Source organism: Drosophila navojoa, chromosome 3 (genome assembly GCF_054131105.1).
Source record: "Drosophila navojoa isolate 15081-1374.11 chromosome 3, UAZ_NAV_1.0, whole genome shotgun sequence".
Taxonomy (NCBI): Eukaryota; Metazoa; Arthropoda; class Insecta; order Diptera; family Drosophilidae; genus Drosophila; species Drosophila navojoa.
The window spans coordinates 20,231,418-20,302,845 of record NC_142891.1 but is presented as its reverse complement, the minus strand read 5'-3'; the positions used below and the strand labels follow the sequence as shown (position 1 = coordinate 20,302,845).

The following is a 71,428-nucleotide window of genomic DNA, read 5'->3' as shown; positions in this document are numbered from 1 at the left end:
TTATAAATTGGGAAGTCAACAGCCGGCAGTCGTCGACGGAACGCGTGCGAAAGCGAATCAAAGCGGGTAGCTAACCAAACTCGTGCATGGCTGCCTGAATGGGACAATTAGCAGTTAATTGGCATTCGATATTGAGCGATTGGACGGAGAGCAGCTGATATGGCCGAGATAATGGAGCCAGATTCGATCATTAATAGATTGAATAACGAGCTGCACATGCTCAAGGAACAGCTGCGAGAACGGGACTGCGAATTGGTCAAATTGCATCGTGAAATACACAAGCTGAAGGTGAGAGAGGGTAGACGAGGAATCCTAAAGAAAAGCGAGAAACACAGATAGAGAGAGAGAGAGAGAGAGAGAGAGAGAGAGAGAGAGAGAGAGAGAGAGAGAGAGAGAGAGGGACAGAGTTGTAGTTAAATAATGTAAATAGGTCATAAAGGGAATATTTGTGATTCTGATATAATATGGGCAGAGTGTGTGAGTGAAAGAGATATACGTAGATAGAGAGAGGGCGAGCGAGAGAGAATACAAGTGATATATAGAGAGCGAGTGCAGTAAAGGAAATTCTTAAAATTATTATTAGTTGTTTTTTTAAATATTGACTTGGGATATGACTATAATCCTGGGTAAAATTTCTTAATGGACGTTCATGAAATTACGAAAAGCCCTAGAGGGCAGCATGGGCGGACAGCTTGATTCTAGATTAGGAAAATGTATCAAATCTGAGAATAATATAAGCTAACCAATGTCTAGACATATTTTATGTTAATAATAAAAATAAACAGTCTGAGTTTTAGATTATAACTTCCATTAAACCATCGGAAAATTGCAAGCCGTAAACAAATTGAAAATATACATAATATGAAAGAGAATTTTTTCACTTTAGAGCCCATGCTGAATATATCATTTAAATTTGAGGCTGTGACAATAATCTTTGCTTTGTTCAGTTCTTTGTCAACTTGAGAGAAAACAAATCAATTCCATTTAATTATCGGAAAATTGCATCATCATAATAGTTGAAAATATGCCATACAATAAGGAAGAGTACTAGAAACCTACTTGAGCCTAGGTCACCAGGGCAAGGGCCAGCGAGCCAAAGGGGCAGATGTCCCTAGTCATTGTGCATCGTTTGTTTGTTTTGTTTGCTGTTTGTTTTGTTTGGTTTATTGTTGTCGAGCCGCAGATAACGGCACAATAACACCAGCAGCAACAATTGGCCAAGCAACGTATTGTGTTGACATTTTTTTTTCCCATCTTTCGCTTCTATTTCTATTCTGTATTTTCAACTAATTCGCACAGATACAGAAAAAAAGTATCTGAAAAACACTCACACACACACACACACGCAGCTTGTATCAATTGCGTCGCATGTCGTTATCTCAAGCACAGCAGCAGCCACAGCCACAGCCACAGCCACAGCCGCAGCTAAGCTCCAGATATCAGACACTATCTGATAGAGAACAGACAATATTAGATATTGTGCATGTATGTACATAGATACCGGTAGCCCTACGCCCTTGTAGCAGTCCGGTGATAACTGGTCTAGCGGTTTTGCGGCTGACATTCAATTGTGCTCGATGTCAGAGAGTCGAATTTTGTGGGCGGAATATCTAGAGTCTTGGAGTAGAGATTGCTGAACAGATAATTATGCTTAATTGGTGTTAACAGCTCAGTAGATATGACCATGAAGTCTGCCGCATAGTGCGAAAGCTGTGAAAATGAATAATCTTCAATTCACAGCTAAATATTCATTCAGACTACAATATCATAAAAAGCTAGCTATACAATGCTATTAATAGAGTCTACATTTAATGGCTCTTCAAATATTTGAGCAATTTGTTGTCGTTGCTTCGAAAAGAGTATTTCCACTTCGGTATTGGGCATACGCCGTTTCTTTCTTGTTAATTTCGTACTTGAACTGCCTATGCGTGTGTGTGTGTGTGAGTGTGTGCGTGCGTGTGTATCTGAATTGTAAAGCTTTTTTATTGAGCTAAGCGTTTAGCACTTCTTCGTGAGATTTTCATAGAGCGGCAACGTAAAGAGCAAAACGTTGCCAGAGAGTTCCCGCTCAAATACAGATACAGATTCAGATACAAAGCTGGCAATGAAGATACAGATACTCTGGGATTTGCTACTGTGCATTGCTAATTGCCGGATCAGCAACGGCATTAGCTTTGTCTGCGCTCGCGAGCGCTGCTCTAGCTGGACGTCGCGTCGTGCGCTTGCCGCCCCTCAGTCTCGCTCATCCCGCCAACATCTACAAGCTGTAAGCGATTTGTGTGCGTGGTGTCTGTGTGTGTGTGTTTGGTGTAAATAAACACCATGGCATATTCCATAAATTCAACGGGCGGCAGCACGCGCCGCGCTCCCGAAGAGAATAAAGCAAATGCCACAAAATAAAAAAAAAAAAATATAAATAAAAATAAGAAATAGTTCAAAATGCATGGAGCTGGAGATGTAGAGTAAAAGATACTCTAGAATTGTAAATAGGGAAGGGAGTTACAGATGCCTAAAACAGTACGAAGGTTTCTAAGAAAATGTTTTTTAAAATTAATTATATTTTATCAAGATAAGAATCTTAAGAATTGTGAAAGGTTTTTTTTTAATATTAATTCTTTTCTTTAACTTTTCTGTAATAAAAGATTTTTATTGTTATATAGCATGTATATTTGAAACAGAAAATTTTAAGGAAGCATTCTTTGTATGATGAAAATTTGTTTCAGTCCTACATGCAAATCGGTTTTCAATGTTCGAGATTTTTACATAGCGGCAATAGGTAATCGGTCAAATGTAAAATAAAACCAATATACCTTTTTGAACCTCATGTATAGGGTATTAAATTTTCGTTATGTTTGACCAATATACCCCCATTCATATGTACATATATGTTGGCTTATAGTGCATACAAGTAGAGTGCGCAGACAATTTTTGAATTGCTAATTTTTATGTAAATAGTCTGTAGAATGTGTGGAGGGCAGGAACTGATTGCCGCTGGAAGTTGCGACTTTTGGCTTATCTAGTATTTTGAGTCATACATATAAATGTATATATATATATATGTATATATTCGAGTTGTGTTCAGATTTTGGCAGTGTTATCTTAACGCCTTGCCATTGTTTTGGGGTCAGTTTTTGCATGCTATTTACGCTAAGTGGGAGATAAGATGTCTGTGAAGGGTGAAGCAACAACGAGTGGCCCACATTGTGCGAAGGTTCCCTCCGATATTTATTGAGAGGCTACAAGAGGGGGGGTCATTGGCTGTTCATTTAAATTGAGTTTCAGCTGCATCACATGTGCCGCTAATTGGAAACTCAATTGGCTGGCGAATTGATTAATCGACGCCTTTCAATTGTCATTCCATGCTGGCCGATGCAGAGCGTGCTGCAGCAAACCACCAGCAGCCATGTGGGCTTGTCCGGCAGCCAACAGCCGCCGGAGCAGTGCGGCGAGGTGAGCAGCAGTCGAGAGCACGAGCATGTGTGCAGTGCCTGCGGTCTGGTTATGCCAGCCAGCAATGGCAATGAAATCCAGAGCCACACAACATCAGCAACAGAAACAGCAGCAGGAGCAGCAGGAGGAGCTGCTGCGGAAACAGTTACAGCCACGGCAACAGCACTGGACAGCACATTAAAAACAGATGCGACCACTTCGGATGAAGTGCGTCCCAAGCCGCTACTGGCGGCCATTAAAAAGCAGGGCGTCTCCGCGGAGAGCTCGGTTCAGTCCAAGCAGCAGTCCTACACTGAAACCATTCCCAAATACGAGAAAGACTACAGGTGAGTGACTCCTGACGAGCTACGAGCCCGATCTGTCATCGATTACTCTTCTATAACCTCAGCGCCAAGCAGCAGATCAAGGATGCGATTATGGACAATGATTTCCTGAAGAACATCGATGCCTCGCAGGTGCGCGAACTGGTGGACTCCATGTACTCCAAGAGCATTGAGTCGGGCGAGTTTGTCATCCGCGAGGGCGAAGCCGGCGCCCATTTGTATGTCTCTGCTGCGGGCGAATTCGCCGTCATGCAGCAGGGCAAGGTGCTGGACAAGATGGGGCCAGGCAAGGCGTTCGGTGAACTGGCCATACTCTACAACTGCACGCGCACCGCCTCCATACGGGTGATCAGTGAGGAGGCGCGGGTCTGGGTGCTGGATCGCCGCATTTTCCAGCAGATTATGATGCGCACCGGGCTGCAGCGCATCGAGAACAGCGTGAATTTCTTGAAGTCGGTGCCGCTGTTGCGCAATCTCAGCGAGCAGCTGCTGGCCAAGATCGCGGATGTGCTGGAATTGGAATTCTATGCGGCAGGCACGTATATCATACGCCAGGGCACGGCGGGCGACAGCTTCTTCCTCATCTCCCAGGGCAATGTGAGAGTTACGCAGAAGTTGACGCCCACTGCGCTGGAGGAGACGGAGCTGCGGATCTTGGGTCGCGGCGATTACTTTGGCGAACAGGCGCTCATCAATGAGGATAAGCGTACGGCCAATATCATTGCGCTGGCGCCGGGCGTGGAGTGCCTCAGCCTGGATCGGGAATCGTTCAAGCGGCTCATCGGCGATCTGTGCGAGCTGAAGGAGAAAGATTATGGGGATGAGGATCGCATGCTGGCCATGAAACAGGCGCAGGCCAACAACGAGGAGTCGTTCGGTGCGCAGGCGCAACAGGAGTTCCCGGATCTGAAGCTAACCGATCTTGAGGTGATCAGCACACTGGGCATCGGAGGCTTTGGTCGCGTCGAGCTGGTCAAGGCGCATCATCAGGGCCGCGAGGACATCTTTGCACTGAAGTGCCTGAAGAAGCGACACATTGTGGATACCAAGCAGGAGGAGCACATCTACAGCGAGCGCAGCATCATGCTCAGCTCGAACTGTCCCTTCATCTGCCGTCTCTATCGCACATTCCGGGACGACAAGTACGTCTACATGCTGCTGGAGGCGTGCATGGGCGGCGAGATCTGGACCATGCTGCGTGACCATGGCTCCTTCGATGACAATGCCGCCCAGTTCATCATCGGCTGCGTCCTGCAGGCCTTTGAGTACTTGCATGCCCGTGGCATACTCTATCGGGATCTCAAGCCGGAGAATCTCATGCTGGACGAGCGCGGCTATGTGAAGCTGGTGGACTTTGGCTTTGCCAAGTATATTGGGAACAGCGCCAAGACGTGGACGTTTTGTGGCACGCCTGAGTATGTGGCGCCAGAGATTATTCTCAACAAGGGACACGATCGAGCAGTGGACTACTGGGCTCTGGGCATACTCATACACGAGCTGCTCAACGGCGCGTAAGTCTGCAGTCGAAAATCAGTGAATCTGAATGAATCTAAGCGTTTCCCGTTGTCCCTAACAGTCCACCATTTACGGCGCCCGATCCCATGCAGACTTATAACCTGATCTTAAGAGGCATCGACATGATCACATTTCCCAAGCACATCTCACGCTGGGCCGTGCACCTGATCAAGCGCCTCTGCCGGGATGTGCCCTCCGAACGTTTGGGCTACCAAACAGGCGGCATACAGGATATCAAAAAGCACAAGTGAGTGGATATGCTAGTGGGGCTAGTTCAGAGGGAACCACTTGAACTAAACAATTGTTGCACTACTCCCTAGATGGTTTCTCGGCTTCGACTGGGATGGCCTGTCCAGTCAGCTGCTGATACCGCCCTTTGTGCGGCCCATTGCTCATCCCACGGACGTGCGTTACTTTGACCGTTTTCCCTGTGATCCCACTGAGCCGCCGGATGAGCTTTCTGGCTGGGATGCGGACTTTTAGCCTTACATAAGCCTCTACCCTGTACCCAATGCACCCACTCTCAAGTATTGTAGAAACTGAATGTATTCTCAGTAAATATCATAGCAGAGTAAGCTAGTCCGTCTGACTGACTGAATGGGAACGTAATTTGGTTCATTGGGTACAGGGTATCTGCTGGTCGGGCGGACTCGGCTAGAATACTCTTGTTTTTCTTTGTTGCACTAGTTTACTTAACTTTGAACTTATTTTGAATAACTAGCAAAGACATCGAATTTTTGTAAGACTCCTTCAAAGTTGTCGTAATAGATATGGATCGTCTTCGAAGCGGGTTTCGTGGATAGCTTTGCTGGCTGCCAGCTGCCGTTGCATTTGTGCGTAACGGTGCTTCAGTGGGGCGTAGATCTTGTCACAGTTAGGAGTTGGCTCGGTCGCCAACGTCAAGTAATCGGGAGAGCTCTGAATGAACTCAGAGTAGCTGAGTTGGGGCTGATTGCCATGGCGTATTTTGCACTTACAGCAATTGCAATTGACCTCACGATACTCATAGAAGGCGTAGCGGGCCCGATAGGCGGCACCCATGAGGCGCGGATCAACGGGCATTTCATGCCGGTAGACGGGCGCATTGAAGACGTCGGCCACAATCTGGAGTATGCTGCTGTTTCTGGAGTGCTCGCCAATGGCAATAATTCGGGTATTGCTGTCTATGCTGAACCCGGTGCCGACGACAATTCCACAATGATGCATCATTTGAGACTCGATGACGGCTCGGGCCTCGAACCGCGGCTCGAATCGCTCTCGTCCAGTTAGTGCCTCGGTAGCTAGCTCAGAGATGTCAATGTCCCAGCGCAGAGTGCCTTGTGCTTTTGGCGTCAGCTCCATTTCATCAAAATGAATGGCGATGTTGCCCTCATTGCCGATGGGCGTGTCGGCCAACATTTCATCGAATTGTGTCCAGCTGCCGTCGGCCACTTCCTGGCAGATTCGCTCCCGCACTAGGCCCCCATTGTGGAACCGAAAAAAGTTCATAAATGTATCGGGAATGGTTGGATGGCACATGGTTTGTCCCTCTTCTTCGGCGTTGCATTCCCTAGTTGGCAGTATGATCATGTCGTGCTGGCTGAGCGATAGAATAATAACATTCTCCTGATCCTTGATGCTGGCCAACATGCTGGAATGGCTGTTGGTGGCCGCAGCGATCATGCAGTCGGGTCTAAACTTCCAGCGATTCACATAGTATTTGTTAATGCGTCCCTGCAGTCGATTCGTGGCAATCGCTGGCATGAGCCGTGATGCTAATTCTGGTGCACAAGCCGCCAAGAGGACGTCGGACCACTCCTTCTCATGTATGTTCAAGAGATTCATTAGCGAGCCGTCAGAGTGGTCAATGGATGCCATGGTTCCAGTCAGCAGCGATGCCAGGAAGCTGCTTATTAGCGATATGCGAACTGTTCTTTGGTATTCGTCCGGATAGGTCACATGGACCTTGCGTATCTCAGGGCCCGTCAAGCCGGCAAATGCGTGAGATCCAGTGATTTTTTTGAGTTTTCTAGCGCCACCAACTGCTTTTTCCATCGCCTTGCACTGAGTGTCCATGCAATCATCATTCACCCAGTAAAGTGAGCGCAAGGTGAAACACTTTTCCGTCAGCTGCTCGTGCAGGCTCTTCAATGCTGTTAGGCCACAGAGCGCACGGAAACCGGTCAGGGACCAATATATGGCGCCATGATGATGCGCTGCACCAGCGATGGCTGCCACCTTATATAAATCGGCGCCCTGTGACACCAGGCAATTGAACAGTATATGCAATGCCTTGATATACATCACGGGATTAATCTCAAATTGATCGAGATCCACGCCGGCGTTGACACCCTTCTCGGTTTTGTATTCGGGCAAATCGACATCATAGCGCACCACCGCACTGTACACCAGCTCTAATTTGGCATTCAGAATCACCGCCTCCAATTTCTCAATGCCCAGGTTGATGCCCATGTAGGTGTTAAGGCTGTAGTCTGGCTGGGCTCTGTGACACATTGCGGTCGGTCCACGGAGAAGTACGCAACGAAAACAAGTTGTACTGAAAATTTAGAAAATAAATAAACTATACACATCTGACATACAAAATCCAAAATTAGTTTAGAGAAAACATGTTGAAAGCATTTAGCGTAGATAGAGGTCGAGAATTATAATAAATAATGAGCATTTTAATATATAACAATAATTAATAATATGAAATGTTATCTGTTTGGCATTTAACTCTAGGTAGTCCGTACGCTATAAAATTTAATGTAAAACAAGCTTAGCTTTAATTAAAGTTTAAAACTGGAGTGTTATATGGGGTTGATGATAATATACGATACAGTCGTACAGTGGAATCCGGTTATTACGATGGTTCTTACACGGTTAAGGCGTTTTCCGAGTATACCGACAATCCCTACAGCGGATTCTACTGTATATTGATTTGTCATCAATAAAACATTAAGGAATTTATGATGATATTTGCCAAAGAAATATCCCTTAAGGCAACTTGAATGCTGACAAGGAAAAATCTAGAACGAAAAACGAATTATTTCATTGAAATTTATTACGTTTTTATTATGTTGGATAAATAAATATAGACATAAATCTTTTGTATAATAAAATCCAAGCCCTTTTCAGGCATATGCACAAATTGAATGCAAGTCGATAATAAATTGAATATAATCGATAACTTTTCAGTTAGTTCTGCTTGATCAAGCCTTAAACTGTTTGTGATCTGCGCTGTTCGGTGATCTTGAACTGCAGCAACACCACCAAATAGGTGGCCATGAAGGAGATGTTGGTGGTGATCAATTCGCGATTGATGTTCGCATAGCCATCGAGATTCATGATGGGCGGATTCTTGTTGATAGCAACCAGCAGCATGTCCACTTCCTTCTGTGTGGCAGTGTCCACGGCAGTCAGATTAATGTTGAGCAATTTGGTCTGGAACTCCATGCCCACTTTGTGTGAGGCATAGTGCGCCTCGTTGCAGATGATGTACAGCAGGCACATGCAGTAAAAGACGATGACGAAGAGCCCCACCTCCTTGTAGGTGGCGCCATGATCGATGATCTCGCTAATGCTGCCGTAGGTGGCAATGATGCTGGTGAAGAAGATCACCAGGCAGTACATGCCATACATGTTCGAGTAGGCGCGTCCCAGCTGCTGCATCATGTGGCTCAGATCCACCCAGAGATGACGATACTCCGTTAGCTTCTGGGCTGGCTTCTCGCCCTTAATGGTGGCCTGCAGTGCATCCGATAGGGCGTGGCTGGCCGTGCCAAAGGCATTGCAGTTGATATACCACAGGCTGCAGAAGCAATTCAGCATCGCGATGATCGGATAGTAGGCAAAGGTGTACCACAAGCGAAAATCGGGCTGGAGAAAATACTGCGACAGATTTATCGCGATGCTGAGCAGCCAGGAGAAGACGCACAGTGCATAGGTAAGCGGATACAGATTCGGGAACACTATGGGCGAGCCCGTCGTCTTGTAGAACTTGTACTGATAGTTCGTCCACATGTTCTTGAAGATGGCCACCTGCGGGCCATGGCGCCAGCTAGCGACGGGCAGCAGAAAGTTCGTGAAGAGCAGACTGATGAAGATGACGTTGTAGATGGCCTCGTCGAAGCGCTTGTCCGGGCTGGTTATGAACTTCTTGACCCGCTCGCGCAGCACCAGCACCACAACTGTCGTCTGGCAGCTGTAGATGAATACGGCCCACATTACCTGCTTGGATCGCCAGGAGTAGCCAGTGCGCGGCATATTTCTCACGGGTGGATTACGATGTATGGGCATGACGCCCATGATTTGGAACAGCACTAGCAGACTTTTGGTGGTCTTGTAGAATGAATCGTGCTTGTCCAGCTCCAGTGGATCATCCACGGTGTCCGGCTTGCGCACGTAAACATCATCGATGGCATTGCCGCCGGCCAGCATCTTGAGCTTCTCACGATAGCGCAGCTCGTCCTCCAGGAACTGTCGCTGATTGGGATTCAGCATGGGCGCCACTTTGCCTTGCGGCGTTAGGCCGCGACTAACCGCCCAGAAGGACATGGTGTGGACAATAGCTTGGAGCCAACACCGATGCCACAATCCTTGCCAGGCTTTTATATGGCTCGCTTCTGCTATTGACTTTTGATTGAAAAGCAAACAAAAGTGCGAATGCCGCCTACGGGGCGTACCGCTATTTGTTTGCTCTCCATTAAATATAGTCCGGCATATCGTATATACATATATATACCATATATAGGCGTCGGGCTGTGTTTGTTGTGGTCATTTGAGGTAGCCTTCTCATGCACTGCCGCGTGGCTATTTTGCTGACAAAGAGCTGAGCGGGCGCCCCCCCGTAATCGGGGGCAGGACATGGCGTGAATAATGCTACGCCTCTGTGTCCCTGTGTCTATGTCACTGTAAGTGTGTGTGTGTGTGTGTGTTTTTTGGGCCAGGGTAGAAGGTATATAGAATGCGCTTAATTTGCCGGAAATGAAAGTTTAACGATGTGTAAATGCTTACGAATGCCCGATAGAGGCTCGCACTAATGACCAATAAAAATGTAGCACCGCTGACCCAATGAATGTAGTTTCGCCCCTTGTCCTTCGTTGTCTGGGTGTGTGTGTGTGTGCTGGTGTGTTTCCGACTTTTGATCCATTTCTGCCTGAGTTATTCAAGGCCAAAGTCAATTCAGAGGCCCGCTCAAGATTGAAGTCAAAATCCATTGAACAGCAGTTGCCACTGAGTCCAGACGCTGACTGGCTGAGGCAGCTGTTTGACAAGGCACACAAACACACACATACAAATACACACCCATACAATCAGCACACACAGCTCGCACACACTTGCTGCACAGTCAGCGAAATTTAAAAATGTGTTTAAAATAGACTTTGCTCAAGTCCAAGCACTTCAAAGGCAGCATTTAATTTTCTCAGGCACTCGCCCAACTGTTGCCCGTTTTTTTTTTCTTTGGCTCTTTTCGTCTCGGGTAGAGTGTATTATAAATTTACCGTTCACTTTGTAACACATTAAAGTGTAATAGTACAATGAATTGAGTAATTAAATTTAATTTTCATTATGCTGAAAATTAGTGTGAAACTAAGATAAGTATAAAATATTTTGGTATTTTGTATCAAATAGACAAATTGCAGTTTTTGTCATGTCATATTTCGTTCTAGCTGCTGCAGATGACACCACTGGAATTTTTGCTTTTATCATTAACAAAATATTCCCTTTTTTTTGTCAATGAAATTTTTTTTCAATTTTTTCTTTTTATACAACTAATATCAGGCAATAACATCAGGCAGTGATGTATAATACATTTTATATTCTCATTGAAATACAATATGGAAAATGGAAAAGTGGAAATGAATTGATTGCTGATAAGCAGATCACCAATTGTTAGCTACTTTTTTTATGAACGTTTTTTAACATATTTTTTGTTTTGTACTGATACTGTAGTCTATTAAGGTTTATTAAAAATAAAAATAAAACCATGTGAAATAGAATATAAAATACAAATACATACAAATAAGGATATATTTCCTGCTTTCAATGGGTTCAGCGTATGGGAAAAATTGTCTGAGAATAGCTCGAGTGACATAGAAAATTATTAATTTTAACGGAGAGAGAGAGAGTGGAGGAAATGCTATGTTGGTGGTACATGCTCTCAAATTCTGTTTGATATAATTAATTAAATTTTATATAATTATTTTGTAACCCTATAAAAAGCAAAGAGAAGAAAAAAAATGTTTTCTTTAAATTGTTATCTATAAAAATATTTTTTTTTTTAGATCTCATAGAAAGCCAGAAGAGCATCATAATAATCAATATATAATTTCATCAAGTTGGGAATGCCCAAATATAGAGTATCTTTCACTTCGTCATTCTGTCAACTGCAATTTCATTCTCTCAACCTCTCAACCTTCCCCTCCCCGTTGTTTGCATTGCATCTCTAAATTTTCGTTTGCTGCTCCTTCGTTGTGCTGCTTCATGCTGCTTGATGCTGTTGTTGTCGTCTCTGCTATTTTCATTGCAATAGTTTGGCAAACTCTGCTTTCGTTTTAATGCGAAAACTTTGAAAACTAACGACGAGCAGCACCAAATAAATAAAGTGTTTAGCTTGTTTTTTATAGCCGGATGTACAGGATAAACATTTTGTGTGACATAATTGCAGCCAAGTTGGCCGGAAGATGTGCGCAAATTTAAAAAACACCCAAAAACAAAAAATGTGAGACAGCAAATAAAAAACACTTGAAGAAACTTGCTAGCTAAAGCGTTGCTAAGTTGAGTGCAGCTGGCATTGGACATGACTGAGATTATATTTTAATTAACTTAAATATTCTAGAGATAGTTCTTGCTGCGCATGGGAAGTTGGGGCAAGCTCTTCATTCTCTCATGCCGAAATGTCAAAATTCAACAAATGAAAATATTTGTACTTTAATTTGATGACATTTTCTGGTATTCCATTCCAGGTAAATCTATCAAAGCAACGACTTAAGTCGTGTCACGCACACAGCTCTAAGCTGCATGTCCTGCCAGCAGTGCGTCTCTGGACTTACCGCTGCAGCTGTCTTCTTCAACGTCTTGTTGCTGGGCGTGAGCTAGGTGCAGCTTCAAGGTCTTCTCGCTGCCTCTGTACGTGTACGTGCCACATTCGTTGTCTGCCTGCCACATAAACGACAGACAGTCACAACGAGCAGCTGTCATGGCCGCCAGCTGTCAACTGGAGCTGATCATCGCGTTGTGCAGCGAACAAATTACATTTCGATTTCCGTTTTCCTTTCCTTTCCTTTCTGCCTCGCAGTCCTTTTTCTCTCAAGCACACATACGCACACACACTCACATTCACATATACGTGTTGCCCTTTCGCCCACCTAGCAGTGCATTATGCAACTGTCTCTGCCGCAATCGGTTGAGGTCCGCTCGGAAAATGTGCTCCACAGCAAAAAGTTTTATTAATATAGTATGTAAGAGGCGCGCGTGGGATTCAAGATTATCCTTTGCTATAGAATACTGGCTTTTCTATGAATCATAGCCTAATACAATCACTACCATAAAATACAATTGCATTGAATTATTTCTAAAGGTTGCAAATACAATAAAGTTTAAAGAGCAAGTTAAGTTTAAAGAGTCAACTTGAATTGATATAAAAATGATTACAGCAGCAACTGGCATTAGCTTTAAAGTGTCTTGCAGCATCGAAAGGTTGTTGGCTGAATTCCCGCAGGCAACATTTATCTGGAGACTGTTTTGGGCAGCAAACTTGCTAGCAAAGGTCAATTGGCCAGCTTAGAAAATAAAGCCGAAAATAAAATTTGATAAGAAAAACTGCAAATTGTTTTTGAAATGAAAACATTTAAAGGGATTTTAGTTTTATTTAATAAATATACCTTTCGGTGCTCCAATTTTTGTTCACAATTCGAGCTCAAACTTGCTTTTCTATCTGCTCTTTAAAAATGGAATGAAATGAAGAAAAAAAAAAATTGTTGAAATGTAAAATGAATTATATATTAAACAACTTCCATATAAACATTGATTGCACTCTTTCACCTATTTATCTCTATACGTTTTTTGCAATTTATATTACGAAAAAATCGAAAATGAAATGATATTTATAATTTCATTTCTTTATGCTTCAATTAATGCTGCATTCCAATTTTTTATTCAGTGACCAAAAGCAATTTTTTCCTTAAACAGTTTTTTAGATTTCATTCATTTACGATTTTTTTCTCTTTGCATATACAATGAAATGTTTGTAAATAATTACATTTTTGTATTTTCACTTTTTTTTAGTCAACGAAATTGGCATAATGTCATTTGGTTCAGAATAGACCCAGTTGAAGGCCGAATGCAAACAGTTAGCAAAGTGATTTATCAATTGTCACGAACTGCAATTGTCGTCAGGTTTTGTGTAAACTGCACAATTCGCAACTAGTTGCTCGACTGTGATTAGTTTTTGGCCATTTATCAGGCATTTAGGCAAACACATCGCAGAGCTAAAACCAAACTTGAATACAAATTCAAATTTAATCATTTTGTTGAAGAGTGTTGTTGCTGTTGTTGTTGTTGTTATCATCATTGATTCCAGCCATGTGGCTTTCGGCTGTGGCCAATTACAAAACTATAGCAGGCTGGAGTCAGGCGCAGGCCCGACCGGATGCACTTTATATGCTGCCAATGTAAAATATAAATTATAATTTAATTTTGTTGGACCATTTAATTTGCAGCAGAGCTACACACAGACACACACACACACACACGCATACATAGGAGAGCACTCTAGTTGCTATATATAACATGCAAAAGCATAATGCAATTAAATATTAATCATACGCACTGTGGGTTACAGCAATAGAGCCCGAAGGCCAGCATATTGGCTAACTGCCTGGTAGCTTCAATTGGTGTATCGACAAATTAGCAAATTGCACATACATCAATTGACTAATTAGTGTTAAAAGCAAGAGCTTCTCTGTGTGTGTGTGTGTGTGTGTCTGTTTGTGTTGCTGTCTGTGTAATACAAAACACACACACACACACTTCAAGACCGGAAATAACAGAATTGAGTCGCATATTCATACGGCTGGCATTGGCCTGGCCTAGCGAGTCGATGCCAGAATTTACCAAACTAATTTCCTTATTTGACAAATGCGGGTCATGCCGCCCATCCATGCGGGCGGGCGTGTCGATTCGAACAGACGCTCTGCCGACTCCATTCCGATTCCGACTGGAAGTGAAAATTTAATTTGCACTTCGCATTTGCAGCGCTTTAATGAGAGCCGCACAATTGCAATTAAAATGGTGAAACCAAATCGCTTTTAATTTGTATACCCTTTGCCAGTGGGGCTCATACCATGCATTATAACTGGGTCACGAATATAAAATGCTAAATGCAGAATGTAAAATGCATTACGCTTGACTCTTGCATAAGCTTTAAAACTGAATTATTTGCAACTGCCACAAATGTCTGAGCTTAGTTTGCTTTTAAGTCCGGATGCTTGGTGAATTTATGGGAACTTAGCTGGCAGAGAATCCAATGCTGGCATAAATGCTTGATTTAGCGGGGGATTAAAGTTGAGTTGAAATTGGAGCATTAACTATCTTATTTAAGGCTCAGTAATATTTTATATATGGAATGGACTTTGTTTACAGGCGAGTCGAAGAAATTTTATTAAAGGACGGAAGTCAAGTTGTAAGGTCATAAAAACAATAAACAGTGGGCTACTAAAGTAATCAATAATAAGGCAAAGTAATCAATAGTTAAATAAATATATATATATACATAAAAAATTATTTATATATTTATATATACTGTCATATTGTTTATGTTGCTTTGACATTTGTGTTAGATTCTTAAACAAAATGCTTCAAGCTGTTTTGGCTGAGATTTATTATATTTATGTGAGGCTGTGGATGCACTTAAAAAAAAAACCATAATTTTTATGTGAAGTTCTATTAATATTATCCTCACAAAAGTTTGCTAAATTTTTTAAAACCTTTTTTCACTGTGCAGACCTTTAATTTTCTGCATAATTATAATTGTGAATATAATATTATCATCCATTAAATATAATCATTAATTTGTGTTTAACAGTTTAACAACAGAAAGACTTATTAAATCGCTCGAATGTATATATTATTTATTTCGATTTATGTGCATGCCCCACCCAAGAATTTCTTAGAACAGATGCCGCCTGGGAGTTGATTATTATTATCGGTGCTAGAGTATTAAATTTTTCGCAGATAATATTTACTGCTTCCTTGCTTTGTTTTGTTGCCTTCGTCGTTTCGCGTTTTTACTATTTGCCCGGCAATAATTCACGCTTCAATGCGCTGATGCGCTCATTCGGCCAACACATAATAATTTTCGCTTCGGCTTAGCCGTTGCCAGCCGCTTGGCAAAGAACTTCAAATTTAATTAAAAAACGTTTTGCATATTTTCCCATTGATTTTCATTTTCATTCTCATTTTCGTTGTTATTTTCATCATTCGCTGCTGCTGCGCTTTCTGTTGATATTCGCTCGTTACGTGGCTCGACGGGTAAACAGCTCGATTCGCATTGAGCTAGATGAGCTAAGCTGCTGCTGGGTAGATGGCATCAATTATTTTCTTGGCGGCTTTTGTTGTGCCTCAATTGGCATTTGAATCGGCCGCTCGCATTGATAAGTACGAAACGTCCCTGACGACAGCCATTTGCCATTGGTTACCATCTTTCCGTTTATTGACTCTGCGCAATTTCCTTCAGCTGCCAGCATTCAGCCCCTGAGCAGCCTCTCAGCTGCCTTGCCGTATGACTGGCTGCTTTTTATAATTCGAAGGAACAAGTGGTAGTGCATCAATTAGTAAAGCAAACTCAGCCCAGTCAGTTGGCAAAGATAAAACGCAAACTGCATTTTATTAGTTAGCTGCTCGCTCTACCTATTCCACAGCTTCTATTACTCCTGCTACTCCTGCTCCTACTGCTACTGCTGCTGCTGCAGCTGTTACTGTTGCTCTTGCATTTTCCATTTCAAGAGTCGGGCTTTAGTTTTTTATCTCTGGGCAAACAGTTGGCGTCGCATTGGGCGCCCAAAAGACATAAATGAAGTGTCGCCATTGTCCTGGCTGGCGTTTCTACAGCTGCAGTCGGCTGCCATGCAAATGCGAGCTGCATTAAAAGATTTTTCGGGCATAAAAGCGCCGAGCAGTGTTGCCAACTCTCGGCCAGGCTAAAAGGAAAAGTCAAGCGATTTTTGCGGTAAAAATGGAACGGAAAAATGGATTGAAATGGCTTAAAGTACTTTTGTTCGAGATTACGTTAATGTTATTTAAGGCTGATGATTTTTGTTCAGGTACAGCGAATCTTTTTGGGAAAATGTTTATGATATATTATATATATCGCTAAATATCGGTAGCAGGCAGCGCATAGTAAGAGCTCTACTAGAGGTATTTTCATTATATTCGTATCGATATTGGTATTCGACTAAAGCCTTTTCTTGTATGGATTTTTGAATCAACGGATATAATTAATATAATTTTATTTTATTTTTTTTTTTAATTGATCGACTTAACTTTTTTGATCGTGACTTATCGAAAGACATTTATTACTTTAAATACCATAAACAAAACAGCGTTGATGACAACTCTAACGGCAGACGCCCCAACCCCGCCCATAAGCCATAAAGAGCCCTGCTTTTGCATTTGCATTGCCATTGGCAGCTATCTTTATCTTTATTTTTAGTATCATGCTTTTATTGACTTGGCGTATTTAACTTTTAATTTCGCAAGGATGTTCATAAAAGGCGAAAAAGGTGACACACAACCAAATGCTTGAGAATCCGACTGGGGTGCCAATGGGGCTTAGGCAGCGGTGGCAGTAGGGCGCATTCGGCTGCTGCACTAAACTTTCGCTGTTGAAAGTTGAAACAACCCGAAGCGCTTTAAACGCCTCTGCATTTGCTGGCTTGTAACACCTTTTTAACCTCGTTTCGTTGGCGTGAAATCATTTTTGAAGAACGAAGCGACGCTGTTTTGACTACAGATTTATATATATATATGAATATATGTATTTTTATATTCCCCAGCCATAGAATGTAGTGCCTTGTAAATATATCGTGGCTGGTGTGAGCTCCTCCTTTTGTATATATTCATTTTCTTTTTTTTGGGAGGAGGTTAGTGTACAGGGGCTTAGCTTTTGTCAGCCAACGTGGCGTATACTTAATGGCAGCTGCCTGCATTCACTCCTGTCAGCATAACGGGCACAACAAGCTGAGCAGCGTGCAATATTTATGATTATTATACCCTGTACTCATAAAATTGGCCCAAAATGGCATGGCATAAAGTTGGTTGAATAAGTGCGAAAGATTAAAGTAGTTATTATCTATACGTATAGTTATGTGAATGCTTAAAACAAATATTAAAAATATTTGAGTGTATGAATAAATAAATGATTCTAAAATAGACTTAAGCTTTATAACTTAGAATTTTAATGAGTCATCAAGACAATAAATATCTGTCTCAATAAAAATATTTATAGGATCTTTTTATTTAAATATTAATTTCTTAATATTAGTAAGCTGCTTGTCTATGAATGTTAGAAATCACAATGAGTGTTTAGTAATAAGAAGAAGTAATACGAAATAAGACCATTTAAATATATTTTGATAAATATACAACAGATAGACTCACTGGGTATCTTTTATTCAGGCTGCGTCACCCGCCATTGTTATGATTATTTTTCTGTAAAAAAGGGTAAAGGGAGTGAAAACAAAATCTCAACTGCTTCGATCGCAAGCGCTGCATTTCACTTGACAGTTATTTGACGTTGTTTTTTGCTGAAGCTTCTTTTATTGCAGCTGTTGTTATTGTTGTTGCTTTTGCTGTTGTTGTTGTCGCTGGCAGGATGTGCTGCTAAGGCCAAACTATGTGGCAGCCGTTTCAATGTGAAATGCTTGCCAGTTTTTTATTTCCAATTTGTGGAGCTTGCGAAGCACTGCAACTGCTAAAGATGAGCAGCCGCAGCAGCAGCAGGAGCCGGAGCAGCAGGAGCCGCAGCAGCAGCAGCGGCAGCAGCTGAAAGGAGGGCAAAGTATGTGCGAGCAGTTTGCTGCATCCTGCTTCCTGCATTGGGGCCCGTGCCATGCTCCTCCTGTTCGAGATGGCCAACTAATTCGTATACTATATATGGGGTAATATGATTTTACTGCCACTTGCCACACACAGACGTGCCCCTGCACCCTTTTGCTTTGCTTTAACAGATTACTTTTGCTGCTTTAGTATTTTCTGTTGGGGCAGCTTTCATGTTTCCAAAGCGCGAATTTAGCCGGCACAAACGACACACACGACCCCCCTACACATGTGCAAAAGCATGACTCTGTGTGCGTGTGTGTGTGTGTGTGTTTGTGTTGTGTGTAGCGTTGCTTTATGTATGTTCCACTAACCAATTTGCGCTTTGCGCTCGACGTGATTTACAATTCCCCAGCGAGCTGTTGCCTCGCTCGCCGAACCGGCTTAATAGCCACAGTCAAGCCAGCTGGAACAGCTGAAGCCATGGCTATATGGTGAAAGTAAAACGCAGCTTGAAGTTGTCTTGCAGCGCATGCAAATCAATTGAACATTTGGCTGACTGCGCTTTGCCCATGGGAGTAGACAAGCCAAAAGGGGGCTAGCTAAACGGCATGTATTAAGCGATGTGGGTATAAACTATAAAGCTAAATCTTCTTAAGCAGCAATAGCAAGCATGGATTATGGCTATAGTAGTCAAGGAGTCAAAGTCAATACATAATGTAACTGGAATGTTTGTGGAATTTATTTACCCATTGAAGTAAATCAACATTTTCATTTCTTAAATTTCGTAAGGACTATGGATAAAGTTAAATTATTCTAAAAACTTAAGTATTAACAATTTCATAGCTGAAAGCTATCGGTGAGCATGAGCTATCCGTTACTTTAACTATCAATAGCTGATAAAAGTAAGCATGTTAGGATGACTGGGTAAAGTACATTCTTATCAAACCATTTACTTCACTATCGAATTACAGCTGCAATATAGAATTGTTGCTCTTGCTATTTATCGGTCTGACAATAGTATCGATACTATCGATTGTGGCGTAACGTAGTACTGTTACGCCCCTGTTCACGTTATGGCCTGTCCTGTCAACGCCGCGGCCAGTGTACCGCTTCCGGCTTCGGGGCAACCGCTGACTATGATGAGGATTGCTTTGTGTATGGCATTGGCTGCATTTCATGTGCAATCCCATTCGTCTTTGGCCCGCTGCGCTGGCTGCTCGCGCAGCCCTCTGTGTCCCTGAGCTGTTGTGGCCATTTGAGAATGCAACTTAACTCAACGGCTGCCCGTTTGTCACAAATTTAGTGGAAGATGCAAGCAGCAGCTGCTGATGCGCAGCCAACTCCTGCTGCTGCTGTTGCTGTTTCAAATGGCGTGCAGTTTGTAAAACACGAGCTGGAGATGGGGTTAGAAGAGCGACACTCACTTACAGCAGCATCGCTGCAGCGGCTGCATTAAAGGAGTGGGTTTAGGGGATTTGCGCTCGAGTGGCTTAACATAAAGAAGCTGCCACAACAAGTGTTGCATACTTTGCGGAGCATAGACCTGAACAGCAATTGCAGCAATTGCAAATCTGCTCTTGTGCATCTCGTGTGGCAGCTGTCGTGACACGATTAAGCACTAGACTTATATTAAATGAGCCGCTGCCTGTGATGATGTTGCTATGCTTATGACACATGCATAATTTGAGAGAGGGGAAGAGGCATAGATTTAAGAACGAAAGAAAAGAGAAAGCAGAAATGGGGAAAGAAATAAGTGAAAGAGGGAGACAGAAAGATAGATACAGATAGATAGAGAGAGAGATAGGGAATGAGGGAGAGAAAAATATAAAAGGCGAAAGAGAAAAAGACACAGCATGAGTGAGAGAGAGAGAGAGTAAGAATCTTACGAAGTAGACGCTTCGTAATGAAGCAGTCAGAGAGACAGAGGCAAAAAGAGACAGAGGGAATATCGTAGCAGTAGCTGTCACCTCACGTCCCCAGCTCTAAATGCCCTGCAGGATGCCACTGCTCGAAGAGAGCCCGCAGGCTGACGTAGAGGAACTTCGTATAATTAAAGGCTTTAGCAGATTCAGTGCGAAGTCCGAAGCATTTGTCATAGCCGGACTTCGACCAGTGAGCCGCCTTTTGTGTGTAGCAAATTGACAGGCTCTGAACTCTTGCAGTGCACACATCATAAATCATCTTTGGTCCGGAAGAGCAGAGCTTGCAAGTTGGTAAACGCCTAATTATCGCTTGAGGACTGACCGAATATGACGCGAACGCAATGAACTAATCAGCACGATTGGGCTTGGGGCTTGGGGCTTAGGGTTCGCGTTTGAGTGCTTATAAACCAACTTTCCGAGCAACTCTCCCGCCTGGGACCGGCGACGGCGAAATATGAAGCGAAGAAGAAATGTGCTGGATGCGGCAATGGGATTATCTCATGTCCTTGATAAAAGTTGCGTCAATTTCGGCTGTGGATGGAGATGGGCGGGGCGTTTGTGGAGCTCAGTTCATCTTCTCATCTCGCTGTTGGCTCAATTATTTTTCCCTTATTTATTTTTTGGACTGATTTGTGTGTTTGTCTGTGTTTTGCGGCAATTGGCATAAAAGCTGCCTTGACGAAAATCTGTTTAAAGCTGGACCAAAAAAAAGAAAAATAAAGAAGAGGCAGAGAGTAAGAGAGAGACAGAGAGAGGAAAGTAAAGTGAAAAAACTGAAATATGTAATGCGCCAGTCAAAATTTGATTTTAATTGAATTTCTCATTTTCGAGCGAGGCCATCGTGGCGTTCTGATGTGCTGCGGCAAATTCAATTTATGTCTAAATGAGCTAAATGCGATTAAATTTTGCAGGCAGACAGAGAGCCAGACGCAGCCGGCAGGCCGGAGGATGTGCCTATTACAATAGGGTAAGGAAGAGCACGAGCTCACAACATGTCAACTAACAGACAATAAGGACTTACGCTCCATGAGAACTCATATCAGTGGGCGGGTGGGCAAGCAGGCCAGTGTGTATGTGTATGTATGTGTGTATGTGTGTGTCCAAGCATGCGGCACATGTGTAACATATGCCTGGCCTTAGGGTAGTCCGCCCGTGCCCAGATTTTCTAGAATCAATAGTAGCCGCAATTTCAGTTGATTGTCCGAGCATTTGAGCGGCCAACAAATGAGAAGAAATACCCAGATCAAAAAAGATGGAGGGAAAAAAACAAAAGCCAACCGCCCCCCAAACCAATAACTGATGATGATTTGCATGCAGCCTGAGCCATGGGAAATGAGAAATGACCGGACGAACTTTAGCGAGACGAGACAACAACAAGTTGTATGTCTCCAAGTTTCTCTGGCCATTCCGGACGGCTAAGACAAAGAACAGAGCCAAGACCCGAAGACCCGAAGCTGCTCGGGGCTAGCGGGCTGGAAAGCAGCCACAGCTGCGGTCAGACAGCCAAAGAGTTAATAAAAAGTTGTCATGTCGTCACTTGGGCTGTGTGTGTACTTGTTGGATATCCTGTGGATGCGGCAAGAGAGGAATGATAGGCTATTGAAAATTTAATGAGCAGCTCAAATTATTTAAGAGGTCTCAGTAGAATATTTCTTATAATAAATTACGAATACTTTTTGGTATACTTCAACAATATTTCTTTAACTAATACATATATAATTAGACAAATATATTTACGTGGTATCTCGGGGTCAAGCAGCTGCGTTTGGGTCTTGTAAACTTGTTTTATGTGGCGCTTGAGTCAGTGCAGCGTCAGCATTTCAATTGCTTCAGCTGTTGTAGAGTGCCCCGCCCATTTCAAAAGGGGCTGATGGGCGTATGCAGTGTAGAAGGGGGCAGGGGGCGTGTGGTCGTTGGCACGCGACGGTTTTTATCTTGCGGCATTCGCTTGTGTTTTATTTGCATACAATTTGCCCGTTTATAGCCGCCAAGTGCTGCCCTGGATGTTTGCCTTTGAATGTTGTATGTAAACACCCACACACACATACACACACACATACACATGCATCTCTATATACATGTATATTTATATATACTACATTTGTTATTTGTATTTATTGATTTCCAAGGGAAAACATTATTGAGCTCGGCAAATTGCCGAATGTGGCCGAATGTGGATGTTTGAGTAGAAAATGAACGTTGCGTACAGACGCAATGGAAATTACGTGTTGTCGACATAACAAAAGGACTTCATTATTATTGGCTGCAGTGTGTGTGTGCGTGTTTGTGTGTGATACGGTGATAGGATGCGAGCCTATGACCTGGCAGGCTGATTAAATTGAATTTCATATGCAAAAGGTGAAACTCAATCAAGAAAACATAAAGGCCAACGCCTGCATATGCTCAGTGCTGCCCGAAGGCTGTACTTGTGTTAGTAACCAGGTCTACGGGCTTACCTATGTATGTGTATGTGTGCGTGTCTCTCTCTCTCTCTCTCTCTCGTTCTCTGCATGTATGTGTGTGGCTGTCGTTTTAACTGCCCGGATTAAGCAAAGCCCATGTTCAGCTTTGCGGCTTTGTGTGTTACAATACAGCTACATGTCTGCCGCGTCACCCCGCATCCATTTCGGCATCCGTTACGTAGCCCTTCCTTCCGGCCGTGCAACCTTTGAGGTTGAAATTAATAGCAAAATGTAAATTAAAAGGCCTCATCCAAAGGGCATTGTGAGTGGCACCAGCCCCTGCCTGCCTGGCAATGCCCACAGACATGCAATCAACTTTTGGCTATGAAACTTGTTTGATTTATAGATAATTTTGAGTTGATTTTAAATCACATTTTACAGCCAACTGAAGCGGCAATAACGACATTTGACACGCCGACAGCTATATACACTTGTTGAGGTGCTTCGCTGTAATCACGAGAGGAGCAGACAGATCGATAAGGCAGAGTGTTAATGGCTGAGCTGATATGTAATCTATTGGCAGTAATATATTTCATTTCCATAATGGATCAATATATATTTTAAGATTTTAATTTGAATTCTTTATTTTTGCCTAATCAAACTAGCTCACAAATTCTCAGCTATTTGAAATTAAATATCCTTACATATTTCCATATGCACTCAAGATACATGCATATATACATATGTATGTATATATGTATTTTATTTCCCATTTAAATTCTTGTTACATATTTTGCAACAAATTGGAAAGGCTTTTCCAAGCGTGTATTACAATTTTCTTGTCTAAAATATTGTTTTGACATGCAACTAAATTATTTACCTTAAAGCCAAAACTTTGCTGTCAGAATCAACTTTGGGCTATAGATTTGCTACTTGAGCAGCATCAAATTAAACTAATACAATTTTGCCACATGTAAATTTTCATTGTTGCATGAAAATAACAACAGATGATTTCAATTGTTGCAATCTCATGCAGAATGCATTCCCACTTAGGTAAGCTGCTGTGCGTCTGACTCCATCTAGATTTGCTCAGACTTGTAATTGAGCACAGAGCACATCTCAATATGAAATTATTGCTTAAGCAACTGGAGGCAAATATCAAATATCAATAGGAAACTGCAGCTGAAGCAAATATCAATATGAAATTGTAGCTATGGGAGCTCAATATGAAATTGTTGCTGAAGCAACTATAGTTTGGTATTTAAGCGATTTGATTGAAATTTGATTGAAATTAATTGAGTTTAAAGTTGAATGCAACCTTTTACATGTTGTCAACCACATCTATCAACTGAAATGCCAAGTCAATTAATGTGCGCAAATATAATATATTATATTATATAATTCATAAAATTCAGCAATTATTTTTAAATTGTCATTATTTTTAATAGCTGTGGCTTGGGCACGCTTTAAATTGAGGCTCTTTCAAAATATGATTAGAAGTGGTTTGGAGAGTTGGTTTTATGTACATAATGCACATAGGTGATAATTTCATTTGCGCAGCTGCTCAAATAATATCTAAACATGAGCATCACACACACACACACACACATACAAACATACACTCACGCACATAACGACCCGCACACTCATATCGAGCTAATAAAATTTTAATGAAATTACGAGCATTCTCCTCTGGCATGTCTCCAGCTCTTATTCTTAGCTTTAGCTGCAGCTACCCATTCGCTCCCACGTTGGCGCCGCTCCAAAACGACCTTCGACCCTTCATAATAATCACGGCAGTGCGCGCGCGGCAGCTGCCAAAAAATAAAGAGAAGGAAAAAACAGAAGGAAAATTTTATGTTGCCTACGTGGCAGAGAAACCAACTAAACAGCGGCATTAAAGGAGCTATTAGCTTCAGGTTTGTGTGTCCTTGTCATTGGTCGCTTCATGGCCCATTCGCGTGGTAACCGACGATACGCGCATATATTTTCAGCTCTCTCTATCTCTATGTGTGTGTGCTTGTGTGTGTGTGGTCTGTGGTGTGCGGCTTGTGCGTGTGCATTAATGTTGCATTGCCTCATTTTCATCATTTTAAATTTTGCGCATCGCTTAATTAGAGGTGAACTTAATGTAGTGCTGGGTGAGGTTGACGTTGATTAGGAATGGGCAGGGGGCGAGAGACGAGAGGGTTGCACACTCTGCCTGCAGAGTTTTGCACTTGAAGTGACTTTATGTCGCATGATTGCCAAAAGCAGAAGATGAAGCTGAAGCTGAAGCCGAAGCAGCGCCACACAAGTTTTGATTAAAGTTGCGTTTGGCTGCCAGATTACGCATACGTCGCGTATGCCAGCCAAAAGTTTTGCGCCAGCAACGTACGGAGTTGCCTCTAATTAAAAGACGTTGGCATACCCTGGAAATGCGAGGAAGCAGATAGTATCCATGTTATCAGTCTAACTGTCTCTATTCATATATATGTATGTGCATGTATGTATGTATATATCTGCATCTATGTATATCCTGTGTATATATGTACGAGTCTTTTATGATAACTAAAGGAAAAAGGAAATTATTTATCGAGAGTTTATATCATTATTTCCTATTATATCTTTATTAAATCTTTGGCAACATCGATAATAACGACCAATAATATTTATTGTAATGGAACTCTGTGTACATTTGCTTCGATGGTATATGACTCTTTACATTGTAGACGTATTATTGATATACTTAATTACACCAAAATATTTATGTGATTTTGGATCCCTCAAACAAATATTTCTCTCTCATGAGCTAAAAATCTTTGTCATTTAGGTTCAACTCTATGTCTATTACAGCATAACTCGGCGTCGTGCTACTCTATTCATGTTTTCCTACTCATTATGGTAGTTGGCAAGACAAAAGGCGCTTTTGGCTGTTGCAATTACGTATTTCTACCCATTCTTCCCATTCATTGTTGTTGTTGTATTGTTGTTTCATGTTTGTTGTTAGCGTCAATGAAAATGTTTTATCAAGTCATCGCATCAAAACTGCAAGCGACTTGCTGCAGGTTACGTATACGCTGCGTCTGCCACGCTGCATCCACGAGCGTTAATATACATGGTGTGTGTGTGTGTGTATGTGGCAATGTCAAGTGCTGTTTGCATTGAGGTTACTCGACTTACCTAAAAGTTAAATGAACCAAAAGTTTTACACTGTGCTTGACACGCCTACCCAACCACCACCTGTTCCACCTGTCCATCTGTTTGCATGTCCCTGCGTCTGTCTGTGTCCGTGTCGAGGCGACGAGCTTCGCATTTGGCACTAATTAAAATTTCAGCGCCTGCAAATTAATGATGTTGCTGCCGGCCAATGCAAATTGATTGATCGTACTTTAATGCCCGGACCGCGATTTAAGCTCTGTCCATATTTATGCCAGTCAAGTCGGCAGGTAGTAGTTTAGTGGGCGTGGCAGGGACCACGGCCGTGGGACAAAAGGCCATTCTCTGTGCACAGTGACATGTGCAGAGCAGAGCCTAGAAACGGACAAACATTGTTGCGGCTAACTGGGGCGGGCGTTGGACCGGGCTGGACATCTAATGACCGCACGGCTCGTTTGCTTCATTTGCAGTGCAATGGATGCACAACCGCAAATCAAATACAGACAAATGGTCCAGCGGTCGTTGGAGGCAACTGTCTGCCGTCGGCCAGGTAAGAAAATTGACCGAATTGCTTGGAACTGTGTTGGCTGTTTGTACGCTGTGGCTAAATTGTGACACGCGTCTAGCGTCTCGTTCCCCTGCAAATGTCTGCACAGATTACGGCTGTCTTCGTCGGTCCGAAATTGTTGCCTTGCATTGGAAGCATTTTGCACAGCTCTGCAAACATTGATTAACAAGTTTTGTGGCAGTGAGTGTGTGCGACTAGTGGATATCCTGTAGTCTAAAGTATGAGTTTAAACATAAGGATCATCCTGTTTTACTGATAGATTGTTAGCAACAGAGGCTTAAGTTTGAACTTGAATCTCGTTTTGTTATATTATATAATTATACGTATTTCCTTATATCATATTTTATATAATTTGTATTTTGGTCTCATTTTTTAGATTTTTAAGCATTATTAAATATTGACAAAATATTTAAAAAATAAATCAATTAATTTTGTATTACTTGCGTTTAAATTTTTTTGGATATCTCCAATAGTTTCGATTTTATAGATATGAAATAAGGGTTGAACCTCTGTATATTAAGGGCAAATTACGTTTGATTTTAGTTTGGTTATCTAATATAAGCATTTAAGAATCAAACATATATTTATTCAATGCGTCCGTCTATCTCTGTTGACAAAATTTTGAATATACAGCTCTGTTTATAAAAATATCAGAGCCCTAAAGACTGGCTTTCCAAACAAGACTTTTTGCTTAGGTTTGTTCTTTCATGCACATACATATTATTCTATATTATATTTTATCTTTGCTAATTATACATATATTAAGAGTAAATTACATTTGAGTTTGGGCTTTTTATCTTATAAAGTCATAAATTAAAGAAATATGAAAATTATACATAAATCCGATAAAATGAACCAACACAACCATGAAGTTAAAGCTTCAATTTTCGATCCGCACAATTAATTTCCTAATCAAAAGACTGCAAAGACACAAAAATACCCGCTCTAGCGAAATGATTTCCAGCTGGCACAATAAAAATGCATTGCCATCAATTGCAAATGCAGCTGGCAATCAACACTAGCGAACAGACGCATCCGCATTCGCATTCGCATTTGCAGGAGGCTGCATAAGGACACGCACACACATGTGCGCATATCTATGTGTAGACATAGACGTGTTGCAGTTTGGAATTGCTCTGGCTGCTGCTCTGACTGTCGGTCTGCTCTGGCTGCTCCGGCGCATATCCTTGTGCATATCCTTTCATCCGTGCGTTTGCAGTTTTGTGTTATTTTGTGGTTCATTTATATTTTTGAAGCACAAAATCAACGCACGATGTCGCAACTTTGCATTCAGTTTACACATAGTCAATAAACTCAGACGCTGGCACGTACATGCGAGCTGCTCTGACTGTATGCCACCCTCCTCGCCGTCCCCTGCCTTATATAACCGCCTCCTGCTCTCCTAGTCCCGGTTCGCCCGACAGCTTGTGGCAGCCTGTCGAAATTAATCATTTGGGCTGGCAGGCCGCAATGCTGCTAGCGTCGTTGCTTTCGTTGTTATACCCTGTAGATGGCGGAAAGGGTAACACTCACAGCAAGTTGTGCTTCGAAGGCATGAAATCTGTGCGTTCAGCTTTTGTGGACTTCTTTTTTACAGGGTATCTCTTAGTAAAATCCGCTTCGCTTGCCTCTGCGTCGCTTTGGCAATCCGTTCTTAGCGACTCGCGGCAACTTTCTCTTTCGCATCTCTCATCTGTCGTTGTCACTGTCTCTACTTCCGTTTCCGCTGCTAGTTGTTGGCTTTAGCTCAGGACTCGGTTCTTTTTCTGCAGTATGTCAACAGCATTATGTTATATACGTTGGTATCCGCTCTCGGCATACACTCATATGCGTCACAGCCGCTTCATGCCTGTGTGAGTGTGTATGTGTGTGTGTTGGTGTGTGTGTGTGTGTGTGTGTACTGCACGGCTGGTATTCCATTCGTGTAATTTCCCATGGTATTTTTACGCATCTGAACATTTGAGTGCATCTGTTCGCGCTCAGCCGTCCTCCCCCTCTGCAGCCCTATTCCCTGGCTGTCTCCTCCAGTTGTCGCGACAATTTGCGACTCGCTCAACTCCTTTTCATTCGCCTGCTGGCTATGAAATCAACAACTTGTCTCTCATGTCTCTTTGGCCCTCCTCTCTCACTCTTTCTGTCCTTCTCTCTTGCTTCTGCTGGCACTTGTCTGCAGCGCTCATCTGAAATGTAATGACCTGTAAAGATGCGTGTACACCAGGTCTTCAAATCTCCCACGCAAATATGCTGATTGTTTCAGTGTGTATCACTCAACAGTGTTGCCAGCTTTTGCGGCTGTGAAAAGCTAGCTAGCTAGCTTGATGAGCATATAAAGAAGGAATATCATTCAAGATTTATTTGAAGTAAAAACTTATTTTATTTCTATAATATACTAAATTTAAAAAAAAAAGTTAACTTAAACCAGGCTTAGGCTAGCAAAGTGTTGCCAGATCCTGAAACATATTATTGCTTTAATAACGAACGTTTACGAACACTGTTTGTAATTGTTGTTTTTATGATGTTGGATTCGAAGGCAATTACCCTTAACATAAAGTAATAATAAATGATATTATTTATCGATTTCTGCTCATCGATCTATTAAATTTATAAGTAATTTCTGTAACTCATGCATTTATTCAGTTAAACATGAAGTAAGACATCATTTTGCCATAACATGTTATCGATAAATCCAAATTGTAAGATTGTAACCCTTACCTTTGCCTTGTAAAAGCAACTCCTTTCGAAATGTTAACTTATGAAAGTTAAAAATAACAATAACAACATTTTCACGTTCTTTTTATACTCACACCCAGATTTGGCTATAAAAAGAACCGAATTGGCAATACGGTTTATGAGCAGCATTTGCATAAGATGGTTATGTCAGTCGACTTTGCGACGATGTGGCAATCTCTGTGACAGCAATCGCTGTAGCATTCGCTGTCTCGGTCGCTTTCTCAATCACAGCCAGAGTCCTGGGCTGTCCCACTTAAAATGTCAATCATGGACTCACTCGCACAGAAATCCGTTTTCCGCTTGTCATTTGTGATTGGATTGAATGGCTGCGACGTCTTCATGCCCCGGCAGCGTCTGCTCGATTTTAAAATCGTTTAACGCTTGTTGTCTAATAACCAATTAGAGCACCTTTTGCAACACATTTCATTTCATAATCTTCAACACGCTTTTCAAGACATCTCCACCCGCCCATCTACCCACCTGCCCTCCAATTAAAAGTGCGAATTGTCAACGTGTGTTGAAAATTGTTGAAGCGCGAAATGCGCTGCATGTTTTTACGCCTGATTAGGCCCCGAGCACGGGCTATGGGGATTTTTAAACAGTGCTGGCATTTAGTCGACAAATTCCCTGAACCAATATGTATATAAATATATGTATATACATACATATACATGTACACATTATAAATTTTGTCATTTGTCGCTGCAGCCACAAATGAAAAGTCGATGGCAAACTTTTTAGCAACATTTTCTCATTTTCCAAAATATTTTTTGCCCATTTGTCGATGTCTACAGTTGGTATGGTTTCGTATGGGTTCACTTTTTTTTTTTTTTGCTGCTTCTTCTGGTTGAACTCTCTCTCTTCCTCTTCTTTTGAATTACTGGCAATGCAATGGCAGGCAAATTTATTGGCAAATTGGGAGCACAGTGCTTTTTCCTTCGCCGCACCACTCAGTGGGTGGCCAAAAAACCAAAAGGCAAAGCGAAATTGTTGCTCCTCAAGCAAGTAGAACTAATGTGTGTGTGTGTGTGTGGGTGTGCTTGGGTGTATGGGGATGTGTGTGAAAAGCACTTGAGTGTATTTTTTACTGCTTTGCATACTCTTGCTGCTGCCAAGTATTTGCGTTTTGTTGTAAATCTTGTAATGCTATTGACGTTTGAGTTTAACATTGTATATTAATTCTGATCTGAAGCACCTGCGTGCATTTGTGGCAGGTGAACTCTATACTTCAATAAAACTTGTCTGACGTTTTCGTAGTAATGTAAACGTGTATTTTTAATAAACGATATTAAATAAATAAATTGATACTTCATAAATGTAAATTATACATATAATAAATTACTATCGAATATAAGAAGTCACCAATAGTATTTGTTATGTACCACCAACAATTATTGTTATATACTTATACGTAAATCTTAAAAATTAAGTTCATCCAGCCGCCTTCTAAACCCCTTCATACTCCATAACAAATTGTTTCTTAAGGTCATAAGGGTATTCGGCATTTCCACAACTCGTACACTTAGCAATTTTTTTCATGTTGTTTATGTTATTTTTATTGATTGAAAATAACTTAGTGCCGCTTTATGTGTGTTTCTCTTGTGCTGTGTGCCGGGCATGCGATGGGAGCACGATATAAACTCGACCAGTTTATGCCAAAGGTATGTAAATAAAGTGAAGATGCGGAGTGCCTCACCTGAGGAAAACTGGGAGCTGTAGCTGAAATTTCTACCTGAGAGGAGTGGGGATTGGGGACCAAGGGCAGAGGTCTGAGAACTGGCATCTGCCCCTGGGCATTGTATGCAGCTTTAATTTATTGAGCGTCTTTCAATAATCTTCAGAGTAATGCGATCTAAATAATATAAGCCACCAGAGAGAAAGAAAGAGAGTGGGAGACAGAGAGAGAGAGGCCATAAGTAAGTAATACTTGATGGGCACGCTGAGGAGCGGTTCTTGTACAAATGGTCACCAGGCAGTTCGTAATTAAGTGCGTCGAGCTTGTCCACTCTACATTAATGGGCTGCATTTGGGGGTCGGCTCCAGGCAACAGTGCTACCATTCAGTGAGCAACAATTGTGCTTGTTGACCCTTCGCCTGGACGGGAGGGGACGTGTCAAGTGTAGCGGGGCGTATCTACCTCATTTGTCACTAGGTCGCTTATAAGGCGACATTTTTATTCATTTGTATTTTTGTTGCTTTTGGTTTGGGGGCATTCGCTGTGCATAACTGGACCATATTAATTAGCTTGATTAAAATGAATATTTGCGCAACTTTTTGTCGCTGTCGCCAGCTGTGGCAAAAGGGAAATGCCACACACATACACAAACATACACACCCGCACAGAGCCACACTAACACACACTCACACAATAAATAAACACTTCGTGGCTATTGTTCGCAATGTGACAGGCGTTGGCCCAAGGTACTTCATGCTCCATGTACCAATGTTCTGTAATAAACCAAATGTAAGACTTCCCAAACTGCTGAGTTTTATTGATGCGGCACACGCGACGTATGCGCAATATGCGGCATAGGAAAACAGCCGGTAAATGGGAGAGAGGTGGGAGATGGGGCGGACGTTGGCGCTGTTCGGGAGGGCGCGTCTGGTGCCTGCGACGTGTCGGCCAGATAAATCTTCATGCCAGCGTCCCCAGCCAAGGCGAGCGAAATGGAGCCATGAAAAATGTCGGGAGCATTCATTCGGGATGGCTGCGGATGCTGCCGTCAACGCCATCGTCGCCTCCAGAGCCTCCAACCTCCAACCTTCAACTGGCCTTTCCATTGCCAGTTGTCGCTGTTTATTTGAACGATTTCGTTTCATGTGCTCTCATCTTCCCTGCTCCTGGCCGCTCCTTGTTGTGCTTGCTTTCTTTGGTTTTTACGAGCATAAAGATAAATTCACACGATCCGGCTGCGGGAGTTCAACCTCGACAGCAGGTCGGCCAGGTCAGCACTGTTCCATGCTGTTGGCCTCTGCACCGCCTCGGTATTTCGTTGATGCGATTTTATTTATTTATTTATAGTAACAAATTGCAATGTCAACTTAATCACCGAACTCTATTAGTTTTCCCTCTTTATTTCTACGGCTGCTGGTGGGACAAGCCTCAGCCACTGCAGCCAGCAAGATTTTTAGCTATTTCCATGTATCTGTATCTGTATCTGTATCTGTATCTGTATCTGTATCTGTATCTGTATCTGTATCTGTATCTGTATCTGTATCTGTATCTGTATCTGTATCTGTATCTGATCTTATCTGTATCTGTATCGGTATCTGTATCTGTATCTGTATCTGTATCTGTATCTGTATCTGTATCTGTATCTGTATCTGTATCTGTATCTGTATCTGTATCTGTATCTGTATCTGTATCTGTATCTGTATCTGTATCTGTATCTGTATCTGTATCTGTATCTGTATCTGTATCTGTATCTGTATCTGTATCTGTATCTGTATCTGTTCTGTATCTGTATCTGTATCTGTATCTGTATCTGTATTCTGTATCTGTATCTGTATCTGTATCTGTATCTGTATCTGTATCTGTATCTGTATCTGTATCTGTATCTGTATCTGTATCTGTATCTGTATCTGTATCTGTATCTGTATCTGTATCTGTATCTGTATCTGTATCTGTATCTGTATCTGTATCTGTATCTGTATCTGTATCTGTATCTGTATCTGTATCTGTATCTGTATCTGTATCTGTATCTGTATCTGTATCTGTATCTGTATCTGTATCTGTATCTGTATCTGTATCTGTATCTGTATCTGTATCTGTATCTGTATCTGTATCTGTATCTGTATCTGTATCTGTATCTGTATCTGTATCTGTATCTGTATCTGTATCTGTATCTGTATCTGTATCTGTATCTGTATCTGTATCTGTATCTGTATCTGTATCTGTATCTGTATCTGTATCTGTATAATATATATACATATTTACCTTTTTTCTAGCTATTTTCCCGCTAACTTTTTTTTTATCAGTTCGAGGACCGTCAGCTCTGGTTGGCATCTAGCAATGCCTAGTGGCGACTGTTACGCTCATTCTAGGGTTGGCAGGCTTTTTTCGGCTTTATAGAAAGTCATTTCTCTTTGTTTTCTGTGTTGGTCTGCTGGCTGCAGGCTGCTGGCTGCCTGCCTCTATTAGACTAGTCACCCGCTTAGCACCACCCAATAAAACAACTTAATTAATTAATCATTATTTTTTCGGCAGGGCTGTTCTGCTTTTTGTTTATTGACTTTATGCCGCATATCATCGATAGTGGGAGTGTATGTGTGTTGGGTGAAAAGGGAATTTGGGAAAGTTCGGGTTCAAGAATTACAATGCTAAAACTGAGTCACTTATGCTAGGTTCTTTGAGCTGGCTACCAAGTACAACTACCAACTACAGCTACGGCTACAACAGATTTTCATTTATCGATTTCCATATATTTAGTTAGTTTTTATTTTATTTCATATTTTTAATGTTAGAGTGTCCATTTCTTGCTTAAAATAGGGTTTAAATCCCAGTTGCTAATTAATCATAAATTTTCTTTGGACTAAGCCTAAATATTATAGTATTGCTCATGGGATACTGTAGATGGGCACAACCACCACGTAGACGAAAACCTTGTGGCGTTTTTTTCTTCATTTTTTTTGGCACTATGAAAACAACAAAATTAAAAAGAAACTTTAACTAGAAAGGAAATGAAATGGAAAGTGAAAGTAGAGTGGAAATGCTAATGGAAATGGGGTTGCCTCGCTTTCTGATTTGTGCAACTAATGCAGTAAAGTCCTCTACTTAGCCTACGAAGAGCAAAAATTCTAGAATGAGCTTAGGTCGAATCACATTATGGGTTTTAGGAAGAGCACAGTCGAAGGAGGGGCTGGGGGAAGAAATTGTGGAACTCGTGACTAGCTACTCGAAGAAGGATTACGCGTATCGTAACTTATCCTAATGCGTTTGATTGCTTTAAGCCGATGATTGGTCAGTTGTACACGCGCGCGTTACCCTGGTTGATGGAGGACGGGCTGGGCGGGCGCGTGTTGAAAATAATTGCTTGGTGTTCACATCTAATTGACAAGGACTGGGCGGAAAATGTTGGGTGGGCGTCACTGCGTCGAAGTGTGTGTGTGTGTGTGTGTGTTTATGTTTTGAACTTACAATATTAATCAAGACCATTTGTCGTTGCCACCGTTGGCGTTGGCTGTGCATCCTCTTGGGAGTCCAGCGAGAGCCGCGACTTGGCCGCCGTCTCCATGGATTTCCAGGTGCCGCCGCTGGTCGCGTGCTGTAGCGATATGCGTGGTATGGACTTGCAGCTGCCCGCCAATGTCGAAGCCTCGGAGCCGACGCGATCCTCGGCCTCGGCCAGGGCGCTCAGGCTGCAAGTGGGCGGCAGGATGCGATGTGGAAAGCGAGGCGAGCCACGCACTCGCTCCCTCAAACTGGGCGCTGTTGGTTGCATCAGCGATGGCCGCCGACTGTTGGGCAACTGAAAGTTTACCTTGGTCTCGGGCAGCTTGACGTACTTGCCCCCCACGATGGCACTGGGCTCATTGGGCTGCAGATCGAAACTTTCACCGCAAATGGTTGGTATGGGCAAGAAATTGGGATCTTTGGTCAAATGATCGAGATGTGTGCCGCTCTTGGTCAGTGAGCCCCGGTGAATGGGCTTCAGATGTGTGCCATTAGTGCCGCCCTCCACAGTCAAGCTGGCGCCTTCCAGGCCCAGGGGATTCGCATTGCTGTAGATGGCATTGCAGGACGCGGTCTGCGAGGAAGGTATTAGCCGTGTGAACAGACCCATGTGCGACTTGAAGGCCGCCTTCAGACCCTTCTGATCCGCCAGGCTGGCCGTGGAGCCCTTGTTGCTGCTCGTGGTGCGCGAGAAGATTCCCCGCAACCGATTGATGAGCCCCGTTTTGGCCTCGGTGGCCTGCTGATGGGCTAGCCGTAGATTGATGAGATCCTGTGCCGGCAGACAGGCCTCCTCCAGCTGTGGCTGGGAGGCGAATGTCACCGAGCGTCGCATCGGTATCTGCATGTACTCCGCCGAGGGCCAGCTGGCGCGTGGTATAACTGGTGGCAACACGGAGAGCAGCAGATTCGGCAGGATGCCCGAGATGCTGGGCGTGCGAGATTTGTTATTCGATGAGGCTAACGGTGCTTGCTGAGAGACGTTGCTCGTCACAGTTAGCTCCGGCTTGAGATGTCCATGGCCGGCCAGGAGCGAGGTGGACGAGGAGGTGGTGGTCGAACCGTTGCCCAGGCCCGACTCCAGCATGCGCTCCAGCTTGCGTATTTCTGCGTCGAGCGCCTGAATCTCCTTCTTGTAGACACGATTCTGGACCTCCACGCGATATTGTAGCTCCCGCCGATCGTCGACGACAAAGCGACGCGTATTGCACTCCATCTTGAGACCCATGCTGTGTATCACCGGATCAATGATGTCGTCTGCCAAAGAGAGCGTTAGACAAGACACATTGAAGCGACTGTCGAGTCGCGCACTTACTGCGTGCCCAAATGTCGTGCAGCTTGGGTATGAAGAGCAGGCAGAGCGTCGCTGTAGTCGAGGTTAGGATTAGGGCCGTTATGGTGATGAAGGCGAGTGTGACGCGCTCCGAAATCAAATTGGCCAGCACCACAACAATGGCGCTGGTAATGACAACACTATAGACCGACACGCCTATGTACTGTGAGTCATTCAAGGCGGCAATCTTCACGTGACGCGTCTCCCAGGCCATGTAAACGCCCACCACCAAGAGTAGTCCCTTGTAGGCGTACAGCACACCCAGCCAGGTTTGGGTATGCTGCGAGCGACAAACCTCGACCTATCGGGGGAAAAACAAATGGCAGTCATGTTGGGAGTCGGATTAGATGGACACAGATGGGGGCGTCAATTTACAAAGCTGGCGCTAGTCAATAGACACCGGAGTGGGAACAATGCGTGGGGATGGTAGGGGTGAAGGTGGAGTAGCTCAACCCACCTGCGGCTGGTAGACAACGCTTCGATCAATGGCGCTGATTTCGAGTGTCAAATTATGCAAATGCCTTTCCATGGGGTCGGCGACGACCCACAGCGTGACGAGCAGGGCATCGACAAGCAACAGGCCGCAGACGAGCAGTATTAGCTGAATGTCCTGTAGCATTTTGTCCTTGAACACGCTGCCGGTGCGTGTGAAGATGCGGTGCACCCGATATGTCTTTGCAAACATTGAGCCAAACGCCAGGGAGAAGCCAGCCGAGAGCAAATACACGCGTGCCTAGAGTGGGTGGATAGCAGATGAGCATCACATTAAGGTATGAGCGGGCGGTGTGCGTGAGTGTGTGCGTGTATTTGAGGGTTTCTGCTACTGAACAAGTCATCAATGGGCAACGTAACAAGCAACGAACAGCTGGAGGACTCCAAGGAGGCATTCTCAAATTTATGCAAAATAAAGAATATCACAAAAGTTGAGAATTTCCGTGTCCATGCAATGTGTTTGCTGCTGCTGTTGTTAGCTTGTGGGAGGGGCCCAACTCCTGACATACTCCACTTGCTTTCGGCCCCCCTCTTGTCCATACCCCAGGCATTACATGCGCCAACAAACAACAACACAGCGAAACAACATGCCCAACATGCACTGTGAATTTCCCTCGAGTAGCATTTTTAGCGGTAGGCTGTCGCAAAAAAAAAGAATCCCGAAAAAAATAATGTGGAAAAAGTATACGAAAAAAAGAATGGCTATGACAAGCGCATCAAATTGGGCTCTCTGGTCATGGGAGAACCGCTCCACTAGCGCCAAGTACGTCCCGCTGAAGTTAAAGATTTATTATGTTTGGCTAAAAGATTTTCCTTTAAAATTGCAGCTATTTATAGCGCTCATCTTTTCTGCAATCTGACAATCCAACAATCCTTCTTCAACTCGACAACTTTCATATATAAAACAAACACAATTCATAAGGGAGAGCATTTTTCGGCTTCAAAATACCCTGTTAAATGCTGTTGAGTTCATGCATTGATAATGATCTTTTGCTTGCCTAGCTCTACTTTTTCTACATCGGTTTTGAGTACTGAACCAATGTATGACCTGAAAACTTGGCCAAAATATTGATAAGCTGCCTTAGGAAAACTCTTATGTGGCTTCTCAAAGATGACTCAGTGAGAGCTGGGGAACAAGTATACTGAGTTTGGGCTTTACCTTGTTATCTTGCCTGGACCCAATATTGATAAGCTGAAAACTTAGACCCAATATTGATAAACTGCCTTAGGAAAGCTCTCATACAGCTTCTCAGAGTCTCGCTATAACCACATGCCATCTAAAATAACTTTCGCAGCTCTTATTTGATTTTGAGTGAGCTTTGTGTGTCGTGTTGACTGTTAGTGTTGCCCGCTGCTGTCTGTTAAGCCCACACGTGGGGTAGTCAGTTTTAATGGGGGGGACGCGAAAGTTGAGCGCTGAAACTGAAAGTCATATTTGATGAGGCGCAACCCGTTGTTAGCTCCCACACGGAGGCTGTGTGTTGTATTGCTTGCATAACCGAAACTCAAACAAAGGCTCACGGGCTGCCAGCCAACACTTGAGTACTCACCGTGCAAACCGTGGCAAAGGAGTCGGCCGCCGAGGGCAGCGTCGAGTGGTCGAGGCCCAACAGAATGACGGTGGCATAAACGAAGATGCAACCCACTGCGGTAATGTTGCTCAGCTTCGGGCTGGAAAGTTTAATTGCCCTGTGTGGAAGAGATGTCAAGTGAAAAGTGCAGAGTAAGCAACCAGCTGGAGTAGTCAGAAGAGTCGCTCTCTCTCTCTCTCTCCCTACTTACTTGAGCTTGCGAAAGTGCAGATTAAAGGCGAGAAATGCAATGGCCAGCGCAATGCCCACGCTCGACAGCGTGGCGATGGTATAAAAGGCCAACGGTGCTATCGTGGCTACGCGCATCTTGAATACCCTCTTCGCAATGGGCACTTGGCCGCTGTGCCACTTGACCGGACGACAGCGCGGGCAGCGAAAGTCGAGGGCATCTGTGGCCGGGTAGTAGAGGGCTATCGGCTCGAGTAGGCCGCGCTGTATCTGGTAGAAGGCCGTGGTGCCGACGCGATCTGGCCCACTGAACGAGACCGGGCCCTGTCAACGATAATTAGTGTAACTCAGGCTCCGCTTTGTTGCTGGCTCGCTTACCGAAACACCGAGGAAGTGCAGTTTGCCCAGCTGCTGTAGGAACTCCCAGGCCATGTCGCTGCGCGTGTAATCGAATCCGTCCAGCTTCGATTGGGCCGCATTCTGGCGCCAGTGCGTCTCGGCGGCGCGCAAGGCCAGTGCAATGGCCCACACGGCGTCGTAGGTTTGAGGAGCATAACGGGATATCGCATCCGGTAAGTGATGGCTGACAGTGGTGCCACGCCTCTGGCGCGACCGCAAATCCGTTTGTGGCGCACGCTTGCGGCCGCGAGTGTTACTGCTGCTACTGCTGCTGCTCACGTCCGCTGCATCCTGCTGATGGAATTGCTCGAATTGTTTGCGCAGCTGCGAGTTGAACATGTGATTGTTCTATGGAAATAAAAAAATTGCAGCGATTAAATAGACCGCTCATCAGCATCAGCCAGCATCCCACTCCCGTATTGTAATGTGATTGCCAGCTCATTATGCGCCGCCGATTTCATGGCCGACACTAAAAGGATAATAAAAACATTTTTATCACGGCTCGGCTGTGCCTGCGATGCTCGGCCATTCGTTGCGTCTACTCAGCTGCGAATCAAATGTAGCATTTCATTTGAGCTCGGGGAGCTGGGGAGCTGCTTTGAATTGGGCTAGGCTAATGCGTTTTTTTCCCTCTCTTTTCCTTAGAAATAGTTGTGTTGTGGTTGAGTTTAAGCAAAGTGCAAAACTGTTTTCATATCTAAACGGGATTTCTATCTGGGATGCCTTCATTTCCTTTCTGTTAATCTTGTTTTCTTACCAGTCCGCTGTAGCTCACGTTGTTGCCCACGATGCTATTGTGCGTGGATACGACAATGAGGTTCTCAACGGCCAGCTGTAGCTCGTGCCTGGTGCAGGGTGTCTGCTGGTCGGTCCACCAGGGTGCGCCCATGCTCTCGTGCAGTATCCAGGCGTAGTCGGCGCCAAACATGCGCAGCCTGTAGGCCTCGCAGAGTATTTGCGGTGCCAGCTCCTGCGAGAAGCTGCCAATAATGATGCGTGTGTCCGTCTCCTGCGCGCAAACAACATATTTTTACCATTAATCACGTTTTGGTGAATGGGCCCAACTTACCCGGAGGAGCAGCAGCTGCTCCTTGAAGTCGGTCGCTGCGAATGTGATTGTCGCCGCACAGGATATGTTGGCCGCCTCCAGTTCGGTGACGAGATTATTGACCGCCAGCGAGTGCACCTCCTCGTTCTGCGAGAACGTTGTCACCGTGCCCCAGCCGAAGCGACGGATGAACGCAATGCGTGCCGGATTATGCGACGAGTCCGGCGCAACAGTGCGATAGAAGTACGGAAATTCCCGCCTGTCGCTCAGCGCCGGCGATGTTGAGCCAAAGGAGACCTGTAATCAGGCACAGTTAGCAGTCAAGCGATGGCCACGTGCCACATGCCCGCGAGACGGCGACGGACAAAGTTCTGTGCCACACGCGTGTCCCTGCACCGCAAAGTTTCAGCCCATTTAGTCGCCACACACGCATAAACTGCCGAATTGCCGAACTTCAAAGGCCACGACTCGAGTCGACATTTGCATGCAACGCGCCTCTAAGTGAATTTATGTTGCGCCTTCGCTCTGCCTATTTATAGAGCTGCTACACACAACATGCCAGCCATGTCTACGCATATCTTGTCTAATAACACTGCTCAACAGAACTCAGTGCTGAGGAAATCTCACACACATTTGCTGCCATATAAATAAAGAATACGACAATTTGCAGAGACTCTTAGATTCTAGTTAAACATAATTTCAATCAATTCACATTTATTTTGTCTTGAATAAAGTAAGAAACTTGATATACGCTCTATCATCTGCTAGTCTGATCCAAACACGGATGGCTTTTATAGTTCCAGAGACTCTTTAAATCTATACTCGCATTTTCTCACACGTCTCTGTTGGCAACAACATTTCTTATATTTTTTATGCATATTCACAATGTATGTGCAGAGATCCAAATCATAACTCTCTGTTTCTCTCTATCTCTCTATAACATACAGCTCTCTATATAAGCCTAATTTTCAAAACTCTTTAGGTACACACAAATGTAACTTTTTGTATGTAAATATGCAGGTATGAAAACATTATAATATTTCCATATTCAATGTGCTCAGCTTATATAAGAAAGATGTTGTTTGTTGCTCAGCTGGATTAAAAGTTCTCCCTCTACAATTCAAAAATATGCAAATCATTTCTTTTTGTTTGGCTGTAAATTTTGAGGAAAAGAAATTGCGCTCTGTCTAGTGTAATTTGTATAGGAGGCTGTTTATTTGAGCGCTGAAATGTTTATTGGCTGCCTTTTGAGTTTAGCTCGTGGTATTTATGTTAATCGAGCGAGTTTCCTTTCGGCACGTGAGTTGATTAAATTTTTGAGTAATAGCCCAAGCATATTTGCATATTTTAATCAGCGAACCACCCGTAACGCCCATCCCGCAAAACGTGATTGACTTGAACTTACCTGCACGATGTTCCAGTAGGGCACCACCTTGGCCAGGCTCTCGGTTACCTCCGAGCAGGCGGAGCCCAGCAGCATCATCATACGTGTCGAGGGCTGTGTGTAGATGGCATGAAAGAAACGATCCACACCCACGCCGGGATCACACTGCAGTTCGGAGTTGGAGAACATTAAAAGGTGAGACTGGGGCTAGGGCAGAGGTTGTGGCGCAACAGCAGCAGCAGCAGCAGTCATAAAAAAGGCGCGCGTCAGGATGGCGCAATAAACATTTTTAAAATGTCGACTTTTGAGTTTTGATAGGAGATGCCGCCAGCAGATATGACGCGATTTCAATGGCTCCAAGGCGCGTTCAGTGCGTCTCCAAGTGCCATCAAATCGCTGCCCCAACCATTTGAGTCAACCAACGCGCTTATCGCTGCCGCTGCTGCTGCTCGCAATAAAAAGCATGTAAAAAATTCGTATTGCATGCAAAGTTTGACTGACTGCGCGATACACTGTTAGATGTATGGAAAGAAGCTGAGCGGATGTTTGGAATTTTGATGAATAATTAAGTCGGTTTAAATGAGATCTTGAAAGTATCGGCATACATTAATAATTCTAGTTGGGATATATGTACAAGAATGCATTTACACCTAGAGCATATATAGCTATAACATATTTATATACCTAGGTATATTGTGTATACAATCACTTATATAAAGAAAACCTAGTAAGTTCTGGTCCTAGTCTTAAGCCGTTATCAAGAAAAGAGCTATAAATAAGAAGGTGTGGCAGACTTTTGACTTAGAGCAAGCTTCAGATAGCTAGAAATTGGAAAAAGTAGTCTTCCAACAGCAAGTGAGGCTGAGGTTACACTCAAGCTTATTTATACTGCCAATCTGGCAATTAAAGGGTATCATAATTACTCTGAGTTCCAAAAGCAATTTAAAATTCGTTGTAATAATATATAAGTCAAACTTTGAATCTCAGATTGTCCTTGGAAGTAAAGTGAATAAAGCATTCATCCCATACCATTCCCATATCTGTATATAGTGACTTCTAGTGACTTCATTTAGTCTCATATAATAGCTACGTTTATAATCTTATATTCTCTCACATTTTCTCTAATATAATAACTCTAAAAAGACTCTTAACCTGTCTTAGGCTATATATCTCATTTGATTTACTTTTCTGCACTACTTTCAATTAGTAACTCAGTTATACCTAATCCACCCATCACATTTCCAAGAACAGTGTATATTAAACAAGTAAGAAAGCTCTAGTCGAGACTGCTCGACTACGAGATCCCCTGAACCCTACAAGCAACTGATATTTCAATAATAATTAGCACCCACACACGCACTTATGCAAACAAATACACGCACACACACACACTCACATATACAGGCAATTGCGCTTGGGTTGCGCTGCAGTGTTGGCAATATTAGGAGAACTTATTTGTTGAATAATTTAATTTCTAGACGTACGATCGTAATGAAACTTTCAGAACGTAATCATAATGTTAAAATGTATGTGTATACCGAAGCACAAGTCTCTAGTATTTGATATACGACTTTTACAAAGATGAGGGTGAGGGGGTGGATTTGGGGGTGGGGGGTAAATTTTAACAAAAACCGAAATTGTATGACATGCGTCTTAATATACATTTTAAATTTGGAGACTCTAGCTTGAAAGATGTAGGAGATATAATTTTTAAAGTGATCTTCGATAAGGTTTTTTATCGATAAAAAAGTATCGGAATGAGTTATCGTTTTTTAGTGATAAACTCGATATCCGCGTGATATATACGGACATTTTAAAAAAAAGTTGAAGTCTCTAGCTCTTGTATCTTCTGAAATCGACGCGTTCAAACATACGGACAGACGGACGGACGGACGGACGGACGGACGGACGGACGGACGGACGGACAGACAGACGGACAGGGCTAAATCGACTCAGCTCGTCGCCCTGATCAAGAATATATATACTTTGTGGGGTCTGCCACGCCTCCTTCTGCCTGTTACATACATTTTAACAAAACCATTATACCCTGATTTCCCATTTTCAATGGGTTCAGGGTATAAAAAGAAAGCCCCCTTGATGACAAATTTCTACTCAACCTGAAGCCACTGCAGCGTTTGCAGATTTTTCTTATTAAGTTTTAATGCTGCACGCGCTACTAAATGAAATTTCAATTTCGTAATGGAAAAATACCCGCCCACCTGGCGCGCCGCGTGGAGTACTCACCTGTGTGTCGTTGGTCACCAGCTCGAGCGTATAGCCCGGCAGCAGCTGTTTGCGGTTGATATGCTCGACGGCCATTGTGGCCGCGCCCAATTCGCTTAGGCCGTCCGGCCGTGGACCGCGCTTGGTGGAGAGCTCAAAAAGTCCGAGCAGCACAATTTTGCCATGATTGCGCTCGATTTCCGCATGGGACATGCGACGTTCGCTCTCGAACACCTGGTTAACCTTCAAATAGCGCTGCTGCTGCCAACTGCTCAGATTCGCGCCCATGCCGGCATTCGCCGTAATGGTTGGTAAATTACTCTGCGAATTGAGACGATGTCGCCGCTTGACTTTCCGCCGTTTGCTCTGCCACCTGTCGGCGAGCGTGGGGGCATGGCTTTCAATGGCCACACCTGGCAGCGTTTCCAGTGACTGCACCGACGGCTCTGCCTGCACTGGCTGCAGCGTGCGTAAGACCTGCAGCTCTGCTGATGATTCCATGCCGGCGGCATCTCTGCTGCAGCCAGCCAGAGCCAGGGCCAGCAGCATGGCCAGCATCGGTAGCCGACGGCTCGTTGGGCTGCCGTGAATTATGCGCATCCCGTTTGGCAAAATGGCCATTGGCCCATTAATCAGCACGGCATTTGAATGCGCTATCTCGCACGGATGTACGTGGCAATAAACAATGCTTGTCCAGGCTCCCTTTATATATATATATATATATCAATATATATATATTTGTGTGTGTGTGTTCGTTTATCTATTGCTGCCTGCTCTGATGCCGCTTGGTGTGTTTGGCGTCAATTTTATCGCCTTTTTATTGGCCTCACTTTTGGTCTCGTTCCGTTCGCCTGGCCATTTGCCGGGCTGCCATTATCTGTTCTCGCACTGGGCACACACTGTAAAGCAAAATAGCTCATAAAAATATGCGCTGCCGCCCACCTTCATTCTCTCTCCCTGCCCATTTTTGTCACTCCGCAAAATGAACCGACTTGCAAATGAACAAAACTGGAAGAAAAAAGAAAAAAAAAAAAAACACAAACGAAACAATAAACGCCAGCCAATTGCCAGTTTGGGGCCAGTTGGCAGTTGAGAAAGGATTAAGTCTTCGATGAAATGAAAATAGCCGCACGCCACATATACCGCACACACCATACACAAACACACACAAACAGATACAGATATGGCAGCTAACACACACACATGTGGATATGCTATCTCGTCAAATGCCAAAGCCATAGACTTTTGTTGAGATTGCTACGTTGCCTTTGTTGCTGCTGCCATTTATGCCCTTATAAATGGGCACTTCAACTGGGTCATGAAAGATGCTAAACACACAGAACTCATAATTAGATATGGGCTAGGCACGGAGGAGACTATTGAATGTTGTATGGGATGACCAGATCTAATTTGGTAAGTCTTCATTAAACCTAATTACATGTGACGATGTAAAGGAATATTAAAATTTTAATTGTGGCACATAGCATATAGCATATAGCATATAGCATATAGCATATAGCATATAGCATATAGCATATAGCATATAGCATATAGCATATAGCATATAGCATATAGCATATAGCATATAGCATATAGCATATAGCATATAGCATATAGCATATAGCATATAGCATATAGCATATAGCATATAGCATATAGCATATAGCTATCATATAGCATATAGCATATAGCATATAGCATATAGCATATAGCATATAGATATAGCATATAGCATAGCATATAGCATATAGCATATAGCATATAGCATATAGCATATAGCATATAGCATATAGCATATAGCATATAGCATATAGCATATAGCATATAGCATATAGCATATAGCATATAGCATATAGCATACAGCTTAGCATCAATAATTTTTATGGATATTTAATGTTTATCTGAACGCATCTATAATACATGTTGTTAGCTATTAAATATGTAGATATTCCCATCTTCCATCTGCCCTTCTTCCACACCTCTCTAAATGAATGAATGTTATTGTTATGCTATATCGGTTGAACCTTTTAAGCATTGTGCCTTATCAACTATTTAACGTTTGTTTTCTGCACAAATTGATAGGCCATTCAGCACAGAAGTCCAGCGAGAGCTCAGCTCTTGCCGTGTGTGGCTTGTGGTGCGTCGTCCTTTGAGAGTTGTTTCCTTTTGTTGCACAGACACAGATTGCCTGTAAGATTCCCAAGAATGCTTGTGGATTCGAGATCCAGCAGGGAGTGTGCAGGGAGTTGCATTGGCACAATCGCTTATCCCCTACTCAATGCTTGTGAAATTCGCAAAGAGTTTTATTGTTTCATAGGTGCAAGTGCTTCTCACAAGTGGGGCATAGCTAGTTGAACTAAACTGATTTGGCTGAAGCGCAGTGAGTGCAAGTGGAATCCGATGCAGCTTGGCAGTTAAACTATCGTCAGGCAATATAGCTACCGTTAAAAACAAAGTCTTAATCGAACTTAATTTGCACCGAAACATGTTGTTAGCAAAAGGTTAAGCTAACAAAGAACTAAGTTTTTTCTTAACATCTGGAAACTTTTTTCAATTAAATGTAATTAGTTTGCTTTCTTCCTTTTGTTCTTCTGCGGACACTGCCTAATGACATTTTAAGATTCTTTCTTCTTTCGTCTTAATGGAAGGGAAATTTTAATAGTTACATTTATTTTGTGTGATCCCAAAGTTGTGTGAGAAATCGTTTTGTCTCTAATTAACAATTAAACTAAGAATAAAGGGTTTTAGTTGTAAATTAACTTGTTTGGCGACTTTAAAAACATTTTGCTGAAATTTGAAGAACTTGTCGCTTAAATTTAGAAGATTTTGTTGTTGTTAAATCAGCTTTGTTTCTCATTTTAGTCTTGACTGATAGATTTGTTTGTCGTTTAGCAAGCGAAGCCAAATGAGGCTAAATAAGAAGTGGGTTGGGATAGTCTCAATGCTTGAAGCTCTCTAGGAAGTCTTTGAGTAAGTAAGGACTCAATCCCAATTCTAATACATAGAGGGTTTTCCTGAGTTTTAACTTGACTTAGGTAAGGATGCTGAGCCGTAATTGGAATTGTATCCACTAAGATAACCATTCAACTCGAACCACAATTTTCTATTGTTCTCTCATTAAGGATTGCCCACAATCGTTTCTATCCGTAAGATCTAATTGCTAAGCATTTCTATAACTATTTTAAAGCCAATTACCAACTCTGGCTAGTGTATTTAATTTTCGGCTATTTCGCTTTGTATCTATGTATGTATTTTTTTTCTGTCGATTGTCGATGCTGGGCATTGCCAACTGGCAGTTGCCAGTTTGCCAGTTTCGCCAGTTGCCCATTGCCATTATTTTTTATGCTAATGGCAAAGCATTTTGCGCTTTCATTTCGAGGCTTTTGGGCTACTTTTGAGCATCACGCGCCACAGATTTCAGTGTATGCACGTATGCATAATTGTTTCGAGATTACTAAAGCACACACACACATACACGCACACATATATACTCATTTACACACACTCGTCGTCGTCGTCGTGGTCGTCTTGTGCTGCGTTTCGTTTCGTTTCGCTTAGTTTTTCAAGCAAAAGTGAAACGCGCACTTTTTGCCGTGTCCTTAAAATAACTTTTTGGCCCATTTTGTTTCTTGGCTTTTGTTTTCGTTGGGTTCGTTAGGTTCGCCTTGCATGTTGAGTTTCTCCATTTGCCAGGCAGCCCAGTGGCGTCCTCCAAAAAAAGGGGACTGTCAAAGGGGGGGCAATGGAGAACTCTGACAGGACTTTAATACACATGCAGCCGATTCTCGCCAAAGTTGGCGCAACTTGACATTTGCCCCACTGTGCCAGCCAGTCAACCGCCTAACCACCACCCGCCCGTCTGGTGGTGCATGTCACCGGGCTACTTGTAGTTACATTTCATACATTTTACATTTTTATTTTATGCTTTCTGGTCTTTCTATTATTCTGCCATATTTCACAATTGTTGCCGTGGTATTTAAACCTGCACTTATTTATGGCCATGCAAGCGTGTGAGTTAACCATACATACATACGCATACACACATGCACAGCCACACACACGAGCACAGACCCCCTTGCCTCTGGCTGTTGTTGTTGTTGTGCTTGACATAAATTATGCAAAATGCTGCCTGCATTTGTAATTGTGATTTCATTTTTTCTTAGCTACACTGATGTGAGTGTAGGTGTATGTGTGTGTGTGTGAGTGTGCGTGTCGCTTGTGCAGTTCGTTGGCATTCCTTGCAGGCAAAGAACGAAGCCAGCTGCTCGGGATTGAGCTGCCCAAGTGCATTCTTATGCACTTGAATCTGCTGAATAGTTGATGCGATTTGTTATGCACGTTTTTTGTTTCCTTTGCTAAGACTTGGCCAAACACACACAGTACACACACACGCACACACACACACGTGCACACATGCACACATTTATTATTTCAGCTAGGCCAATAGCAGCAGGACGAGCATAGCACAAAAACCGGATTTACACTGGGATAAGCACAGAATGGAATAATGCCCTAAATAAACAGCAAATATATAATATAGATACATATCTATATATAGCTGTATATTAAATCAGATTGTTTTTGAGATTTTCAAGTGACTTTATGGCTCGTTTCGGCAGTTCTATGCCTTGGTATCATATTTAGTTTCAAGTATTGCTGCACACTTGAGCAGCAAAGAGCGCACAAAAAGATACGTTTGAGTTTTTTCTGCTGTTTTGACTTTCTAATCATGTTTTCAACTTGAGGTGAATGCAAGTTATTTATATGAAATGTGAAAGAACGTAAAAAAGATTTAATTGCTCAGAAGATACTTTAAAGTAGTTTCAAATCTGAGTTTAATCTTTAGTATCTAGAGCAGTCTAATATATTATCTGAAATGAGTTCTAAGATTTATGGCATATCTGATTAATCAGAGATATGTACATTTGAAGTATAGGCTTTTTGACCCTATTAGTTTTTGAAGAATGTCCTAAGAGGTAAAGAATGAGAGAGAGAGAGAGAAAGAGAGCTTTTTGCTGAGTTTAAAATCAAATTTTACAGAAGCTCATTGTGATGGCACTTTGTATAGTAAGAAATTACAGTAATAATAAATAATTATTATCAATAATTTAAGCATTTAGCTTAGCTTGAAAAACTCGTTCACAATGTGAAAAAGCTTAGTGTCATTTCCGTCCGCCCTTCCGTTTATTTTACTGTCCATATTTTCGTCTGTCCATGCCAACGCAAAACATTTTCCCGCTTTTGAAACTTATGGACTCAAATTTTAGAAAATATTCTTCTTAAGCTTACCCTCGTCTAAGAAAGAGCCAACAATGCCGCGAGTGATGGAGGCTAGACTTGTGCAGATAAATTCTGACCAAAAATTTATAGCAACTTCTAGGCCTTTGGGAGGCGTATTTCTTACAGTTTTACAGCTTATCTGGAGCCGTTGATTCCCACCATTAATTTACCAAAAAATGAGAAGAGAATTGTACATATGCCTCTAGAAATGGTCAAGCCAGTAAAGTGTAGATATACCATTGATATAACATTTTGTATTGGCTTCTTTTAAATGGAAGGGTATGACATACTTATTAAACAGAAAGCTAATTTAAACGATTACTCCTTGAGATATACGTATTTGCCATACTTTAATGATATATGTATATGCATTAACGAAACTTGACCAGCTATTGTCATTAAAATATTTAATACTCCAATGCTTTGAAGTTCAGCTATGTGGATGAGACAAGCTGCAGAGCTCTCATTTCTAACATATTCCACGCTGCCCCAAAAAGTATGCTACATAAATTGTTGTCGAATAGTTTCGAAGTGTATTGTGCGGCAAAATTTATTGGATGGCTGTATGTGTGTAGCATATGTGTTATATTATTCCACACTGGCAAAGGACATACAAATAATTCCATGTGGAATTGAGAGCGAAGCTCTTAACAATATATGCTTTGACTTAAGCAAATGAAGGTTTTGTTGCCTTAAAGATAAATATTTGCTAATATCTATTTGCAGAGTGGTGAAGTGATGGAAGCAGGAGAAGTGCTCAGCATTGTGGTATGTAGAATTTGTTCTTCACTTTGAATAATTACAAAAAAATAATAATAATGTGATATGTATTATTATTTGCCTACATTATTTTCTTTTCATTTACACTTGAGTACAGGCGCATATTAAGAAGTTAATTAAATTGCTTTTTACTTGTAGCTTTAATTGTATTAGTATTATAGATGAGTTTTTATTTTCGCAGATTTAAATAATTTTAGCAAGCTTTATTTATACATAATTAATGTATTATATTTATTAGGTTGAACTATTTGTTATAAATTAAATATTCCAAAATTTGGTTTGCTAGTTTTCATTCTTCAATTCTTCTCTAAAGAGTTATTTCAATATTTATTCACACAGAATATTACGTATACGCCACACGTACATTGCACATCTCTTTACTGATAGCACTGCACAATTTTCTTAGAATTATTTTTAATCACTTAATATTCAGTAATCGCTTTTGCGCGCAAGTTGTTTGTATACGTTTTGTTTTATTTTTTACTAATTTATTTTATTTAATTTTTTTAATTTTTTTTTTTTTTTTGCTTTGCGTTGGGGGCTAGGGCAGGCGCCGGGCTAGAATCGGGAAGTGTAGGACCCGGAGGATGCGATGCGCGCTGGATTCACGAGGCGAGGCGCACGCGATGAGCTCCAAACCGCAACTGTTGTCGGCGATTGAATGCGCGCCGCTTTTCTGATAAAACTTAAAAGTGATTTCAATTCGATGGAAGGATGCTGACTTGTTCAATGCAGCTGCTTTCGTTTCAATCAGCTTTCAATGCTCTCACGGTATTGCGCACGCGTTGCAGAAAAGGCGCCAAAATTCATTCATGAAAAGCAACAGCTTCCGCAGAAAGTCTCGTGTGTGTGCCTGTGTGTGTGTGTGTTGCCTGCCGGGGCAACAAGCAACAAGCTGCGCCTGGGAAAATCAGAAAAAAAAGCGCTGCGAACAAGCTTAACTTTAAATTATGCAAATTAATGCTCAACATGAAACTAAATAATTTGCAACTGTCTTAATGAAAAATTCATTTATTCTGCAAGCACTAGCAGCAGCAGCTCAGCAGGATACCAGAAGACAGCCGATGTGCGGATGCGATAACGGCATAATAATACAAAAACTGTCGGCCTGTCGGGCTGTCGATGTGCAATGCATTTCTCAAGCCGAACACTGGCTGCAATTGAAGCTGGCACAATTGGTCCAGCTGACAGCCGGGACACTCTTAATTATAGCTGCATTTGATGGCCTCGCCGTAGCTCTGTATTTTCACATTTATTCAATATGCCAGGCAGCACAAAAGCCTTTCGTTCAACAATTTTCCTCAAGGCCTGGCACACGCACTATTTTGTATTGCGTTTTTGATCAAATTATAGTCAAATGCAGCACGGACCCTACACAACTCAGTATCAAACGAAATGAAATAAATGCATTTTCAATATGAATATAAAATAATTGATGCCGAGTGCTCTAATAAATGCCATCGAGCAACTCTTGTTCATGCAATTTGAGTGGAAATTTAAATATCGACTGCCATTCAATTTCATATTCCAAAGATATTGTTTTGCTGTTTGTCAGGCAAAGTTTTGTGATAATGAGAGAGTGCGTGTAGTTGAAAGAGAGTCAAAGTTAAGGTACTCGACTCGATTGAATAGCTTCGATTACAATTCGTTGTAAGTCATAATTTACACTTGATTACATTCTCGAGATGACTTTGTTTGTGAACTCAATCTATGCAAAAAGCTCTTCAAAAGATTTCCCTATTCTTTTTTTTTTTCATTACAATATTATTAATTCGTGCAATTCATCTTGCAAAAGGGTTTGGCATTTTTTTTTATATATTTGCAAACTATTTTTTATCCATTAATATCACATTTATGATGCTCGCTTCAAAGTAATTCCAATTAGTAATACTTGTCTTTACCTCTAAGCATTTAAAAAATCATTTTGGTATCTTTTTCAGCTTAGGCATCGATACCGTTATCAGCTCTAGCGCTATTTCGTACCTTTATACGCCTTTTCAGTTTGCGCTACAAGCAATTACAAGCAAAGGAAAGTATGTAGCTACACAGTAGAGGTAAAATAATTTAAATTTTGAGCTGAACCTCTAAAAGCTGAAGAGCTTCTTCATACACAGGATCATCGCATATCTTTTCAAAATAACAAAATATCAAATCAATTTGTAACATACTGTATTTTCCATTTATCAAACCTACCAAAAACATAGCTCAGCCAATCACGACTCCTGCTCAGTTTTAACAGCTCACAATTCCATAGCTCATTGCAGTTGCCTCTAGCCTTTCTTCTGATTTCTCATTTCCGATCATTCACTGAAAATGTTTTCAACAAAAAAAAGTAAACGGAAAATTGTAATTAATATTTACGCCCCCATCTCGAATGGTGCCCGTCCCCATCCATTCCAGTTGATTCAACTGCAAATTGAGTTGTTTTTTTCAACGAGCTCCACTGAAGGCTGAGTCAATAGAGAGCAAACGGCAAACAGCAAACAGCAAACAACAAACTGCAATTTACACACACAATTTGCAAATAAACTTAACACCCAATGCCGGCAATCCATTTGCCATGCATTTAGCTACCAAAAGGGCGGCCTGCAAACCTGCCTCCCTACCGCGCTCCCTCCGTTTTCCACCCACTTGATGTGACTGCTGGAAAACTTGTGGCAAGTGCAAAAATGGCGAGATAGTTGCGAGCATAAGGCAAGCCAAGAACTTGCGATTATCGTCACTTGACTTGAGTTTTATCCTCGGACGAGACAGAGAGAGAGAGAGAGAGAGGTAGTGTATGAGTGAGCAAGAGAGAGAGAGATCCTCTTGCCTTGCCTCCTGAATGCAAATTTAATGCAACAGCGCAGCAGAGGAGCATCTTTAGCTCGAAATGGGAATATATACCTATATATATATGTACATATACTATATATATATACATATTGAGCCATATACTGGGTCTATGCAGCTCAACAATGGGCGCGGAATTTGGGCTTTTGTTTTACTTGCCTCTCAACTTGAAGCTCAAATAAAATGCAATTACACCACAAAACTCAATTTCAAGTGTCAAAAAGTTGCGCTGCACTTAAGAAGTTAACGCCTGCTCTCAGTCCAGCATCAGCAGCAGCAGCAGCAGCAGCCTCAGCCTCATCCTTAGCCTTAGTCTCATCCACATCCTCATCCACAGGCCAGCCATGCCCACGTCGCAGCCTTTGTTTGGGCATTTCCATTTCGTTTGGCAAAATGTCTCGAGTGGGCAAATGGAGAAGTGTCGAAAAGCGGTCCCAAAATAAAGCGGATTACGTTGAATTTAGAAAATGCCCCAAATATGAACACAGCAACATGACAACCTACACAGAGAGCGAAAGAGAGACAGGTGGATAGAAAGAGACAGCGAGAGAGAGTTGAGATATGCCCTTGATAGGACTAATGTGTGATATATATATAAGCCTTGTTTATATCATGTTGCCTTAGCTAAACTAATTTGCCAGACGGTCGAGCCATCTAACCACACATACACACCCACACACACGCACGCAGACAGCTCATTTGCATTTGAAATGAAGCTGGCAACTTTTTATGGAGCCACTCGAAAATGTCTACCTTCAATTTGAGCTGAGCCAAAGTCTTATAAATCTGTCATCTCGTTGGCTGCGCAGGTAAACAGCTGGAAATACGAATTAAATCGCGTATTTGTCTAGCAATCGATCACACAAATTGATTTGCCATTGCCAGCGCTGCTCTGCTGTGCTCTGCTCTGCTCTTATCTGCCAGCTTACACAATATTACAAATCTCGTTTTGTTGAGCAGCTTGCTCAGAGTTCAGGATACACCCATATATAGAGTGGAGAAATCAAGTTTGTTTGCTTTTATTGCATTTTACTACATTTTTTTAAATATTTGCAAAGTGTGTGAATGGTCACAATTTGCTGAAGACAATGCAGTCAATGCTCTTTCGGAATGAAATACACCGCGTTTTATTTCAGATTGCTTGACATTGCTTAGCGTAATTGCCACAATTTTTAACACAGAGTTTAATTTAATTCTAGCTTAAATTATAAATCAATATAATATGCATATTGAAGAGTATAATCTATAGAAAACAACTAAAAATAATATCGTAGTAATAATATTGAAATTGTAATTTTAAATAATTAAATTCTTTTTTACTGAAAATAATTTGTAATTGGGTAAAATATATGTATATATATTTATTTTTACTAAGAAAAGTAAAGACAATATAGTTTAAAAATTATATATATTTTTATATTTTATTATAATTTATAGATATCTATTCTATCATTTCTATATATTTTTTCTATATATTTTTCCTTTTAAAAATTCTATTGAAATATTTTATTATATTTTTGTATTTTTATTTTTAAATAATTTATATGATTACTTATATTATATGAAACAAAAAGTCGTCAGAAATAAAGTTTGTGTCTATATTATTCATTAATTTTATTTAATTTTCATAAAGGCTCATCCTATGTTGTTTATATCTTCAATCAATGCGAATTTTCTTTTGGTTTTCTTCGCTTGTTATTTATGCATTTCTTTGATTCTCTAGCCATTCATCATTCACCGCCTCAGCAGTCACTGAAAAGCGTATCAAATCGTCGTCAGCTTGCAAATGGATTTCGGGGGTTTTCACTTTCATTTGATTTGGTTTAGTTATGCTTTTTTGTGTGTGTATGCGTGTGTGTGTGCTTTGTTTGCGGACACTTGGCAAATTGTCAGCTGGCAAATGGTAACTGGCAGCTGCTAACTTTGGACTTTGGCTACCAAAAAACATACACAAAAAAGTAAAGCACAGAAACAGAGAGAGAGAGAGAGGGAGAGAGAGAAAGAGAGAGATGCGAGCAATTTGCACGTTTTGCTTGTCGTCGCACCTGTCGTATGCGTAATTTAGTGCTGCATACTTTGCGGCGCTATTTTGCACTTTTGTGACTTGTTTAGCTACACTTAAGCTCTTCACGTGTATGCGTATGCGAGTGCGAGTGCGAGTGCGAGTATGAGTGTGTGCTCTCTAACAGCGCAGCACTTAAAATTAGGAATTCAATTATCTCCAACACACACACACACACACATACGCAGCGAACGAGAGTCAGAGGCAGGGGCTAAAGTTGTTGCCATTTTGTACGCACTTTTCACACCTGCTCCGCCTTTTCAAGGCCTTCACGAACAGCTGTGTGTGTGTGTGTGTGTGTGTGTGAGTGTAGCTCTTGTAGTTTCCCAGTCAACAGCGTCCACAACTTTATTGTCTGTCAGGCACTTTGCTGGGCCGCCAAAGTGTACCTCGGTTAGGAGCAACAACAACAACAACAACAACAATGGCGAAACTCACTTTCAGTTTTTTTTTTTGTAATTTTTTGTGTTCTGCTTCCCTTTTGGTTTTTTCTTGTGGCATGCGGCATAAAAAACGAGCTCACCTAGAAACGGAATGCAGACTGTTTTGCGCCGCATATAACCCAACATCTAAATCTTAATCAAGCGCCGCTTTGGGAACAGTTTAATTATAATTTGACTTCCATTTCGTTTTTTTTTTTTCTTTTTTGCTTGCCTGAGCAAAGAATTTCATTTATTTCTGGTAAATTGGCTTCAAAACAATTAACAATTAACACCTGTTTGTAGCGCCGATCGCCTGCTCTTGGCAGCTACTTGAAAACTAAACAGGCAACGGCACCCCACAGCCCCACCGAATACCTGCCTAACCCAATCCGACGGCGGAACCTGTTTTGTAAATGAAAAAAGTTGCACAAAAACTTTTCAAATTACAACGGAAATCCGTGAAAATCCTTTTAACAAAGCAAAACAGGCGTATAGCCGGTGCAGGGGAAGGCGAGGACCTCGCCTCGGGCTTTACAGACGGGAGTTTTTTGTTTTTGTTTTTGGAGTTGTTTTTTAGAGCGTAGCATATTAGTGACGTTCCGCAGCTTTGGCGATGATGAACGCAGCTCTGATTATGATTATGATGCCGGAGCATTATAGAGCGGTAAAGCTTCAGCAGTACGCAACACGTGCGTTTACGGCGCTGCTCCTGAAGCTTCTGTAAATTAGTTTAGTTGCTGCCAGAGGAGCGAGGAGGAGAGAGGCAAGTGGGGACAAAAAATTTGATGGAGAAGGCATAGAAGCTGTCTCTACACTTGCGAGCACTTTCAAAGTTTATTTATTGGTTCTTAACGGAACGCGCTGTCTATCTGTCTGTCTACCTGTGTGTGTGTGTGTGTGTGTTTGTGTGCAGCCATTTTGCGGCTCACTTGACAGCCGCGCCTGCCATCGATATGAAGCTTTTAACTTTTAATGAAAATATTCAATTTTAAGATGTTGCACATATTTAAGAAAAAATATTATTAAAAAGTAGAAAAAACAAACCAGGGGATGAACCAAAATTGTTCACAAACTTTTTGGCCCATTTGCAACGCTTCAAGGTGTGTCAATGTGCGAGAGGCTGTGTGGAGGGTGTGTCTGCAAACGTAGAAGTCTATATGTGTGTTTGTGTGTGTGTGTGTGCCTAATGGTTGCTGTTGCTTGCCAGCAGACTGTTCCCAACCACACGCCAAAGAGACCGTTGCTAAATGAAATTTTGAAACGGGGAATTGAAACTCTAATGAAAGTCGTAGCTTAAATACACTAAAGTGCAAGCAGAATAAGTATTGAATGTCAGCTGACTACATAGAGTATAGATGAGTATATGATGTTGAGTATAGATGAGTACATCTTTATCTTAGGAGTCAAAGTGAATCAAACTCAGATGTACTTTGACAGCTAGCTCTATATAAGGTTGATAAGTGTTAGGACTGAATATTGAATTCGAGCATTTTATTAAATAATGCAATATTTGAATAATTTATTACGATATTAAAAATAATATTAAAAATATATAATAATTAATAATATTAATATATGTATATATTCTGTGGTGAAAGGTATTTTTAGGTTAATAATAATTATCAACTTGTTATCAATAATTTGTAAACAGCTCTGCTCAATAACTTCTTTATCAAATTTCTACAGCCTCCACACCATTTGTTGTTAAAGTGCAATAAAGCAATAAATTTGTAATAAGGAAATAAAGACAACCCAATTATAAAAAAAAAACATCAATGGATTTCATATAAGAAGTTCTAAAATAAATACAATTTATTTTTTCATAGAAAGAAGTGTAATGAAAGAGAAATTATATTTAAATATTTATAAGACTATATAAAAATGACATTTTTACAAAGAAAGTAATTATTCGAAAAGTTGATTATATTATTTAATATAGTAATTTAATTAGCTATTGACAAATCTTTATATTAAAAATTCTACAAATATTACTTTTTGTTATAAAAAGAAGAATATTTAAATAAACATTTTTTTTTTTTAATATTTATAATAATATAAAAGGAAATAAATTTTTACACAGAAAATATATATTAAGAAATTAGATTTTATTATGTAGTCGAATTAGTTCAGTGCCAAAATTGATAGTACCTGTAGCATTTGATAAGCATCTTGGCCAAATTACAGCAAGTTGGCTTCACTACGAGCCGAGTTCACTTGGCCTTGGCAGATTTTAATGGCCTTAAATGGAGATTGATGAAATTGCACATACTTTAAGGTCTTTAAGCGCTTTGGGGTCTTTTGGTCTTTAAGGCTATCGTTTTGCATATATTATTAGCAATGCGGATAGCTTTCAAAGGGATATCCCTAACTTTTAAATATTTGAAAAATTAATTACGCGCAGGCTTCATCATCTTTTATTAATTCATATTTGTTGTTGCTGTTGTTTTTGTTTTTGTTATTGCTGGGCGCTTCTCTTGCTAATTGCATAAAATGCTTGGTAAAATTTGATTCTTTGGCTTATTCATTTTGTTTCATTACAGTGCTTCTTTTTTCAGTCTCTTTTTTCGGCAGCCTGGTCGGCGGATTATTAAATTAGTAAGCCAGCAAAACGGTTTCTCTTTTGGGCCACAATCGAAATGTATGCGCTGAATGATGGCCAACAAATTGAAGCTGATTGGATTTGTGCGCCAAAAGGGAGCAGAGCTTGACGGAGGGTGCGGTACGGCACGGCACGGCACGGCAGGGCACGCCAGGACACGACAGGGCACAGCAACTGCTGCAGTTTTAACTCGATTGCCACATTGATTGACGCTTGTGTTAGGCTTTGACTGTGGGCTCTGGCATTGATTTGGTTACGCACTCTCGCACTTGATTTAGTTTGAGCAGCTCCCAATGCGAATTTATTGGCAGCAAATGGTCCGGCAGAAGTCGCTGCTGATGTGGCGTTAAAACGCGTACTGCTTGTGCCTGGCGTTGTCTTAGCTGCTTTTATAGGCCCGTCCAGCATCCGATTGAACGGGATTGCTTTCAACCTGACTGCGATTGAGAGCAAAAGAGCTTCGCGCGCCGGCTGTAAACAAAGCACAGCTGTTGCCAGGGCCCACACGGATCGCCCTGTGCCGCGGCAGCTTTTGGCCAGCCGCGACAAGCACCCAGATGTATGGCAACAGCTGCCAGCTGCCATAATTGGCATAGCCATTGCCATAAATAGTTGTTCGTCTAGCTTTCGGGGCCCCAATTGCCATAAGGAGGCGGCAAGAAATGCGCCTGCGCTCGGAGCGGACAGAACTGTGCGAGCGAGAGCGCTAGGTGCGAAAGGGATGCATCGTAAACAAAACGAAGCCAAATTGAAACTGAATGGACGCACTCGGCGGTGCCAGCTCGTATCCGATGCTCCGTCTCAGCGCCAGAAAGAGATGGGTCGTAAACAAAGACAGCTGCTCGGTGTCATTGTACTGCTCGGCTGTGCGCCGCCTCTTGCGTGCGCTCATCGTGAGGAGACCGCAACAAGACAAGTGGACTGCAGCTCCGTGTGATTGACTAGGAGATACCACGTACTGAGCTGCCATTGCATGCATACTTACTATCTCTTTGGTATTTTACATTTATATTTCTTTTACTCGCTGCTAAGATTACGTTTTCGTGAGCTTTTTTCTTTTCTTTGATTTCACACTCTTCATTCCTTTGCTTAGTCACCTACTTAGTCCTAGTACATAGAGCAAACCGCCAACCTATTATGCCTACCCCTTACTCATGCGTACAGGGTATTCAAGAAAGGGGGACAGCCACAGAGTGCTATAACGCGCACGCTGAGTGGGTCAGGTGCAGCTCACTCCCTCGGCACCTACGGGCGTCCCCCCTTCAAAATCGAGGATGCGCCAGCTGCGCGTGACTTTGCCTTTCGCTGCGTTTGGAGTGCAATTTTTAGAACTGACCCCTAATTGGCTTTCGACGGCAGCCGCGGCTTACGTAAGCCAGCCAGCCCTTCAATCGGTTAACTATATCAACTAATTGGCCAATAGATGGCCCATTGCCTGACTGCCGCTCGATTTGATTTACTTATTTATTTTTTTTGCTGTATATTTGGGGCCCATCACGCAATTTACGTGCTCATAACTTATGCAAATTGCCCGATGCAGCGTGCTACCTCACTTCTTCTCTCTCTCTCTCTCTCTCTCTCTCTCTCTCTCTGTCTTCTACCTTTTCCCTGTCTCGCTTGCTTACCTACTGTCTGGGTCTCTCTCTTTCTCTGTGCGCTGACTGATTTATTTTTATAATCTGCTGGCGCACCCCTTCGTATTGGCGGTGCTCTGCCAGCTGCCCGCCTTGGTCCAATATTCATATAATACATACGTAATAATTATAATGACAAATGCAAATAAGTAGCAATAGGTTGCATTCGTATACTGCACCGTCAGATACTCTGCTGCAAGGTGTTTGAGTCAGGTAATTAATCAAGCAGTGATTCAGCTAGTCATTCAGTCGTTCAGATAGAACCTTTTATATTTGGGATTGACCAGCTAGGCTGCCCATATTCGAGGGACCCATGTAGAGATATTTTTTTAATCATTCCTTTTGGTTCAATAAGAATTATTTCGTAATAAAACTTCCCAATACTTTTCAATCTACATAAAAAAACTAGAGACGGATTTCAGTTCAAATACTTGTCAAAGATTCTATCTGCGAGATGTATATAAATACATTTCTATATACATATATATCATCTCTTTGATATTCTCCTCGCTCATAGAGTATAATATATATGAACAATATTATAAAGCGCTAAATTGTTTATTTGTCTTTCCTTTTTTTTCTGCGGTAATGCACGGACGGCTGCTTTATGGCGGCCATTCCCATTTATCATCATTATTCACACACCTTTCGGACGCAATTTACCACTTGCGCCTCGACTCGACGATGAGCGCTGGGAAAAACGATTTTCCAATTTTCCAATTTGTTTGTTTTTTTTTCCTAGCATAAATTGCATTTAAATGGAAACTATAGCGTGATGTGATCTCGTGTTGAGATCTCTGCCCATCTCTGTGATATTGCTGCTGACATTGTCGCTGTTCACTTTTTGCAGCTCTTTAAGCTTAAAGTGTGTCAAACTGCATTAGGCAATTGTCTGGCCATGTGACCAGCTAGCCCAAGGGGGCGGCAGGGGGCGTACACGTGGAATAGGCTGCCAAATGCATTGTTTATGGACTCTTTGACGTTATTCGCGTGTACGTCATTATATATTTACGTCCAACCGCATACCCTTCCTGCGCTCTTGCACCCTTAGAGAAATTTAAAATGAAAATTGAATGAAAAGAATTGATTTCTCAAAGCCGAATAATAAATACATTATAAGGGACTATTGCAGCAAAAAACTGACAATGAAAACGGAATTCTGTAGAAGAAATTAAAGAAAAGAAAACAATTGCTGCAATTAATTACAATTGTAATGCAAGCAAAACACTTGATTGCCTTTTACAGTATTTCGATTGCAGACTAAATAAATATATTTATATGTAATATATACTCAACTAAACATATACTAAATGGCAATCGTTAATGACTACCTTCGGTGCGTCACACATGCCTCAACAAAATGCAAATGCCCATTAGCAGGTCTATAAATGAAAACGTATGTAAATTCCCGTATGTCTTGCTGCTCGTCTGTGTGTGTGTGTGTGTGTGTGTGTGTGTGTGTGTGTGAGTGTGACCAAAACAAAGCCAAAGAAATGTAGAGGAGAATTTTCTTTTTGTTTCTTGTTGAATTTGTGCAGCTGCCCAAAAGAAACACTTTTATCGCTCACTTCGCATTCAAGAGTCGAGCCCAACGCGTCGACGCGTCGTCCAATGAATCGCAGTTGCAATCAGTTGCCAAACATATAGTCGACATATACATTGTGTATATATACTTAAATATATGTATAACTAGGCTATATATTAACGATCGTTTGGTTAAAACGCGATCCCATCACCAATCTTGACGCAGTTTCCAAATCGCTGGCGTTTCGAGTGCTTCAATTTACGGTGCAGTACGAGCGCGTTTTTTCCGATTCCGTGTTGAGCTTGACGTGAGGTAAAAAAAATTAAAATCAAAAGATAATAGACGGGCGGAAGTGTCAGTTAGATGTAGTGCATACGTAACCCATAATACCCAGGCACACAGAGCAGAGCAGACGTGGCAGAAAAATCGAAATACAACTTAAGCTCTTAGCTGTTGTTGTTTTTGTTCTTTGGCTTGCATCGTGATTGCATTGCTCTGGTTGCCTCCGGTTAGCCCCAGCCTTTTGCCCGGTTTCCCAGCGGGCCAAGCCGCGAGTCTCTCCCGCTTCGCTTCACCGGGCATAATTGAATTTGCGCGGCGCGAAAGGTGTAAGGGGCGGCGCTCGGCACCCTAGTAAATTGACCTTGTCTAATCCTCAACCACCCAACTTAACCGGCAGGTTGAAGGCAAACCCCCAAACACGGCTACAGCGGTGCAACGCATTCAGAAACTGTTGATGCAACAGCAGCTCAAACTGCTGCGAAAATTCCATCAAGTGACTGCATTGGCAAAACGTTAAGCATACGCCCCGTAGCCCCATCGGACAAGCGAATCCACAGTGAAAGTGAGAACGTGCCAGTGTGCGAGTCAGCGAAAGTGTGCGTGCGAGAGAAAGGGAGTGAGAGAGGGAAAGAGTTGAAAGTCAAGTGCAAAACTAAAAGCCAGAGTGCAAGCGTGCCCATCACCAGCATAAAACTGGGTAACTTTTGGCTTATAATTAGAGGTAAGTCCATGTCCGGCGACAACTATGTGAGGCACTGCAAAAGCAACAACAAGCGACGACGAGGACACCCGAAATCAAGCGCCTAAATATAGTTATTAAAAGCTCATTAATAAATAACACATGTTTACACAAATGCCGAATGCCAAACGGCAGACAAATTTATTTCTTCTCTATGACTATGTAAATGCAATGCAGTTAAAGGAATAAAATACGATTTCTAATATAGCCAAAAATACAATTCACATTTTATGTATATTAGAGAAGCTTTCGGTTAGATAAGCTATGCTCTTTAGAGGTTTTCATATTCACTTGGATTAGTGCTACATATCGGTCTAGTACAGCCAACATCATGATGTATATAGTAAATCCTGAAGTTTGACTGTATTAGAGATATTCCTTGGGTAACATATACTAGGTAAAAATGAAAAAATAATAATAATAATAATAATAATAATAATAATAATAATAATAAATGAATAGATAAAAAATAAAAAAAAAAATAAAAAAATTGAAAATTTAAAAGAATTTCTAAAATTATAGGAAAATTAAAAATAAAATAAAATAAAATAAAATGTTGAACAAAATCAAGTGCTTTGCGTTATGTCAAAATTTATAAAAGTCTAATTGTTAAAAAGTAAAAATAAAATTTCTAATACCTTCAAAATATATTTTAATAAATTACATAAATTTTAAACACATGAAATAATTTGAATAACGTTATTATAATATATATTAATCTAGAAATAGAGAAAATAATTAACATTAATTCCAGAGTCCAGGCTCTGTCACATGGGAAAATATATATTCAAGAAAAAAAATAATATATTACCAATTATTATTAGCAAATTTATATTTTTCACATATCAATCAGCAAATCTGCCAAATATATAAAAATAGAAACATATGGCTATAGCCTATATAACTATACATGCGCTAGCATCAGAGCTCTCCTATAAACTGTGTTGGCTAGTGTGTGCGATCGAAGGATACGCTTAAGATAAGAGCTGTGCACATTAACAACTAATTCGAAGCTAAAACGAAGTAAAAACAGGACAACTATGAATCGAGAACGCGGACTGGGAAGTAATTATTAAGAGAACACGCTAGCTCACACCGAGAGAGGAAAGTGTTTGGCTCAAGTAGAAGGAAGTTCGCAAATGACCTTCGGCAGGGACACGCAGAACTTATCGTGTTTAACGGCAATACTTAATATATGTATATATGTATATATATTTATTTATTTATTATATACGTGAATTGGGACCGCGAACAAACTTAATTGAATTGGCAACCATTTTGGGTAGCTGTTCAGCTCTTCGGGATCTGTGTGTGTGTGTGTGTGTGTGTGAGTGTGGCGCCCTCTCTAAGGGTGCAGCAGCGAATGCCAGGTTCAAGTTCAAGTTTGTGGCACACAAATAGATATAGATAGATGCACGCCAATAAATCGCCTCTGACAGCGGACAAAACGTATATCAAAGCGTAGCGAACACCCGATGGCTGTGTCAGATATTTCTATGCAAATCTATATATACACACATATGTGTATAGAAACATATAGTCGCCTGCATATCTCGCAATTATCTTAATTATTTGCCAGAGGATCGGCGGGAGAAGCAGACGTTCGTCATGCAGTTGGCACATGAACATAGGCCCCATAACCGGATCGATGCGACCCGCAACCTGAAAACATATACATACATATATAAACAGATATACATGATATATACAGACATATAGAGAGTGCCGCCCTATAACGTTGGACGCCTGCCCAAGCGCTAGTGTGGAAAGGAGGCGCAATGAGCTCCTCGCTGACTGGGCACATGATTTAGCTAAGTGACAGCTTGACAGGAGCCGCCGCAATGGATCGATGTGTGGGGTGACCTTTGGGGCAAGTTAGACAAACTGCACCACCGACCACCACTGTGCACCACAGCTAACAACTGCCGGATCATTAAATAGCATTGACAAGTAGCGAAAGCCTAAGCCAAGCGATTGGTCGAATTGTAGATACACTAGAGAGAGTTTTTGACTTTACTTAGCCAATTGACAGCTTTGCGAATATATTGTAAATGTTATGGATGCTGTTTATATAAGTGTATATAGATTTTTACAATATAAAAATTATGTAATAGATAAAAATAAAATATATTTATATAATGAACCTTAAACAATGAATTGCCAAGGCGAGTTTTATAGAAAAAGAATATATGTACATAAATAAAAATAAACGAAAACTAGGTCAAGGTTCAAAGCTGCTGCTTTGACGGATTGAGTTTGAGTTATGTGATACAGTTAACATTTTATCATATAACCAGACACACAAGGTTAAACTTTATCAGCAGAGCTTATCGTAATGCTCGGTTATACATATTACTATATGTAATATATATATGAAATAGATTGCCTGTCAATGTCCGTTTTCAAGTGGCTGACAAAGTAATAAAACTCTTCAAAAGACCATCAAAATGCGATTAAATCGACGAAACTAAACTAGGAACTGACGCAAAACTGTTGAGGTAGGAACTCCGATACCCTCGAAGGCTAATCAATTGTAGTTCTGACTGCGGCTTGGAATTTTCCGCTTGAAGATAATTATGAATGTCAATCAAACGAGCTGCAAATGCGTGTTGCCTCATCAAGAGCCTTCAAACCCCGCCGAACGCAGTGTCCCAATTTTCGTTGCCGGCATTTGAGAGCGAGAGAGAAACAGAGTGCGATACACTGAGAGAGAGAGAGAGGTAGAAAAGGAGAAGCAGAGAGAGAAAGAGAGAGAGAGAGTGGGCGCGAGAGTGTTTGGCATTGTAAGGGATTATTATAGCAAACGAAACTTCGCTCTCTCAGCAAGGACGAAGCATAAAAGCGGGCGACAGGCCAAACGATGCGCATTCACTGGAGCTAGCTTCGAGTCGACGGTTCGCGCAGCGGAAACGGAAACGGAAGTGAGAAAATTAGCAGCAGCAGCCAAACCAGACGCGACTCAATTAAGAAAAAGTGCATAGTGAAAACGAAAGCCAAGGAACTGTTTGTGCACTTAAAGACCAGTTAAAGCCAACGAGCCTTGAGCGTTGACCCTTGAGCGTTAATCCTTCAGCGACCGCAAACGAGCTACTGTGAATACCTATTCACAGTTGAGTGGGCGCTGAGCGACGCGTTCTGAGGCGTGACACAGATTCCGATTGAGAAGGGAGCCGCAGAGTCACAGAGCCACATCGAAGACTGCACCAAGCAGCTGCAGCGGCCGTTATCGATTATTTCGTGAGACAGCGAACGGGCAGAGCAGCCGTTGAGCAAACGCAATCGCAAACGGACGCAGTTCGTCCGATTCTAGGGAAAGCGGCCCAGCACAAAACCACTACAACGGAGCCATTCAGCGAGCGCGATTTGGTGCTAGGCGCTGTCCGAGACGCCGCCAACAGTAAAACACGAACATTGACGCTGAAAAAGACGACGCCACATCGATAGAGGCTGCACTAAGAGCACAACTGGGAACAGGGAACGAGAACGAGAACGGGAACGGGAGCCAGCCAGCCAGCCAAATGGCTTACCTAATTAACATACTCAAGTTCAATGTGAAGTACTTAAAAAATCAATAATTTGCGCACAGTCTGACAATTGTCATCCATCACACTATATACACACAGACTTACATATATATAAACCCTTATATATATTAAAGTAAGCGCTCGTTTGAGGCATTCACACACACTGATACACACACACACACACACAGACACAGACACTCACACGTACGAGTTATAGGACTTCCTCGTATCCTCCACCTCCCGCTGCCGTCAACATCTACTTTCTATAGCCGTCTCGCTCGCGACTTGTTGTTGCTTTGCTGCAGCGATTGCTGTCCATTGCCCACACCCGACCTGTACAATGGAAAAGTCTGGGAAATTTTCAGATTACCTCTTCGCCAAAATGGGTCCACCGAATATGACGGCAGCCGTGCACGGCACTGAGCTGCCACCGAAGACCACGGAGCGCTGCGATGCGCCCCTCGAGCTAACTGGCTATCGCAAATGGCTGAGCGATAATCTGATGCTCCTTGTCACGCTCTCCGGCGTCATGCTGGGCGTCATTTTGGGTAAGTCTAACGAAATGCATAGCATAGCACTGGAGGGGTAATCCCCATCCATTCTCTATTGATACACTGTACGAAAAATAATGAATATTTCATTTTTTCGGCTATCGGTTAAGTATTACTTTTCTTAATTATTTTAACTTTGCAACAATTTCAGTATATTTTAAATGTATTCAAGTGCACCATTTATTAAGTGAATAATATTTAGTATTCTATTTGGTTTTTAAATTTTAGGCAAAGTTATCAAACATTTTAAATTATCTTTAAACTGGTCAAGTTTTTGTTAAATTGTAATTTATTTTTGCATTATTAATTAGTCTTAGCAGGAAATTATTTAGTAAATTTTTTATCGTAATTTAAATAAAAAATCATTTTGGAAAAAGTAAATAAATAAAAATAAAAATAAATAAAATAAAAACACATGCATACATGTATATATAATGCCTGAAATATATAAAACTTAAAAATCAAAAAGCCTAAGTTATTTAAATAAATAGTAAGAAAATAGAAATCTTCATTACTCATAAATCTTCATTTACTCATCATAGAGTTTATTTATTTATTTATAATAGTTAACTATAATTAAAATTATAAGCTAACTTAATAACTAAGCGCTAGCTATTAAGGCCTTCGGCTTGACAACATTGAGTTAATAACTACCGTTTGCACTGCTTGCTACGAAATCGTTCTTAGAGTATCTTAAAAAACATTCTCAATTATAATTTTCTCCAAAGGCCTCTCGTTGCGTCCGTTGCAGCTGCACGAGGACTCGATTATGCTGATCTCGTACCCGGGCGAGCTGTTCATGCGTGTGCTGAAGCTGATGATACTGCCATTGGTTATCTCCAGCCTGATTGCCGGCTCGGCTAGCCTGAATGCCAAGATGAATGGCAAAATCGCGCTGCGTACTCTCGTCTATTTCGCCACGACTTCGTTGTTCAACGCGGCGCTGGGCATTGCGCTCGTCATGCTCATCCATCCAGGCAATCCGGATTTGCACAATGCAGACGATCGGGCATCGGACAAACGGGCTGTTAAGTTATTGGACAGCCTCTTGGATTTGGGCAGGTGAGTGAAGCGAAATCGCGCCTAAAACGCCTACAAAACGCGCGAAACTACACTGCTTGTTGAAATGCAGATGTAAGCAGTTCGTTTCGAGTTAACAGTGAAGTGTTCTGTAAATGTTATGTATATATATTTAAACAGCTTACAGCTTACTGTCTTCTGTTTCATGTATCTTAAACTGCTTGCAATAACTGCTAAAAGCACAGCATATACTATAAATCATTGCTTCTTCAAGTAGTTTAAACTGCTTTAAATACGTTATTTTTCTTGCAGAAACGTATTTCCGGACAACCTGTTCCAGGCATCGATACAACAGGCGCACACCGTCTATCTGCCCAAGCCGAGCGTTTTGCACAGCTTGAACGATACAGCCAACGATACGGCCGTAGGCATCGTGCACGGTGTGGAGGCACAACGTCAGATCCCGGAGATGGAGCCTGTGGTGCTGGTGAGGGATGTGCAATATCGCAGCGGCACCAATACGCTGGGCATTGTGTTCTTTTGCCTCGTCTTTGGCACCGTCTTGGGCACCATCGGGCAGAAGGGTCAGGTGGTTGTCGACTTCTTTGCGGCCGTATTCGAGGTGATCATGAAGATGGTGACGTGCGTGATGTGGCTAACGCCGGTGGGCATCAGTTCGGTCATCGCTGGCAAAATACTGAGTGTCGATAATCTGAGCCTGGTGATGGCCCAGCTGGTGTGGTTCATCATAACGGTGGCCATCGGTGTGGTCATCTATCAGCTAATTGTGATGCAGTTCATCTACTTTGTGTTCGTGCGACGTAATCCCTTCAAGTTCTACAAGGGCCTCATTGAGGCCATGCTAACCGCCTTTGCCACCGCATCAACGTAAGCCATTAAAATCTATACTCTCTGCTCTCTTTCTGTCTCTCTCTCTCTCTCAATTTACTTGCTGAGAGATATAAAACCCTTGTCTCTATCTCTCTCTCTGTGTGGTTGCGAACGTTTAACATGTTACAAGTATTTTTCCTTCTTTTTGGTTTCCAAACGATTTGATTTTCCATTCGTTGATTTTTTCTTTCGAAAAAAAAAAATATATTTTGATTTGCAAATCACAAAACTCACCAAATACAACAATAACAACACATATCGAAAACAACAACAACATCCCAATCGAATACGCATTTGAAATCGTTTCGAAACTCATGTGACAACTGATCTGGCAACGCCTGCAGCGCCGCCGCTCTGCCGCTGACATTCCGCTGCATGAACGAGAAGCTCCGCATTGATCAGCGCATCACACGCTTCGTCCTGCCCATTGGCTGCAACATCAACATGGACGGCACCGCCCTCTTCATAGCTGTCGCCTCCATCTTCATCGCCCAGATGAGCGGCATGGTGCTGGGCTTTGGTGAACTCTTGACCGTGCTGCTGACCTCCACGGCGGCCTCAATGAGCTCGGCGAGCGTGCCGAGCGCAGCGCTGGTCCTGCTGCTAGTTGTCCTGACCGCCATCGATGCACCCGTACAGGATGTGACGTTGCTCTTCGCCGTGGATTGGTTTGTGTAAGTAGAGCTACATATATAGTGAAAGGACCCTTAGGTATAATTGAACTGGGCTAAAAATTCAAAGTGTCCTGTCTTCTTCTTAGAGATATTCTGGGTTCAAACTAGACTAGAGATTCCTTACCTCTCTTATCGTAGTTCATCCTTAGCTCTTTCATTAGTCAATCTTTATATACCCTATTTGTGCAAAGACTTATAGCTTCCTGCTTTGCAGTGATCGCATACGCACAACCAACAACATGCTAGGGGACTGCTATGCCGCCGCTGTCGTCGAGGAGCTGTCGCGCAAGGAGCTAATGGCCTTGGATGCTGCTGCTGTCAATTATCCGGTAGGACTATGCTCAACTACCACAAGCATATATCTAAAACGATTTTCCTATTTATAAAGGATATGCCCGCTGGCACACCCAATGGGCATCATGTGGGCCTGCTGGAGGGGCAAACCGAGCTGGAATCGCCCGGAAAATGTCAATTGAATGACTCCGTAGTCGTGGACATGAGCGCCGTAATGAACAATGTGAATCTACAGCAGGAGCAGAGCAATCGTCGGGTCTAAGCGAATAAACAGGACTTCAAGCAGAAGCACCAATAAGCACGTAGATTACCACCAATAGACCACAGTGTTCCCCCAATAACAACAACAACAACAACAACACCTTTTGATAAACTCTTTTTGATTTTTTGATGAAGAAAAAAAAAAAACAAAAAAATGAATACAAAAGTAATTCAACATTTATAGAAATGTCAATCCAACTGTTTGTGAGACTGTCCAAATAGAATTTTGTCTATGAGTTAAACCCACCCTGAAAAAGAATGAAGAAGATAGCAGAAACTACATATATCAGATAGACAATGTTTCCATATGAGATCTGACCAAAATATCAATAGCAATTACTTAGGCAGATGCAAATATACACGCGAAGATCGGATTGGATCGGGTCGAAAGTCAATATACATATATACACATAACATATATAATAATAGTTTATGAATAAAGTAGAGGCCACCTGCAAGATTCATATAACTTATATATATGAGTCAATTAATAGGCGTATACGTATATATAATTTCGATATGATATGCAATGAAAGTAGTAGCAACCAAATCTAATATTATATAAATATATACACTCAACTAATTTCAAGAGGAGGAAATGGAAGTGGATTTTTGTGATGTGTTTTAAACTATATGCATAATCTGTATGGGTATTATTTTATAAGCGCCGCGGCTAGGGTCGGCCAGGCGACCTATTTTTGTGATTGTGTCATTGATGGCAAGACGGGAACTTTTTAAAAAACAATTATGATTTAACAAACATTATAATATACAATATACACTATATTTATATTGGGAGAGATATGGTTTTTTCTTATGTATTTGAAATCGTAAGTGCAAATGCGCAGGTTGTAAACGAAGTTGGCTTAGTTTTCGCTTTTGGTTGACTGCGAAACCCACCTCAGTTCAATTGATTTTGTTTTAGACCACACTCACCTATATATAACTATTTATATACATAAATATATCTATATATGATTGTATATCCCTTATGCATACGTAGACTGATAGTAGATTTAGTGTGATTATATTGAAACATACATACATACATACTTACTTATAAAACATACCGAAAAACCATATCCAACATTCGATTTGTACGCATACGCTGAATACAATAAATTAATAAACAGTTATTATGTTAATCTATAAAAATTGATTTATTTACGACAGTATTTAGGCTACAGAACGTTTTGCCATCCGGGTTTGGTTTCGTTCTGTGTATATCTGTTTGCCAACCTGCAATAGTTTGGAGAGCATTTTTGAAACGAATTATAATCTAAGATAATCTTATCTAATGCCATACGAATTACATTTTATGAATCACATATTAAGATACCTTAATACATATATCAATATCTTTATGCACACTTATAGCATCCATATGAAATGTATTTACTTTTAGCTCATTAAGTGATTATAACATTATAATTATATTAACAACATATCAATCGATAGGAGAGTAGGCATCTGACTAGGCCTTTTCATCTATGCATTTATTGTCACTCAATATATCTAAATATATACATATACATATGTGTCTACAATTGAATCTAGACTATATTTTATATCAATATATCTTTACTTAACTCACTTTTATTGATAGTATCTTACATTCACTGACATTCTCAAGATTTATCGATGTTAGTCCAATGTCAGTTCGTAGAAACTTAATATATGTTCTATATATCTCTAAATACAACTATTTTTAAGTATTGTAAGTCCCCTTATATGTCATATCATCTTAGACTCGCTGCCAATATCGTGATTTATCGATACGTGTTAATAATATAATCCATGAAAAATTACTGCATAATACTCATTCTGTTGTTTTGATTACTTGCTGTATCGTATTTTAGAATCGCATCTACATCTATTGTAAATCCACTTAGGTGTCATATCTTCTTACACTCGCTGGCAGTCTGTTGATTTATCGATACATTTACATAGCACTGCAATCGATATACATGTAAACCCTATAGTACACATTTCGACATTTTGATTAGTTGCTGCGCTGAAACGGATATTTGCCTATCAACATGGCCATAAATCGTGCGATCGATCGTTGGCTCTATCGATCCGATGGCTGGTTAAATGAGCGTGTATGAATCATCTACATGTTTATTCATTCTAATAATTCAACGCCTGCACGGCACGTTGCTTCGAGTGGTTTTTGCCCAGGCCAACCAAATCGGGCCTTGTATAATTATATAGACACAAGTCGTATCTAATATAAACACTTATATGCAAACAACTGGAGCAGATTTTCAATTTCAAGTCGCAGCCAGACCTTAGATAAGGCCACTCGACTGACTATCAGCTGTGCAACTCCGCAGCAATGTCAGGTGTCAATCCACAGCACCACAGACTACATAGATTCGCATACACATACATATATAACACATATGTGTGTATGCATGTATATGTGTGCTCATATATACAGTGAAGCTGAATGCACTTGAGGCCAACTGCGAACTGCGAGCGCAGGTGAATGAATCAAGCACTGAATAAACAAATGAGCTGCAAAACACATGGTGGCTATATTTTCATGTAGGTATATACCCTAAAAATTCGGGTATATTTCTTTTTTGTCACACATTTCTATTCATATTCATATTTATATTCGAATTCATATTCATATTCATATGCATATTCATATTCATATTCATATTCATATTCATATTCATATTCATATTCATATTCATATTCATATTCATATTCATATTCATATTCATATTCATATTCATATTCATATTCACATTCATGTTTCATTTTCACACTAGGGCATTTAATATTCGACTTTGGCCAATAACTGAATACAACTGGAAGATTGCGTCGTCTCTCTGTGTGTGGTGTTGCCGAGTGCTGCGTGTTGTTGCGCGGTGGTGCTTGGTGGTGCTTGGTGGTACTCTTTGTGGTGCTGTATCGTATCAAAATTGTGCGCAATTGCAAGCCCAACTGTCGGCTCTTGCCAGTCCAACTGTCTCGCTGTCCAACTGTCCCACTGTCTCACCTGTCCAGCTGTCCCACTGGCTGACTGGCTGACTACTCTTGTCGCGTTGGCTGTTGGCTTGTTCGCTGGCGTTGGAGTGTTTGGCGTCTGAAGGTCTACTTGGCAGCAGCTTTGGAGTGTGTTGGCGTTGTCTTCGTCGTCGCCGCCGCCGTAGTTGCTGCTGTT

General features: G+C 41.8%; 5 protein-coding genes across 10 annotated transcripts; 2 read left to right on the top strand and 3 right to left on the bottom strand.

Annotated features, from left to right (window-relative positions):
• The first annotated feature begins 20 nt into the window (after positions 1-20).
• Positions 21-6,022, top strand: Pkg21D (Protein kinase, cGMP-dependent at 21D). Its single transcript, XM_030382712.2, has 5 exons — positions 21-288; positions 3,376-3,776; positions 3,839-5,284; positions 5,350-5,535; positions 5,609-6,022. The coding sequence occupies exons 1-5, from the start codon at positions 160-162 to the stop codon at positions 5,769-5,771; spliced, it is 2,325 nt and encodes a 774-aa protein (XP_030238572.1). The 5' UTR covers positions 21-159; the 3' UTR covers positions 5,772-6,022.
• LOC115562012 (xylulose kinase) lies at positions 5,976-7,983 on the bottom strand. Its single transcript, XM_030382714.2, has 2 exons — positions 7,868-7,983; positions 5,976-7,770 (listed from the first exon to the last, which is right to left on the bottom strand). The coding sequence occupies exon 2, from the start codon at positions 7,737-7,739 to the stop codon at positions 6,039-6,041; it is 1,701 nt and encodes a 566-aa protein (XP_030238574.2). The 5' UTR covers positions 7,740-7,770; positions 7,868-7,983; the 3' UTR covers positions 5,976-6,038.
• Positions 7,984-8,358: 375 nt separating this feature from the next.
• Gr21a (Gustatory receptor 21a) lies at positions 8,359-10,495 on the bottom strand. Its single transcript, XM_030382713.2, has one exon. The coding sequence runs from the start codon at positions 9,822-9,824 to the stop codon at positions 8,487-8,489; it is 1,338 nt and encodes a 445-aa protein (XP_030238573.1). The 5' UTR covers positions 9,825-10,495; the 3' UTR covers positions 8,359-8,486.
• Positions 10,496-33,249: 22,754 nt separating this feature from the next.
• On the bottom strand, positions 33,250-57,225 carry GABA-B-R3 (gamma-aminobutyric acid type B receptor subunit 3). Of its 2 annotated transcripts, none has more exons than XM_030382703.2 (11): positions 56,405-57,225; positions 42,902-43,779; positions 40,679-40,822; positions 39,295-39,570; positions 38,983-39,234; positions 38,205-38,573; positions 37,849-38,150; positions 37,617-37,755; positions 36,032-36,307; positions 35,557-35,875; positions 33,250-35,498 (listed from the first exon to the last, which is right to left on the bottom strand). In XM_030382703.2, the coding sequence occupies exons 2-11, from the start codon at positions 43,499-43,501 to the stop codon at positions 34,210-34,212; spliced, it is 3,966 nt and encodes a 1,321-aa protein (XP_030238563.1). In that variant the 5' UTR covers positions 43,502-43,779; positions 56,405-57,225; the 3' UTR covers positions 33,250-34,209. The 2 variants fall into 2 exon arrangements, with proteins under 2 accessions (XP_030238563.1, XP_089113406.1); XM_089257280.1 differs by lacking the exon at positions 56,405-57,225 and adding an exon at positions 49,006-49,138.
• A 2,821-nt stretch (positions 57,226-60,046) lies between these two features.
• Eaat2 (Excitatory amino acid transporter 2) lies at positions 60,047-68,350 on the top strand. Of its 5 annotated transcripts, none has more exons than XM_089257228.1 (8): positions 60,047-60,321; positions 60,694-61,017; positions 64,925-65,107; positions 65,839-66,172; positions 66,443-67,018; positions 67,366-67,695; positions 67,910-68,024; positions 68,084-68,350. In XM_089257228.1, exons 3-8 carry the CDS (start codon positions 64,942-64,944, stop codon positions 68,249-68,251), a joined length of 1,689 nt encoding a protein of 562 aa, XP_089113354.1. In that variant the 5' UTR covers positions 60,047-60,321; positions 60,694-61,017; positions 64,925-64,941; the 3' UTR covers positions 68,252-68,350. The 5 variants fall into 5 exon arrangements, with proteins under 5 accessions (XP_089113354.1, XP_030238566.1, XP_030238565.1 ...); XM_030382706.2 differs by having other exon boundaries at positions 60,047-60,326; XM_030382705.2 differs by having other exon boundaries at positions 60,047-61,017.
• Positions 68,351-71,428: the final 3,078 nt, after the last annotated feature.

Coding starts and splice junctions, on each gene's coding strand:
- LOC115562012 (XM_030382714.2), bottom strand. CDS start 7,739: ATGGGCATCAACCTGGGCATTGAGAAATTGGAGGCGGTGATTCTGAAT.
- Eaat2 (XM_030382704.2), top strand. CDS start 64,900: ATGGAAAAGTCTGGGAAATTTTCAGATTACCTCTTCGCCAAAATGGGT. Junction 66,173..66,442: donor AGCCTCTTGGATTTGGGCAG/GTGAGTGAAGCG, acceptor TTTTTCTTGCAG/AAACGTATTTCCGGACAACC. Junction 67,696..67,909: donor TTCGCCGTGGATTGGTTTGT/GTAAGTAGAGCT, acceptor CCTGCTTTGCAG/TGATCGCATACGCACAACCA.
- Gr21a (XM_030382713.2), bottom strand. CDS start 9,824: ATGTCCTTCTGGGCGGTTAGTCGCGGCCTAACGCCGCAAGGCAAAGTG.
- Pkg21D (XM_030382712.2), top strand. CDS start 160: ATGGCCGAGATAATGGAGCCAGATTCGATCATTAATAGATTGAATAAC. Junction 5,285..5,349: donor CACGAGCTGCTCAACGGCGC/GTAAGTCTGCAG, acceptor TGTCCCTAACAG/TCCACCATTTACGGCGCCCG. Junction 5,536..5,608: donor CAGGATATCAAAAAGCACAA/GTGAGTGGATAT, acceptor ACTACTCCCTAG/ATGGTTTCTCGGCTTCGACT.
- GABA-B-R3 (XM_030382703.2), bottom strand. CDS start 43,501: ATGGCCATTTTGCCAAACGGGATGCGCATAATTCACGGCAGCCCAACG. Junction 39,571..40,678: donor CCTACTGGAACATCGTGCAG/GTAAGTTCAAGT, acceptor GCCTGATTACAG/GTCTCCTTTGGCTCAACATC. Junction 37,756..37,848: donor CTGCACTTTCGCAAGCTCAA/GTAAGTAGGGAG, acceptor TCTTCCACACAG/GGCAATTAAACTTTCCAGCC.